This window comes from Lynx rufus, unplaced genomic scaffold, assembly GCF_022079265.1.
Source record: "Lynx rufus isolate CCGP_SWC_20201006 ecotype Redwood Valley unplaced genomic scaffold, mLynRuf1.p SCAF_5, whole genome shotgun sequence".
In the NCBI taxonomy this organism is placed as follows: domain Eukaryota; kingdom Metazoa; phylum Chordata; class Mammalia; order Carnivora; family Felidae; genus Lynx; species Lynx rufus.
The window spans coordinates 142,572,623-142,644,711 of NW_025814867.1; positions in this window are offsets into that span (position 1 = coordinate 142,572,623).

The window sequence follows — 72,089 nt, forward strand, 5'->3', positions numbered from 1 at the left end:
CAAATTGCTTGAAGTGAAATAGAGTCTGTTGATCTGTTCAGTGTCATAATCAGAACTCTGGAAACGTTTGGCCAAATCCTTGTGCTTTTCTTATGAATTGGAAGCCTTTTTTTATTTTAACAGAAATGAAACAGACCATGCAGAATGCTGAATAGTAACAGGCTGGTGCATTACAACAGAGTCCAGTGGGGTAGCCACACACATATTCCCTCTACTTCTGGGTTGGCGGGCATTGCAAGATTTGGAATTACACCAGAGAGGAATTCCTCCCATCTCTCTCTATGGAGCTAGTTCTCTGATGCAGAAGCTATGCTAGAAGTCTCAGAATACTGGCTCTGGAAAATGCTGAAAGTATCAAAAACACTCAGAGATTGAATCCAAAACATATAAGCATTTATCCACAGGCACCCCATTTCTCAGTCTTGATTAATAATCATGTAGTTGAAAATGTTCTCATCTCTAACACCTAATGCAGTGATTTATGGTGAAGTATTTAAAACCTCAGCACTACCTCTATGAGGTATGTTAGGAACCAGAGTGTGCTCTCAGCCCTGGCAGCATGCTATAATTACCCAGAGAGTTCTCACTAAATACCTACACCCAGGGCCCCATCTCTGGAAATTCTGACATATTTGGCCTGGGATGGAGCCAGGCATTGGTATTTTTAATAGCTTGCTGAACATTCTAATATGCAGTCAAGGTTAAAAGCTGATTAGCAAAAGCCTAAAATTAACCAGATGAATCTGAAGTGAATTCTAGGTATATTGGTATATGATAGTAATGTGTAACTCTTTGTTAGAAGACCTTCAGGAACTTCTAGAAGAAAATTCCTCTGGCTTGGCAGGACTGCTGTCTTAATGCTCTATTTACCATCTCCTGCATATCTCAGAGATCAAGAGCTCCTTGGCATAAATGTACATGTGAGAGGCAGCCCAGTGTAGTGGTTAAGAGGACAGCTTTTATATTCTTGGGTTCAAATATTTACTCTTATGTTATTTAGTGCTTAAGCTACTCAGTTAAGCTACTTAGTCCCTCTGTCCCTCAATTTTTACCTCTGTAAAGTGTCAATAATAGTTCCGGTTGAAAGAATTAAACGACTCAACGTAAATGAAATTCTTGCATTGTCGTCTGACCCAAGAGTAGCTCTACATAGGTATTGGTTATTACCACCCCTAAGATGTCATTAGCTGAAAAATAAGGATGCACAAAATCAAACCTGAGTGGTTGTTAATAAGTGAAGAAGTTTCTAAATAAGAGTTGGTTTTTATTCTCTCAGTACTATAGGACTACCTTTCAATGATCTTTACAAATCTTGGAATTCTACACAAACCTCAGCCACATGAACCATTTTCTTTTGTCGAAAAGATTCCATGTTTTTGCCAGTATTTGCAAATTTGGGGTCAGTTATAATTACATATTTACTGGTAGCATGGCTGCGATACTATGAAAACTACAGTTTTCGAAACAGCACTGTATTCCCAGATGTCCTGTGTACTCTTATAGCAGTTAGGGTGATATTTGGAGTGTAAACATTACGTAAACCTGAAATTTAAATTTCCATTTGTACAATAACAGGACTGACATGATGTGGCTCCAAAGTGCTAGCTTTAAAAAAAAAAGAAAAAATTAAAAGATCTTAGTTTAAGCATGGGCTTTGCTTTGCTAACAAAATGTCATTGGGAAACTATGTTGGTGCATGCCATCAGTACAGCTTAGAATTTTTTACTCCACTGATTCTGAATTACTGTTTTGCTTTTAATCCTGAAAGGATATTTTCTCTGAGGGGTGGGGGTGGGGGTCAGAATAAAGATTTTAGTCATGTGAACCAACAGAAGAAAATGCTCTGGTGGCTTGAAGACCCTACCTGTGTATAGCTGAAGGTGAAGAGAATTTTGACTTAATTTAACTTTGATGTGATTGAACTTGGCCTTAACTCATTTCCCTACCAGGTAACAGTGGTTTCTGATGTCATAAATTCTCCTTTCTTCAAGTCAGGTGCTTCTCTTTTGCAACAAGGGAATGCAAACTTTTTTTGTAAAGGGCCACATGTAAATATTTTAAGCTATGTGTTCTCTGCTGAAAATTACTGAATTCTGCCATTGTAACAAGAAAGCAGCCATAAGCAACACATTAATAAATGTCCAGTGTGGTACCCAAGATATCCAGGTCATAATCCCTAGACCCCATGAAAGTTACCTTATGTGGCAAATGAGATTTTGTAAATTTAATTAAACCAAGGATCTTGAAATGGGAGATTATCTGTGATTCTCTGAGTGGGCCCTAAATGTTACCACAAGTCTCCTTATAAGAGGGAGGCAAAGGGACATTTAAACACAGAGACAGAAGACAATGTAAAGACTGAAGCAAGATGCTATGCTCCTGGCTTTGAAGATGGAGAAAGAGGCCACAATCCAAGGAACACATGGAGAAGAAGATGGGGAAGAAGAAAGTCTCCCCTAGAGCTTCCGTAGAGGACACCTTGATTTTGTCCCAGTGAAACTAATTTTGTACGTCTGACATCCAGAAGTGGAGGAGAAAAGAAGGTCTGCTATTTTAAGCCACCACATTTATGGCTTAAAAAGTAATGCAGTGGAGTTCCAATTAAGTTTTACTTACAACAATGAGAGGCAGGCCAGATTTGGTTGGCAGGCAGTAGTTTGCCAACAACTACTCTATGAACCCACCTTCCACCATTTATCCCATGTATTCTACAGGTTTCTACATACCAAGTGTCCTCAAATTGAATCTCTACTATAGAAGCCAAGGGTTCTTGGAGTCAAGAGTACTACATTTTGATTTTGGGTCACTCCTTACTAGTTGTGTGACCTAGTCATTAGCCTCTTAGTGCCTCTGTTTCTATGTTTGCAGGGCAGTTGCCTGGAATAAATAAGATAATGCATGGAAAACCCTCATACAAGAATGCTTAGCAAAGAGGTCAATAAAGGCCACCTTGCCAATATCCATACTCTTACACTCTTCTATGTTTACATTCTTCTTTAACACTTATTTAACACAGTGTACAATTTACCTAGTCTATACTGTCTGGATTCCCACACTAGAATAGAAACTCATGGAAGACCATGCACAGAGAAGGTACTTAAGATTTGTTGAATGAATTAATGTACATCGAGTAAATAAGAATTGTTGAATGAATGACCTACCAATTCTTCGAAGAGCAAAAGTCTTATCCCCAGCATCTGAGAGTAGTGTTACTAGATAGGACTACCACGTCCCATTCGGTAAAGTTATCTAGATTTCAGAACAGTCTGAGAAATACCTTCCAGATGGAGACAGATAAATTGGACAATCTCGGTGAATACACACACACACACACACACACACACACACACAAACACGCAAAGAATACACAAATGGCTCCAAACTTCCTTCTATACAGGCTCCCCACCCACCCTTCCCCCAGGATACAACACTTTTTCCATTTACATATATAGCTTCTTTTACATTGTCTTCTTTCCCTGAGACATTTCAGAATGGTAAGAACATGTAGGGTCCTGGGAGGGTGGGGTTTCGTGCCTCTAGCCACATTTTCCTGGAAACTAAGGGGAGAGTACATTCTATTCTGGGAATAACTAATTAGAAATATAAATTAAAATTTTGATAAGTTGTTTGGCATTATTGGAATAAGTTCCTTTCACTGAAAGGAATATGATCCAATCTTGTTTTGATCTTGATCTAATAATGCAGAATGATTGCATTAAATGAGAAATTTGATGAGATCATTGTGAAGGACATCAAAATGAAAATAAACAGGGTCTAGTCTCCTGCTCTCCCTCCAATCAGCCCTATGATTAGACACATGTCCTCTCTGGACCTTCATCTCCACATCTCTTAAAAGGAGTGGCTTCACTACTAGATATAGTTTTTAACTCTTTTGAGGTCTATAATTTTTGAATCATATAATAAATGTTATATCCGTCATTCTGCCTGATTTACATAAATATTACACAGAGCAAACATTATACAAAGTGTCCCTAAACTTATGGAGATTTAAAAATAATACAAATACCTAATATTTCTATAGATATTTGAATATTTCAAAGTATTATCATACTCTTTAATGTTATCCTAAATTCATATGGTCTGAAGAGGAACAAATTTAATATTTACCATAAATAGTAAGGATCAATCACATGTCTAGAAATAAGTAAAAGTGACTGTAGCTAGATATTGCCATTAAGAACAGTTTGTTGAATGTGAATTTCTTTAAACCATTTACTTTATTTAATAAATTATTAAAAGAAGGGGGAAGACTATTAAGATCTAAAAGGATAGACCTAAAATGTTTTGTGCATTATAAAAATACACATATGTGATTTTATCATTCACCACTGGTTACACACACATGCAAATAGCGAAGGAGTGAGGACCCAGTTAGTTTGTAAAATGAGCCACACTGCTCACTTAGTATCTCTTGGCCCATCCTGCTTCAAGAGGGCAAATTATAGCTCATTCCACTCTTAGATCAATAGACAAAATCATAACTGTCACAAAGTTCAATCCTGTGACTCCTATGCAGGAGTCATCTCTAACTGCTATGCACTTTTAAAGTGCAGCCCAGGTGGCAATACCCATTCGGGAGATTTGGTTGAAGTTACTCCTCCACCACCAAGCCTACGACTGCTCTGCCCACATTCTTACCAATCATCTCCACTGCAGATACACATTAATGGCATTGTAAGTGTCCATTTACATGACTTCTTCTTCTTCTGAAGTTTCACCTTGACAAGTCCTGCCCAAGCTTGTATTCCCACCTTGCAGCACGGCACTTAGAATATGTCAAGTACGTAGTGTATGTTTATGGAAAGAAAGAAAATGACAGATCTTCATAAATTCAAACATAGAGTTAAAGTGCTTTCTAATTAATTATCTAGGAGACAAGAATTTACAATTTAAGAACTAAAATAGATGCTTCTGGAGGTGATGACCATTCAAGCAGAAACATTAACTGAGAGTTTCCAGAAAGTTCAATAAAGCACTCTCAAAGCCCCTGAAATAACACAAGGAGTAGAATAAGAATTTTTTAAATGGCATTTAGAAAACAAGGCTGTAAAATAGTATTTAAGCACTATATTTAAAATCCTTTTCACAGACTAGAGTCGAATTTAATAAGAAATAGTAATTCAGGAAGACCAAAGACAAGAATGGACAGAATAAATGGAAAGCTAATGAGTGGGGCTTCAGTCCTTAGGCACCTGTCTCTGATGTTTCATGACTTCTCTGTGAAGCCACCACAGAAGGCTAGGAGGAATTCTGGATCAAATACTGCTCTGATGATAGGTGGTCATCAATGGTCAAATGTGAGCAAATCTTTTTGACCTAATATCAAAGTGGACAGAGGACAACTAGTCAACTCAATATAAAGTGCCCCAACCTACAGCAGCATAGTCACCAAAATGAACATGAACTATACTGATAAAATTGCCCTGCTAGGGCTTCTCACAGGCCAACAACAGCCCAATGTCCTGAAGCTGCTAGATCTTGGTAATGGCTAATAAAAGAATCCTGTCTTGAAACAAAATAGTGCATTAAAAATCAGTAGAAATAATAGAATTTAGTAATATGGCTGGACCAAATAATGAAACATTTAAGAAATTAAATATGAAAAACAATCCTATTTACAATAGTAACAACCTTTGCAAAATATCAAAGATTAAAGTTTTAAAAGTCAGTAGTATAAAAGGAAAATGTTAAACTTTCCTTTACGATCTAATGTCTTTAAGATAGTAAGATTCAGTACTGCAAATTCCTTACAAATTAACATGTTAACATACTCTCAAAATCCCAATGAAATTCACTTTAACTTAATATTGTTTCAAGTACTCATAGAAGAAAACAATGGGTGAAAGTATTAAAAAGACTGATGAACACTCATAATAAGAGAGTATATACGTATATACTATGTGTGTTTATAAATATATATGCATGTATTTGTGTATACATGCATCTGTGCATCTGTATATGTACACAAACTGATGTGTGTATATGTATATATACATATGTGCATATATATATATGTTATGTATATATATATATATGTATATATGTATACAGGTCTGTGTGTGTGTATATATATGTATGTATATATATATATGTTATGTATATGCATATATATATTTATGCAAAAGAAGATAAAACAATGGAAAAAAACAACTCCCGACCACAATAAAGAACAAATTACATATATTATTATTTTATATGTAAGAATTCAGTATCTGATAAAATGACATGTCAAATCACTAGGAAGCATGAATTGTCTGACAGCTGGTCTTAGAAAACTTAATAATTATATTTAGAAAAAATAAATTGGATCCATATGTCATACTATACCAAGACATGTAAATTTTTTTAAAAACAAAACTTAGGAGAATTTATATATTTGTGTGATCTATCTATTGACTAGGTCATCCCAGAAAAACAAAAGCAACAAAAGAAAGTTAAAAAAGACATCTATATAAAAAATGTTTAACATTTGTTTATTAATAACATTACATTAAAATTAAAAGACATCTGTAAAAGCGGAAAGATTATTTTCATTAAAGAGGTGGTATCTTTTAATCTATAAAAATTATACAATTCCTTTAGAAAAGCAAATGAAGGGACGCCTGGGTGGCTCAGTCAGTTGAGCGTCCGACTTCGGCTCAGGTCACGATCTCACTGTCTGTGAGTTCGAGCCCCGCATCGGGCTCTGTGCTGACTGCTCAGAGCCTGGAGCCTGTTTCGGATTCTGTGTCTCCCTCTCTCCCTGACCCTCCCCCGTTCATGCTCTGTCTCTCCCTGTCTCAAAAATAAATAAAAATAAAACGTTAAAAAAAAGAAAAGAAAATGAATATTCTCAATATTAACATGTTAAAATATAATAAATACACAGTTCACTGTATTAAAAAGACAAATGCATGATCAATATATTCAAAACTTTGGACCACTTTCTTACACCATACACAAAAATAAACTCAAAATGGATGAAAGACCTAACTGTAAGATAGAAAGCCATCAAAATCCTTCAGGAGAAAGCAGACAAAAACCTCTTTGACCTTGGCTGCAGCAACTTCTTACCAGATATGTCCCCATAGGTAAGGGAAACAAAAGCAAAAATGAACTATCAGGATCTCATTAAAATAAAAAGCTTCTGCACAGTGAAGAAAAATATCAGCAAAACTAAAAGGCAACCAATGGAATGGGAGAAGATATTTGCAAATGACATATCAGATGAAGGGTTAGTATCCAAAATCTGTAAAGATTTATCCAACTCAATACCCAAAAACCAAATAATCCAGTGAAGAAATGGGCAAAAGACATGAATAGACACTTCTCCAAAGAAGACATCCAGATGGCCAACCAACACATGAAAAAATGCTCACCATCACTCATCATCAGAGAAATACAAATCAAAACCACAATGAGATACCACCTTACACCTGTCAGAATGGCTCACATTAACAACTCAGGAAAAAACAGATGTTGGTGAGGATGCAGAGAAAGAGGATCTCTTTTGCACTGCTGGTGGCAATGCAAACTGGTGCAGCCACTCTGGAAAACAGTATGGCGGTTCCTCAAAAAATTAAAAATAGGGGGCGCCTGGGTGGCGCAGTCGGTTAAGCGTCCGACTTCAGCCAGGTCACGATCTCGCGGTCCGTGAGTTCGAGCCCCGCGTCGGGCTCCGGGCTGATGGCTCGGAGCCTGGAGCCTGTTTCCGATTCTGTGTCTCCCTCTCTCTCTGCCCCTCCCCCGTTCATGCTCTGTCTCTCTCTGTCCCAAAAATAAATAAACGTTGAAAAAAAAAAAAAAAAAAAAAAAAAAAATTAAAAATAGGACTACCCTATGACCCAGCAATTGCACCACTAGGTATTTATCCATGGATACAGGTGTGCTATTTCGAAGGGACACATGCTCCCCAATGTTTATATGTTTATAGCAGCAGTATCAACAATAGCCAAAGTATGGAAAGAGACCAAATGTTCATCAACTAATGAATGGATAAGGAAGATGTGGTGTATACACACACACACACACACACACACACACACATATATATATATATATATATATGTAATGGAATATTACTCAGCAATCAACAATAACAAACTTTGTCATTTGCAATAATGTGGATAGAACTACAGGGTATTATGCTAAGTGAAATAAGTCAGAGAAAGATAAATATTATATGATTTCATTTATATGTGGAATTTAAGCCAAAAACAGATGAACATAAGGAAAAGGAAGCAACAATAATATAAAAACAGAGATGCAGACAAACCATAAAAGACTCTTAAATACAGAGAACAAACTGAGGGTTGCTTGTGGGGTGTTGGGTGGGGTGGAAGGGCCAAATGGGTGAGGAGTATTAAAGAGGACACTTGTTGGGATGAGCACTGGGTATTATATGTAAATAACGAATCATTAAATGCTATTCCTGAAATTATTATTACACTCTATGTTAACTAACTTGGATTTAAATTAAAAATAGATAAATAAATAAATAAATAAATAAATAAATAAATAAATAAGACAAGATAGATTAGATAGATAGATAGATAGATAGATAGATAAAGCAGACAGTGTATGAAAAAAAAAAAGCAGAGATGAACTATACCAGTTGACTCAGGAAGTCCATAAGATACAAGCGAATAAAAGGCAAGATTCAAAAAGTATTTATGAGATGACTCCATCTAGATAAAACAATACAAGGACAGAGAAGAAAGCCTCATATATTTCTATATACAGGTATGCATCCATGTGCATGAATAGTATTATGCAGCCACAGAAAGATACAGAAAGATAACTACTGGGGTGAGTGTGGATTAAGTCATGGCTAAGGAGATGTGGTATTGAGTGTAAGGTAAAGCAAAAGAAGGAAAGAAAAACAATATTTAAGTAGCACATGAACATGATCACATTTAAAAAATTAAACATATACATGTTCAGTTAATTTAATAAAGAAAACAACTACAGTAGATCAAATTACCCTTTGATGACATTTAGTACAGTGAGGGAATGCTTAGGATCCTAGTGTATATAAAAAGGACACAAAATCTTACTTGGGCTTAGTCCCCATCCTTCCACAAAGACTATTCTTATCAAGGTTACCCATGACTTGCATGCTGCCAAATGCAATGGACCCACCTTTAAAAAAGTTATTTTAGGTACTTTTTTTACAGAACTGGACAATAATGACTGTTTCTTTGTTCTGGAAATATCCTCCTCTCATGGCTTGCCTGACTCCACACTTTCTTGAGTTTCCTTCTCCTTCACTGCTGTCTTCATACCCATCTCTTTCCTTTACAAACTCTTCCTTTTTGTGTGTAACCTTTGAAATATTGGCATGTCCCAGTGGGAATGCTGAAATCTTGTTTCTTCTTGTTATACCTTGTCCCTTTAGTCCTATGGCTTAAAATTCCATCTAAATTGCTGACCATTTGTAAATCTTGCCCCAAATTATCTAGGTATACTTATCCAGTTGTGTACTTAACATGTCTCTACCTATCCACTGTCTCCACCCTCCACAACTCTGCTTTCTGACATCATTAGTTAGCACCTACATATGCACTCACTTGTATCTAACAGTAATTCAAGTGTTACCACTGATTCTTATCTTTTTCTCACATTTATATTGGGTGGCAGATTTTCAGTTCACACACTCCTTTGTGTCTTACTTTTGCCAGTTTTTGTTCAAGTTACTCTTGTCTCCTCTGGACAGGACCCCAATGGTCTTGTGATTTTGTCTCCTTCTTTTGCTTTGGCCCATTAATATTTCATTCTTTACCCACTAGTCAGAGTGATCTTTTACAAATGCAAATCAGATCGCTTTAACTGGGTTGCCTACAGCACTCCAGGGCTGTGCCATTTCACATTGACTAAAATCCACACTTCTTTCTTTACCAAGCTCTACATGATCTGGTCCATTTGACTTCTTTTCCCTGACACCACTTTTCCCCTCATCCACTGGACATCCTCAGCTGGACTGACAATTTTCTGGGGTCCTTAAACATGCCAATATATTTGCTTTCCTAAGCCTTTCATTTGCTTGGAGTACATGGCTGGCTGACTCTTTCTTCCCACAACTCTTTGGAGAAGGCTCCCTACCAATCCAATTTAAACCAGCTATCTTATTTTAGGTCTGCAAACTACTCTTATATTTATATGGTATTTGTCTTTACTTATTTGTTTGTTATCTGCCTTTACAGGGCAGAAGGCTGTGTAGGATTATTTGCCTTGTTTGTCTCATTGACCATATCTTGCCTCAAAAATGCTCAGTATCTGTTGAATGGATGACCAAGCATTGGATATTATAAACACTTTCCTTGTCTGTAATTAATCTGATAATAATAGATGCCTATATAGTACTTGTACCTTTGAAGACAAGAATCGTTTATTGAATAATAACTATGTGTCCTATAGCATGTTTTGTATATTTCTATTAACCTTTCCCAAAAAATGTGTGAATTGACTACAGTCCTCCTTATTTTACATAGAAAGAAACATGAGACTCAAAAAGTGTAGGTGTCCAAGTCACCCAGGCCGGTATTTTAACATTGGTTTATTTGCTTCCCAAACCCATGCTTTTCCCTAAAACATCATGACACCTCCCTGACATTTTACTGCTCCTTATTTATCAATGATAATACCCCAATTATCTGAATAATCCTCCAACTTAAGAATTTATCTGCTGTTGTTTTGTGGGTTTCAGATATTTGCCAGGGACTGTCTTAAAGCTATCTTGATGGGCTCCTCCACAAACTTGTGCTATATCTCTTAGGTGCATCTTCATTGTTTTTCTAAAACAGTTTTTTTCATGTTTATGTTTACTTTCTTCATCAATGGCTTCTTTTTCAACCCATATGTATTCTCTAAAAATATTTTCCCTTGTTTCAGTCTCAACAAGCTATCTGAATTTCACTTCTATTTACCGAGTCTTTGATTAGTTTTCAAGAGTATGCTGATGATCAGGACAATTTATCCTTGACCTCCTTTCTTCTCTTTTCTATGCTTTCCCTATTTATACTCATTGCCTCAGTAATCATGTAGGGGTGCATCACACACACAGAGAGAGTTGGGACACTGAGGCTTTTCTTTCCAGGAAGCATCTTTATTTGTGCCATCACGGGATCAGCGGGCTAAGACCCAAAGGCTGAGCCCTGAGTGCAGCAGGGCGGCTGCCTTTTGTACAATTTTTGGTTCTTTGTCTCCCATGTATGGTAACATACAGTCTGAATGAGTGGTCTATGTTACAGAGTCATGAGGAATGTCACGCACACCCACATAGTCAGGTTGCCTTCCTTTGTCTTGATGTTTTCACCACATTCCTTCAGGAGGGGCTCTAGCACAATCAGGGTGGTGTGGATAGCTTCCAACTTGTTAGTACCTGCCCTATTATCTGGATAGATCTATATGGACACTTCTTAACACAAACCAAAACACATCCATCATTTCTTCTCTTGAAATGACTCTGCCTTTAACACTTCTCTGTTATTTTTGTTTTTTGTCACTGGTGCTACCACTCTTAAGCCAACAGAGTGTGGTTTTAACAGCACCTTCCTTTTTAGTCAGTCTTAAATTTTTATGCATTCCACCTTTGCTTCTTTGATTTTAGAAATTGAACATTTTCAGGTGACCTGAGTGGCTCAGTTGGTTAAGACTCCAGCTCTTGATTTTAGCTCAGGTCATGATCTCCTGGTTTGTGAGATCAAGCCCTGAGTCAGGATCTGTGCTCATAGTGTGGAATGGGGTGGGGGGGGGGGGAAGGGGAGGGAAGGCTCTCTCTCTCTCTCAAAAATAAATAAACTTTAAAAAATTGAATATTGGGGGCAACTGGGTGGCTTAGTCGGTTAAGCGTCCGACTTCAGGTCAGGTCATGATCTCGCAGTCTGTGGGTTCGAGCCCCATGTCAGGCTCTGTGCTGACAGCTCAGAGCCTGGAGCCTCCTTCGGATTCTATGTCTCCCTCTCTCTCTACCCCCCCCCACACACACACACTCTGTCTCTCTCTCCTTCAAAAATAAACATTTAAAAAATTGAACATTTTCACTAAGTGTAACTAGGAAACGTCAGCCAATTTTAAACCTCTTTATTCCGACATTACCTTTACTATCTTTCTATGGGAGGCAGTAACAGACTTTTCTTCCCTGCCATCTTGGATGGAGAAACAGGAGTTAAAATGATCAGAAGATAACGTTTTTAGTTATAAGAACCAGGGGCTTGTGCTTTTGCTCTGGAACTTCCTGTGTTCATTTCCTTTTAATGAGCCTTTTAAGCTTTATCTCTAAAACTATGCAACTTTGACCTTTTGCTTCTTTAGGCTAACAACTACCTAATTAACTTTGAAGAAAGTCTCCTGCCACAATTTATCCCTTTCCCACAAAGACATTTGGATCAACATTATTTCCACCTTTTCCTACCTTTGTGTGCAGAATTCAAATCTCAATCTGCCAATATAAACATCCTTTGTATTTTTAGTTTAGCCTGAGGACAGAGGCTGAGGAAATGCCTGAAAGCATAAACCCTTTTTGCACTATACTGGAAGAATTTATTTCTGATGACAAAATTAGTAAGTGTTCATTGTAGAACAGTTGCCAAACACCAGAACTCTCCCTCTCTCTCCCTCTCTCTCCCTCCCTCTCTCCCTCTCTCTCTCTCTCTCTCTCTCTCTCTCTCACACACACACACACACACACACACAGCCTGTATCCTACAGCACAAAAAATAAAACTATTATGTCTTTCAGGAGAATATGTGTGGGTATGTGTCCAGATACGTATATTTCATATAATACATGCTTGAGTAAGAACACTGAGTATATGCTGTTGGAATAGCTACTTTTTTACCTAATATGTTCTCATGTAAATAAACATACTTCTGTAATGCTATTCTAATGACTATAATTCACTGTCATGTAGTGATTTTATAGGTGACTTTATTTATTTTTTGAGAGGCAAAGAGAACATGTGCGCACACAGATGTGCGAGTGAGTGGGGGAGGGGCAGAGAGAGGAGAGAGAGACTCTTCAACAGGCTACAAGCCCAGAGCAGAGTCCCACTCAGGGCTCTGTCTCACTGCTGTGAAATTGTGACTTGAGCCTTAATTCAGAATCAGATGGGGGCGCCTGGGTGGCTCACTTGGTTGGGCTTGGGTCATGATCTCATGGTTTGTAAGTTTAAGCCTCGGGTTGGACTCTGTGCTGACAACTCAGAGCCTGGAGTCTGCTTCAGATTCTGTGTCTCCCTCTCTCTCTGCCCCTCCCCTACTCGTGCTCTTTCTTTCTCTCTCTCTCTCAAAAATAAATAAATATTTAAAAAAAATTTAAAAAAGAGTTGGACGCTTAATTGACTGAGCCACACAGGCATCCCCTATCATTATTTTTTATCTGAAGTTACTTTAATTCATATTTTTTTGTTTCTTTTACTTTTCATTTTTATTTTTTTCAGAGAATTTTGTTTTATTATTTAAAAGAAATTCATAATTACATTCAAAATACTTTGCCAATTAAACTCATGTTAATTTCCGTGTATCAAGAGCTCTATTTGAGGAAAGATTATTTTCTTGAGTCTTTCATAAAATCCAAGAAAGAGTCTCTTTAACATAAAACTCCCTTTTTTCTTTTTTTTTTTTTTTTAATTTTTTTTTTTCAACGTTTATTTATTTTTGGGACAGAGAGAGGCAGAGCATGAACGGGGGAGGGGCAGAGAGAGAGGGAGACACAGAATCGGAAACAGGCTCCAGGCTCTGAGCCATCAGCCCAGAGCCCGACGCGGGGCTCGAACTCACGGACCGCGAGATCGTGACCTGGCTGAAGTCGGACGCCTAACCGACTGCGCCACCCAGGCGCCCCAAAACTCCCTTTTTTCTTAATTACCAAGATGATCATAATTTCAACCAGAAGCTGTTTATCAGATCAGATCCCCTGTCTTTCTAAGCAAGCTTCACATTTGCCTGTCTTTTTTCTACTATTTCTGTTTTTAAATTAAATTTATTTTTTTTTAATTTACATTCAAGTTGGTTATCATATAGTGCAACAATGATTTCAGGAGTAGATTCCTTAATGCCCCTTACCAATTTAGCCCATCTCCCCTCCCACAACCCCTCCAGTAACCCTCTGTTTGATCTCCACATTTAAGAGTCATTTATGTTTTGTCCCCCTCCCTGTTTTTATATTATCTTTGCTTCCCTTCCCCTAGGTTCATCTGTTTTGTATCTTAAAGTCCTCATATGAGTGATGTTATATGATATTTGTGTTGTCTCTGACTAATTTCACTTAGCATAATATCCTCTAGTTCCACCCACGTAGTTGTAAATGGCAAGATTTCATTCTTTTTGATTGCCCAGTAATACTCCATTGTATATATATATACACATCTTTATCCATTCATCCATCGATGGGCATTTGGGCTCCTTCCATACTTTGGCTATTGTTGATAGTGCTGCTATAAACATGGGGGTGCATGTGTCCCTTCGAAACAGCACACCTGTATCCTGTGGATAAATACCTAGTAGTGCAATTGCTGGGTCATAGAGTAGTTCTATTTTTAGTTTTTTGAGGAACCGCCATACTGTTTTCCAGAGTGGCTGCACCAGCTTGCATTGCCACCAACAATGCAAAAGAGATCCTCTTTCTCCGCATCTTCACCAACATCTGTTGTTGCCTGAGTTGTTAATGTTAGCTATTCTGACAGATGTAAGGTGGTATCTCATTGTGGTTTTGATTTGTATTTCTCTGATGATGAGTGATGGTGAGCATTTTTTCATGTGTTGGTTGGCCATCTGGATGTCTTCTTTGGAGAAGAATGTCTTTTGCCCATTTCTTCACTGGATTATTGTTTTTTGGGTGTTGAGTTGGATAAGTTCTTTACAGATTTTGGATACTAACCCTTCATCTGATATGTCATTTGCAAATATCTTCTCCCATTCTGTCGGTTGCCTTTTAGTTTTGCTGATATTTTTCTTCACTGTGCAGAAGCTTTTTATTTTAATGAGGTCCTGATAGTTCATTTTTGCTTTTGTTTCCCTTGCCTCTGGAGACATGTCAAGTGAGAAGTTGCTGCAGCCAAGGTCAAAGAGGTTTTTGCCAGCTTTCCCCTCAAGGATTTTGATGGCTTCCTGTCTTACAGTTAGGTCTTTCATCCATTTTGAGTTTATTTTTGTGTATGGTGTAAGAAAGTGGTCCACGTTCATTCTTCTGCATGTCACTGTCCTGTTTTCCCAACACCATTTGCTGAAGAGACTGTCTTTTTTCTGCTGGATAATCTTTCCTACTTTGTCAAAGATTAGTTGGCACACTTCTGTGGGTCCATTTCTGAGTTCTCTATTCTGTACCATTGATCTATGTGTCTGTTTTTGTGCCAGTACCATACTGTCTTCATGAATACAGCTTTGTAATAGAGCTGGAAATCCAGAATTGTGATGCCTCCAGCTTTGGTTTTCTTTTTCAGGATTGCTTTGGCTATTAGGGGTCTTTTCTGTCTCCATACAAATCTTAGGATTGTCTGTTCTAGCTCTGTGAAGAATGCTGGTGTTATTTTGATAGGGATTTCCAATTCTGTTCTTTTTTAATGGTTGCATAATATTCCAGATAACTGATTTGCCATAATTAATTTAACCCGTCCCCTATTGATGGACATTAAATTTGTTTATAATCAAACACATGATGATGAATGCTAGCAAAAGGCTTTCATACCACATTTTATAATTGCCTGTATTTGAATTTTCTAGTTTTTTTTCATATTTTTATTTATATAAAAGTATTCCTATGAACACTCACACATAATCATATCCTTCATATATTTCTAATTCTTTTTTTAGGATTGAGTCTTAGAATTTACCTAGCTAGGAGACATTCACTTTTTTAAAAATGTTGACCAATAGTGCCAAATTTCTTTCCAGAAAAGTAGGAATTCTTATTCCCACAGAGTATATGAATATGCCAAAGTCACTGCATATTGGTAAAAGCACTCATCTGAGTATTACCTAAAGCAATGATGTTGTTAGTAAGGGAAGGGGACTTATAACCCTGATAGGGACTTAAAACCCTGAAGTGTCAGACCTGATTTGGACAAAACAATCAGGTACATACTGGCTAAGATTCTTCTGACCTATTCTTGGGTTATCTGATCACCTTTAATCAAAAAATGTCCAGAAAAGTAACCAAGGCAATTATTGGTTGTTCATTGAATGGCAACACATCCTTGTTGAATAAATTTTTGTCCAAATAAAAAATCTTTCCCAGTTCCAGAGTGTTTCCAATCTGTAATTGACATTTCCTTTTTAAACACTTACAGACTCAAACAATGTATATGAACTTAAGTTGGAAATGAAATTGATGGGTTTCAGGAGAAAGACACTTGTGATTCGTACTGATCACTATCTTATGGGATTTTTTCTTAAAAAGCATCTGCTATGGGGCACCTGAGTGGCTCAGTCAATTAAGTGCCCAGCTCTTGGTTTCAGCTCAGGTTATGATTTCACAGCTTCATGGGTTCGAGCCCTACACTGGGCTCTACACTGGCAACACGGAACATGCTTGGGATTCCCTCTCTCCTCTCTGCCCCTCTCCCACTCATGTCTCTGTCTCTCTCAAAAATAAAGTAAAATTTTTTTTAGTGTTTAAAAAAAAGCATCTTTTTGTGTTCCAGCCCTGTACCTTGTATCCTAACCAAAATTCTGGTTTTCTACCAAGTCTATGAAAGACTATGATAAAAACATGGTTAGTGTCTTCCCTGGACCTTGGGCATCAGAATAAGGTTTTGGTTGCTAAATCTCCCTAAAAGACAATAGTTTTAGATGTATGCTGCAGAAAAGTTTATGTGTTAAAGAGTGATGTTTGCAGTTAACTGGCAGTTATTCAGAATACAACACTGAGTCAGGTACTTTGAACTTTCTGATCATTTTTTAGTCTGTTCTTTCAAAATTAGGAGATCTGGAAGCTTTTCTTTCCTGTGGCAAATACTGTTATGCTTTTAAAAAAAAGGAATTCATTTGCATATGTAACATAATTCTTTAGTTAAGACAAACTTAGTTAATAATCACAATCTCATTCACACAATTTCTGTTTTTGAGAGAATGCGATTGAGTGATCACCAGAGCAATTAGTTCAAGGATAAGCCTTAGAATATTGTATTTGGCGAGACCAGTTGTAAAATCATTAGGTAATAAACAATCATGCTCCAGACAAGCCTGCCATTCAGACATTAGATGATTTTTACATCAATAGATGACATAATGATAGGCCTCATTTAAAAAGAGTAATAACTTAGTGAAAACCACGTGTACTCCTACTATATGATTTGCATTGTACTAACTTAATCTTGCTCATTAATTTATGGTGCTGACATTTGAGCCAGCCTGAGCACAAGAAGCAGGTGACGTATGTATGGTCTAAATGCTTCATATCAAAATGACTACCAAGGTTGTATTCAGAGTTGAAACAATTGAATACTATCCACTGCTCCAGAGTCATGTAGAAACAGGTAGCACACTAGATACCTGAAAAATGGTTTTTTTTAATGAGAAGGGAAAATATTAATATATATTCAGTTTATAAATTGCTTTAATTTCTATTTTTCAAGCGTCTATCTTTGCAGATAATGAACAAGGTTTTAAGGATGCCAAAAAGGATAAAATAGAGTCACTCTTTTCTAGGCACTAGCTTACTTCTGAAGTCTGTGATTCAGGAAGAACAAGCATTTTTAAGGTGTTTTCACAGGGATTAAATGTGAGGAAATGAATAGTCCAAGTCACAGACTACTAAGTGGGGGTCTTAGGACCAACACGCAAGCATCAAAATTATGTCCGGTATACTCTGTATAGTCTTAAAAATTATCATTCTTTTTATGAGGCCAGCCCTTACTAACTTAATCGTAGTTTTTAAAAACAGCCTCTCTAAATGCTTTTTCCACAGTCATTGGCCATTCGTCCATGTACTCATTTACATATATGTGTGTGTACATGTCTATGTGTGTGTTTGCTGTGTGTATGCGTATCTCCGAATCTGATTCTACACGGTGCTGATGTAATTACCCAGAGTAAAAAAATTGAACTATCTATGCATTTAATCTATTTGAAGACAAAAACCAGACTGACTATATTTTACATGAATTTGAAAGTTTTTTTTTGGTGAACATATGTAGTCTGAGTGGTAACTGTATGCTACATAATAAGGCTTTCTTTCTTTCTTTGCACATATATCCACATCCAAATAGTTTCTTTCAAAGAAGATACTACCAAAGGCTATGTCATTATTCAAAATATTATAAACAAATGCTTTATTTCTAGTTTTCCTCACATTATCTTACATATGTGTAATTTTCCTTGATATGTTACAAAGTCTTTTTTTTTTAGTAATTGTCTTATTTAATCCTTACCAGAATCTCATCATGTAAGTTTAAGGTAGGTATAATTTTCCTGTTTTGAAAAACTGAGAAATTAAGCATTAGATTATTTAAGAGACTTGCCTAAAATCACAAAACTCATTTAAAAAAAATACAAACCGGGATTTTCTTTTAGGTTTTCTAACTAATTCAGAGGTCCTATGTCATAAAAATTAAAAGGGTGGGTTTTAGAACAAGGACAGATTTGAGCTAGAATCTACTTATCCCTCTTACTGATGATCTATTCTCCAGTAGTTTTTTCACTCCTCAGCTGGAGGGAATTAGAACAACTCACAAAATTGTTATAAGAACTAGATGACAGAAAGACATAGAGACTGGCTTATAACCGAGTTAAATAAACAGATTTCATAATTTTGAAAATGAAATGATCTTTGCATGAAACCACCCTAAACTCAGCCTCAGTGCTTCATAATCGCACTATATTTTTGTCCCCAGACTCACCTTTTTCACTATTTGCAATAAAATACTTTTTGGCTGCTTCAGAAATTAAATTCACTGTCTAAATGATAAGAATGATAATATAATCAATGGTGACAGTTAAAAAGACATTGAAAGTCCCAAGGGAATTCAGTGAATTGTTTATTCATATTTTGTTACGCTGAGAGAATTTGAAGAATTATTTTTTAACCCTTTTTCTGTTCTCTGGTTCTTTCATTGAAACTTTTGGATTTCACAATTTATTAGAGTAAAAAGAATCTCTTTCTTAATCTCAACAGCTGGAGAAAATGTCTGTGGTTCCAGGTAAGAGCACTTTGTGGCCACAAGTTAAATTTTTTTTAATGTTTATTTATTTTTGAGACAGGGAGAGACAGAACATGAACAGGGGAGGGTCAGAGAGAGGGAGACACAGAATCTGAAGCAGGCTCCACGCTCTGAGCTGTCAGCACAGAGCCCAGCGCGGGGCTAGAACTCACAGACCGCGAGATCATGACCTGAGCCGAAGTCGACTGCTTAACCGACTGAGCCACCCAGGCGCCCCATGTGGCCACAAGTTAAAGAAATGATCTTGAGGTCATTTCACTCTCCCTTGTCATACTATGGGGTTTCCTCTATTGGCTACATCACTTTATTCAAGTATTTAACCTCCTAGAACTTGGCCTTGGTAACTCTCTTTGTTGTCTGTGTACATTTTCTACTCTACTGGACTCATGCACCCAAGTGATGAACACCATGGATTGCATTTCCTTTACACCTCCCATTATTCCTGGCACAACACCATTAGTTGCTCAATAAATACATGGTAAATGAGATTACATAGAAATGTTCATTTTAAGTGTATTGTAAACATGCCAGATGGCATATAAAGAAAAATAAAAGATCTCCATCATCCAATTAACACATACACACTTAAGACTGACTTCCGCCATAGAACTCATAAGGCTAAAGCACATTTGCCTCTTTGTAATGCATAGTAGCATTCAAAAGAAACAGGAAGTCTGTTACTCTCTCCATTATACATAAAGTAACTTTACATCAGCTGAGATAATTCCAAATAATTATCACAGATTTACAAATCCAGAGCACAAGAAAAATTTAACACTAACAAAAGAAGGAAATATTGTATAGGCAGGAATTCTTAGAAAGGAAATGTAAAGGACGACAGGAATCATAAGCATACTTAACTCAAGTCGTGATCCCATGTCACAGAAGGATACATGGAAAGAGCTATCAAAAACCATGGAAGATACAAAAACAAATGATGCTGGGTTGATTTTCTTGTAAGCCACTTACATTATGTCTATCTTGTTGATGACCACAAATAGCATAATGTAAAATGAAGAAGTAAATTCGTTTTTATTTTGATGGTATTGTCAAAGAATAAGATGCTGAAATTAAATGCTTTCTAATCTGAATCTGCACGTGCCCGCTTTTTATAATTTCATAGCCATTCTGATGGAAAGCTTTATCAGGTGAATTCAGCACTCTCACAGATAGTGTTTATGAACAAATTATCTTTTTACTGATGGCAACAATATAATAATGAATATCAGCTCTTACACTTTTTCTTCATATTTAATTAGCTCTCTTCTTCTTTGGAATTCAGCAATTATAAGCCTTCCTCTGAAGGCTTTCTTCTATTTTTATTTTTCAGTTTACCTGCTATTGACTGAGAAAAATATGATTGAGACTCTTATAATTGTGGGTTAAATAAAAGTAAATATACATTAAACGAAAGTTTCAATGAATTTCCCATGGAATTAAACAAATGGTTTAATTACATGAAAATCTGTGCCATTTATTGAGATGTGGAAGCCTGAATAGGAGTAAATTTGGAAAAGGTAATTATTTGTTTTTGGACACTTTTATCCATTCAATATCCCAGTAGAGATAATGACTAGGTAGTACAGTAGATCAGTCTTGAATTTCAGGGGTGATACCTGAGCTGAAGGTGTAAGTGTGGGAGCCACCAGAAGTTTACAAAGCTATGGGACTAGATGATATTATCTGGGAATTATGGTCGATATAAAAAAAAACAGCACTGAAGTTTGAGGCACTTCAACACAGAGCTAAGAGGAAGAAGAGGGGTATCCACAGAAGAAATTAAAAGAGTAAGTGAGGTAGAATAACCAAGGGAATGGTGCTGCAGAAATTTAGTGAAGGAAATGCTTCCAAAGAAGTGAGTGATCAACTGTGGATTGAGATCAAGACTGAGAATTGATGGGTGGATTTTACAACATGGAGGTCACTGGGGCCTTGATCAGGGCAGTTTGGATGAAGGTTTGGGGAGAAAAATCTGACTGAAGTAGATTCGAGAGAAAGGCAGAATAATAAGTAAAGTCAGTGAGTACATATAACATCTGTAAGGGGTTTTGCTCTTTAAAAAAAAAGCTGAGAAATGGGTCAATAACTGGACAGAAAAACAGAAATTCTTACAAATTTTGAACATTTTTAAGTTCTGTGAGTAGGCAACATTAATGTTATTTTTTTAATTAATTTATTTAAATTCAAGTTAACATTCAGTGTAGTATCAGTTTTGGGAGTAGAACCCGGTGATTCATCACTTACATATAGCCCACTGCTCATCCCAGGTGCCCTCCTTAATGTCCATCACCCATTTGGTGCCCCCCCACCTCCCTTCCAGCAACGCTTAGTTTGTTCTTTGTATATAAGAGTCTCTTATGGTTTTCCTCCTTCTAAGTTTTTATCTTATTTTTCCTTCCCTTCCCTTATATTCATTTGTGTGTTTCTTAAATTCCACAGGAGTAAAATTATGTATTTGTCTTTCTCTGACTGACTTATTTCACTCAGCATAATACGCTTTAGTTCCAGCCATGTTGTTGCAAATGGCAAGATTTCATTCCTTTCAATTGCCGAGTGATATTCCAGTGTGTGTGTGTGTGTGTGTGTGTGCGTGTGTATGGGTGTGTGTGTGTATGTGTGTGTGTGTATGGGTGTGTGTGTGTGTATATTATATATATATATATATATATATATATATATATACACCGTATCCTCTTTATCCACTCAGTCGATGGACATTGGGGCTCTTTCCATAATTTGGCTATTGTTGATAGCACTGCTATAAACATTGGGGTCCATGTCCCCTTCAAATCAGCATTTTTGTATCCTTTGGATAAATACCTAGTAGTGCAATTGCTAGGTCATAGGATAGTTCTATTTTTAATTTTTTGAGGAACTTATGTAATGTTTTCAAGGGTAGCTGCATGAGTTTGCATTCCCACCAGCAGTGCAAAAGTGTTCCCCTTTCTCTGCATCCTTGCCAACATCTGTTATTGCCTGAGTTGTTAATTTTAGCCATTCTGACAGTGAGGTGGCATTCCATTGCGGTTTTGATTTGCATTTCCCTGATGATGAGTGATGTTGAATATCTTTTCATGTGTCTGTTAGCCATCTGGATATCTTCTTTGGAAAATTGTCTATTCATGTCTTCTGCCATTGGATTATTTGTTTTGGGTTGTTAAATTTGGTGAGTTCTTTATAGATTTTAGATAATAAAACATTAATGTTATTTTATAGATGAGGAAACTAAAGCTCAGAGAAATTTGTCTAGGGCCATACAAAGTTCAAAGTGGTAGAGATGGTGTTAAATCCAGATGTATCTTGACCTAATGCCTATGCTTCCCCTCCTCTACATGAGTTGTATTTTTTTAATCTCTCCTGAGTATTTTAATTACTTCCTAACTGGTCTTTCAACCTCCCCGCATATTCTCCTCTATTCCTGTTGTGCTTAAGCTTCCTTGTGGATAAGAATCACTTTCAGAACATTATATCCCACAGATAAACCAATATAGTAGATAATCTGTAGATTTCATAAGCATCCCCATGTGATTCTGATGCAGATGGTCTGTGGATCACATATGCATCACTGTCTTTGAGTGATGGTCACATGAATCATACTAAAGGAAAACTAATTCATGTCACTTAATTAATAATCAATAAGTACTCAAGGTACTTGAGTACTTGTCCTGGATCTACTTTTCAAGCCAAACTCTCTAAACCAGGCATACTATTTTTGTCCTTTCTGGAAAATATCTTTCCCACCACATACATCTGCAACTCTTAGGCACTCTCCCCCAGCTCCCTTACCTCCATATTTACTGAATAAAACTACCTGAAAAAACCTACCTATTTCTGAAGATGCAGTTTAATCATGTTTACTCATATTTACTCTACATTTCTAGTTGAAAATAAGCTATTTTCCTCACTTCTTTAATTCTAACTACCACATGATTTATCATACTTTAGTGTATGTAGACAGTCTTCACATCCCAACAGATTACTACCCTACTATTTGAATCCCCCACACAAGTTTTCCTAACACAAGCATATATTAGGGATAAATGCAGTGTTCACTAAGTTAATAAGACGGAGAGGAAGCGACATAAAGACCTTACTCTCACTAGGTTTGAAGAGGCAAATTGGATCTTGAAAAGGAGCCAAAGAAAACTCCCAACTGCTTCACAATAGGATTTTCACAGCACTCAACATATAAATACAAATGACTGCTGCAAACTAAAATTAAAATCAAAGTCATAACAAAATGTTTCTATGCATTTCCTCCTAAGATTTATGGTTGCAAGTAAGCGAAGAAGTCAAGTAAAACTGTTAGAGATGGTACCTGCCAGATTGCTCTTATTACAATCCCACTGGAGACCAGCATGTAGAAACAGAGTCAAAGAGATGTGGGGATAACAAAAGTAAAACCAATACCAGAAAGCAAGTAGTTGCAATTAAAACACAAACACACAGCTTGGCAAATCAATTTTGCAGAAGAGTTCAAGTTTCCTCATTTCCTTTGCAACTGCAGACGGTGGTGAGGTTACCTGCTTAGACATGGCATTCTCAGAATGACCTCTTCCTCTGGAACTAGGGTAAACCCTGCAAACCTGCTAGAGGCCAGAATACACTACTGCTTAACAAAACCAGTGAAAGTAATGAAGTAAAGGCTTTAATATGATCTTTAGTGCCTGCAAGAAATTAACCATTTTTATTTTCCTTTTTTTCTTTAGAAAATGAGTGAAAAGACCATGTTAATAGTAGGAATTACCTGAGTTTTCTACAATGTGGGTATTTTTGAACCCCAGAACTAATCATTACAAACTATCCCTACACTCTCAGGAGGTCTTTATTATCCTTGTACTTAGGATGAACTTGATACTTACTTAAGGACACATTTTGCCCATAGCCTGTAGACCACGGGCAGGAACACCAAGAAACAGAGTCAAACAAAATTTCAAATAATAGAACACCACTATTTTCCCCACTGGAATGGTTTTAAACTTACAAAAGACAAAAGTCAACTATGTAAAATCAAAGTGAAAAAAAGTAAAGTTATTGTATAATTCAATATTATAATTCTAGACATTTTTTTCTTTCTGCTTTTTTGTGTGCATCTCCAAACTGGGGTATCTTTTATTTCTTAGTTGTGATAGCACTTGCCAGTATGAGCCTAATCTGATCTAACTTTAGGGTTGTTTTTTTCCCCAAGTGTTGAGTTTTATTGTGACAATGTGATAATTATTCATACCTTGTTAGGTACATAGGTACAGGAAACCACATATAATAATTGTCCAATTATTTAATGAATTTAATTTTTGATTGCTATATATGATAGAAAGTAAAACTTAGAAAGCTAGAAAAGATAGCCAATAATGGAACAAATTCTCCTCTTTAAGCATAACCTTATAGCTATCAAATAGCATCCTGATATTCATTCTCCTCTTTTCTCTCTCTCTCTCTCTCTCTCTCTCTCTCTCTCTCTCTCTCTCTCAGAAATGGGTACAGTGGGTAATTGCAAGTGGCTCAATGGGCTATAGACCCTCGGAGAGCCTCAAAGTTAGTAAAAAGAAACATTATTATTGCTGTCTACAAATACCTTGGGATAAAAATACATCTGCCCACTCTTGGACACTAAAAGTAAATATCTAGTATGTGATTGTCCATGAAATGTTTGACATCTAAAAGAAATCCTCATCTTCTAGAAGGACAGCCCTTGGAGAACATGCAAAAATGTGGCAAATTAGACATTCAGACTCATACTCCTATAGCATCTCAACTTGATTTCATCTTTTGCTTTCTCCTTAGATAAATCAACACAGGAAACTGTTTATAAAAAAAATCATAATAGCTGAGGAATTACACACGCCAACAGCACATCAAAATAATTGAAGTCAACAGGCATGGGGTTTGCATTAGTTTCCTGAGGCTGCTGTAACAACTGTGACAAACTTGGTGGCTTAAAACAACAGGAATTTATTCACTCACAGTTCTGGAAGTCAGAAGTCTCAAATCAAGGTGTTGGCAAAGTCTGCATTGTCTCTGGAGTCTCTGAGAGAGAATCCCTCCTTCCCTCTTCCAGTTTCTAGCTATTATCACCATTCTTTGGCTTGTGGCCACAACTCTGCTCTGTCTTCACCTCAACTTCTCCCTGTGTGTATGTCTACTCCTCTGTGTGTCTTATAAGAACACTTATAATTGGAGTTAGTAAATGCCTGGAGAACTCAAAATGATCTCCTCATCTCAAGATCCTTACCTTAATTACATCTGCAAAGACCTTTTTCTCAAACAAGGTAACATTCATAGATTCAGGGAATTAGAACATGGCTGTATCTTCTAATTGGTCACCACTCAACTCACTACAGAGTTTGTATTTCACTGCAAAACTATTTCTTAGAAAAGCACATGGGATTAATATAAAAATAAATATATTAACTATTATGCAATCCCTTCTTCAAATGAGAAAATAAAATTACTGATATTCTTGCTATTTCTTGTTAGAATTATGTTGGAATCACACTATAGCGCTGCTTTCAGAGAATTTTGTATGAGATATGTTCTTACCCAAAATGAGTGTTACTAAAATAGCAATACATTCTCTTCTAAAGAATTGCCAGGCATTGTTCCTGTGAATTCCAACTTAATAAAGCTTAATAATCTTCTTCATCCTCATCCTCACCACCTAATGTGCCAGACACCATACTAAATGTATCACACATTTTCTGGTTTAATCCTCAAAACAAACCATAAGGTAGAGATAACACTGGATGTTGATTCTTCCTTCTTAGAATTTCTTTTTCTTCCCTTCTAACAACACCTCCTTTTTTCCCCTAGTGTCCACTGTCTTCCAAAGAGCTGAGACCTCATTAAATCAGTTATGATCATCCCATCCCCCTTATTAGTGAGTGAATTAGAAAGGAACACATAGCACAATTGTGACCAATTGTGACGGAGATCTTGATAAAGTGGTTTCTAGAGAAAGGTCTCCCCATATGTTATCTTGCTTTGCTTGGGCTTCCATAACAAAGTACCACAGAGTAGATGACTTAAAGAACAGAAATTTATTTTCTTACATTCTTGAACTCCAGAAGTCCAAGAAGATCAAGGTGTGGCAGGGTTGGTTTCTTCCAAGGCCTCTTTCCTTGACTTACAGATGGCCGGCTTCTCCTGCTTCTCCTTGTGTCCTCACATGGTCTTCCCCCTGAGCTTGTCTGTGTCCTAATCTCCTCTTCTTTTTTTTTTTTAATGTTTATTTGCTTTTGAGACAGAGAGAGAGAGAGAGCATGAGCAGGGGAGGGGCAGAGAGAGAGAGGGAGACACAGAATGTGAAGCAGGCTCCAGGCTCCGAGCTGTCAGCACACAGACCGATGAGGGGCTTGAACTCAGAACTGTGAGATCATGACCTGCACCGAAGTTGGACGCTTAACCGACTGAGCCACCCAGGCACCCCTCTTCTTTTTTTTTAAGTTTATTTTTGTATTTTGAGAGAGAGGGAGGAGCAGAGAGAGAGGGAAAGAGAGAGAATCTCAAGCAGACTCCACACTCATGAACCATGAGAGCATGATAAGAACTAACTGAGCCATTGGTGCCCCCTCTTCTTATAAGGACACCAGTCAGACTGGATTACGTCCCATCCTAATGACCTCATTTTAACTTAGTTACTTCTTCAAAGGCCCCATCTCCCAATATAGCTACATTGTGAGGTTTTGGGGTAAGGACTTCAACATACGAATTTTAGGGAGACACAATTCAGCTTATAGCATGAATAAAAGGAGAAACCCAGAAAAGCTCTTCTCCACTTGATCATTTAAACATTGTAATTTCTAGGTGTGATGTCTAAGGGGTGATAACTCTTAGATGGTAGAACAATATAGAGAACAGAGGACCCTTCTGATATCATTAAACCCTGCATCCCTGACTTGGGACTTCCTATGACAAGAGATAATTCCTGTTCTTATTTTTAAGCAGTTATGGTAGGTTTCCCCCTTCTGCTGCAGTTATCTGATTGACATAAGTAAACACTGTTATTTTCATTGCCATTTTACAGATGGAGAAATGTAGGCTTGAAGACACTTGGCCTTATTCACACAACTTGCAAAACAGAAATCTGTAATTCACACCCAGGTATGTGACTCCTGCGCAATCAACCATAAACAGTAAGTCTCTGATATAATAATAATCTCTCTGATAGTTAATCTTTCACCTGGTTGTATAAAAGCCTCTTCTGAAGAATGTAAAGAAGCAAACTTTAGAATGTTACTTGATGGATATTCTAGAGAACTGGAAGCAAGAAATTGTCTAAAGAAACATAACTTGGCCATGAGAATATTTGGAGGAAAGAGAAACTCCCTCTATTAAGATAAATCTAAAAAGTAAGAAAGATGCATTCCATATAAATACAAAAAAAATCACTAAACCACTTAAGGTGAGTTTATCCTGCCAACCGTCTGACACACAAAATATGCGCTCTCTGAAAATTCTCTGCAGAAGGTTTAAATCTAGTCATTAATTCTCCACTGGCAGGGATTGTAAATTTACCTTTAGCTAATGTTCCATTGTTATATTGGTTTTAATTACATAGTTTTCCATGACTCTGTATTTCCTTATTGCAGGTTAAGCCTATCTGTTTCAGTTCTTACCTAATGGGCAAATGAGTACTTGTCTTCAAATCTTTTTATATGTTTGCATTACATGCCCTCTGTATTACATTGAGCACATTCCTAATAATTTGAGTCACTATTTTCTTTTGTTCGTTTCTTTTTCTTTCTCTTTTTTCCTTTCTCTTTCTCTCTTTCCTTCCTCCCTCCTTTCCTTTCTTCCTTCCTTCCTTCCTTCCTTCCTTCCTTCCTCCCTCCCTCCCTCCCTCCCTCCCTCCCTTCCTTCTTTCTATCCAAACCCTTCTGGTTAATATCTCAGTTTGACTCAGATCTGAAATGTTTGGCAGTGTCAAGTCAGGGTTAATACCAATTTCCAACCAGTACTAGAAAAGATGGCACCTAACCCAGCTGTGACTGATGAATTACACCTGAATTGGCAGAAATCACTTCATTACACTCTGTAGTTAGGCAATGTGCTAAAGGAACTTGCTCTAGTGGAGGGACTCTGAGCTCCAGATGATTTACTCAGTTCACAACCTCTCTGCCTTACTTTCTAGAGATGTGTATTCTCTATTTTCTAATTTCTGTCAGTCCCATTTTATTAGGGGGTAAATTTTTCCCCAGAGACTCTTTACTTTGCAGTTGGCTATGGCATGAGTCCTGTGGTAGACTGTGTTGAAGCCAAGTAATAGCCTCCCTCTACTCTCACCCTTTGCAATATGACTTTGCAGCTCTTCCCATTCAAATGTGGCATTTATGCCCCCACTACTTAAAACAGGGCTGGCCTTATAACTTGCTCTGGCCATTAGCATATGGTGAAGGTGACAGTGGGTCACTCCTGAGTCTAGGCCTCAAGAGAGACTTTGTGAACTTTCACAATGTCAGAACTCTGTCTTTGCCACGAGAACAAGTCCAGGCCTGCTGGACGATGAAGGACTACATGGAGCAGAGATGGATCATCTTAGCGGAAAACATCTTCAATCAACCAATCCCTGTGTGACCCCCCAACTGGCTGTAGATATGAGAATGAGCCCAGCCACCATCAGCCAAGGTTGGCCTAGATCAGCAGAACCACCCAGCTGATCCTCAAAACCAAAGCAAAAATAAATGTTCATTGTGGCTAGTGATTATACAGCATTAGTATAGCACGAATGACTGATAGAAGCCCACCTCTAACTACTACTAATTCTTGAATTCTCCATTGTGCACTACATATGGTTTTTTGGGTAACCTTTCTTCTTTTCTGATCATGATTGCTTGACATTCTACCTTCCATTTTATTAAAAGTTGTGACATTCTTTGTCATCCTTAAAGAAGAGAGGGACTGGCTATTTTCACTTGCATATGCCCAGCAGCCAACCAAGCTCAAGTGATTATCTAAGTGAGATTATTTAATGGATAATTGCTGGTTTTCACAGATTTACCTCGCTTGATAAACGCGCTCTGCTTCCTACCTGCTAACTTTGTGAAACTGCATTCTGTCACAGGCCTGATCCCAAAATTAATACAAGTGCTATCTACCTTTTGACCTCAATCAACTAGTAGAAACATGTGCTGTCACCAAGCCAAACTTTGATCTAGAGGGATGTTTCCCAGCTAGAGGAGTGAGATTAATCCCTATGTTCTAGTAACAGCAGCAACTGGCTGACAAACAAGATTCATCTGCTGATTTGAAATGAGAGCAGAATTTTCCTTCCAATTATATATTTCAAATAAATGAATACATAGGCAAAAGGAAAAGGACACTAGAAGTATAGATTCCTGGAATATCTAGTTTCTTCTGAATACAAAAGCCTTATTCACAAGTTAAAATACGTAAACCACCTCTACTTCTGAAAATTTTCATGGAGATTGAAAATCCGAAGCAATGGATTGTCATGCTTTGACAATTGCTCTCTAAAAACAGGCTCCACAAAGCATAAGAGACTCTTAAAAACTGAGAACAAACTGAGGGTTGATGGGGGGTGGGAGGGAGGGGAGGGTAGGTGATGGGTATTGAAGAAGGCATCTTTTGGGATGAGCACTGGGTGTTGTATGGAAACCAATTTGACAATAAATTTCATATGTTAAAAAATTGTTTTTAAATTAAAAAAAATTTAAAAAAAAATGAAAATAAGCTCCAGAATGGGAAGACTAAAAACTAAAAAACAAACAAAACAAAAACTTTGAACTCTGGTGCTTAAGATGATGCAAGTTAACTGCTTCTAAGACTTGCATACAAAAGACCAATCTATCTGGCATTTATGGCCCTGTATGCAGGTCATTGAGATATAAAAGTAGGACTATTGAAAGAGAGTGGGGCCGAATGTAAAAGAAATCAGGGTGTTCCTTGTGGCAACTTGGTGAAGGACACTGACCTAACACAGGTGCTAATGGATTTCAGGGCAATTAGAGTCAGTGAGAATGAGAACAAATACTGTATGGACAGAAGACAGGATCCAAAAAGAAATACTGAGGTGCAAGAAGGCTAACGGGTTAAAGTGGGATGAAGATGGAGAGGGAAGGATGCTGAGAGACTGAAGAATGCAACGACCTGAGTCGAGAAAGGGAGAGCAAGTAGTCACAGATCATTAGCAAGTGAGATCGCTCAAGAGAGGTGGGCTGCGTTCACAGAGCAGCTGTAGGAGACCCAGTTGACTGCATCCGATTGTCTGAAAGTAGGAAACAAATCAAAATGAATAAACCATTGGAAATGAGATTTCCTTAAACAATGGAGGACAAATACTGCATAGATACATGAAAGATGTACTAAAATCAAAATGAAAATAAAATGTTTAGTCATTTGGGGAAGCAGCCATCTTCTTTGTGGAGGAGGTCAGTTTTGTACACTTTGAGCACTTGTACTTGCCAATTCCCCTTCGGGCTCTGGAGCACTGCAGTCATGGGATACCATAGGTCTGAGAACAGTATGGCATGAGCCTCCCGTTGCCAGGGTTCCCAGGTAACCTGCATCCTCTGACGGGCCACCACAAGAAGTACCAGAAAGCGGGACTGGGTCTAATCCCTGTGGGGTGGATCCCTTGTGATTTCACAGCCCCCTCTTTCATCTACAGATGAAACCTAATCTAGGTGGCTCACATTCTGGTTTTCTGCCTTGAAAACTAGGGTATGAGTTAGATGCACGAATGGAAACGATTTCTCAACTTCAGAAGGTTTTGTGAATTACAGACAGTAAAATACTTGACATACTATCTCTAAATATAGTTAATCAAAGTTATAAAATCTAAGGTGTAAACTCCAGATCTGATATTTTATTTGAAAGATATATAGTACAAGTCCTGTGCCATGATAGATTTCATTTATTTCATCTCCTTTTCCATGGGAAATAACACTCTAAGTATTAAACATGGACTTTATCTATTAAAAAAATTTAACAATAAACAAAACTTGGTTATGAAACTGCCACAAAATAGAACATCATATTTCATGCATACAGGGGTGTGTTTACACCTATCAGAAAACTAGAACCATATTTTTTGAGAAAATTTATAATTGGATCTTTCTAGGTCCGACTCAAGTGTAGTTCTTTTCTTACTGGCATTGTGCATCACTGGCTTGAGATCAGAATTTGTATTATAATTGTTTATTATTTTATTATTATTTGTACTGTTAAGGAAAAAAAAACTTTAAGTTTTTAAGTAGCGCTCTTGTCTGTTTGGAGCCTGTTTCTTACTCAATATGAGAATTCAGCTGCTACATACTAAAAAGGAAACTAAATAAGTAAAAGTAAACAGTAAGTAAGTAAGTAAGTAAGTAAATACATAAGAGACTAAAATTTTACTCCAGTGTTGTGTTTCTGACTTGGTTCAAACACCCCACCACTGGGTAAACACAAACTTCCCAAAGCAGGTACAAAGTCATCCCAAATCCAATAATGAGGTGTTGTCTTAGAATCCTACCAAATTTGAAAATGTCTTTAAGAATACATTGAAAGATATATATGAAAGGGGTTACAAAACATTAGCTGTATAATGATTTCTCACTCCCTTTGCAGTAAAAGTTTAAGCACTCTGAAAATTAAAAAACACTGAAGCCCAGAAGTCCAATAAAACAATCCCAGGCTATTCAGATTTCTGTGGGGTCCTCCACAAAGCCAAAAAACTTTCATCAAGGCAGTGGTCTGGGTAAGAACATGTTTTGCTTAATACCTTTGTGGTTAATGCTATGCCGTAATAAAATTCTCAAAAATTATTTCCCCAGAATTAAGTAAATGAAAGAGGTAAACTCTGGGCTGCAAGTTGACCATTATATCATTCATTTCTCTATTGTCAGCTAATTTTTTTTTTTTACCTCTTTGTAGAATGATGGCATGTGCAACTGTACAAATTTAACAGAATAAACAAATTAATTTTTGCAATACATAGGTTGAATTCAGTCTTCATATTTAAGTGCATGATTGTACATAAAATGAGAGAATACTAGACAATTGTCTAAATTCAGGGAAAAATTAAGAGAACTAATATTAGAAGTAAAATATTTATCTCAATTATCTCAAATGGATTAAAATTACATTATAGATGCCACATCTTCTATTTTAATCTGCCTGTGTTTAAAAAAGAAAGAAAGCCAAAAGTGACATTCAAATTGTCAAATCTAGAAACTATTTGGAATTTTTAGGGAGTGATATACTTTTCTAAATGCCTGGAAGGTTGGTATAGGAATAGCCAAGTGATAAGAGGAAATCCAAACCATCTCCATTCAAATTTAAGATTAAAAGTCTGTATGACTATTTGGTTAGGTAGATGACAGATGAAGATAGATGATTGATATGTAGATATAGAGATGGCAAATCGTATAAAAGGAAAACTTGGTAAATACCACAAACTCAGTCTCTGCAAACCAGTAAATTATATAATGCCTTCAAAATAGAAATGTGAGTCTATTTGCCCACTTACGAACATTCTAAAGACCTCAATTTAATGGCTCAGTCTTAATGCTTCTGGTCTTACAGCTGTTCAACCAAAGTGTGGGTTTATTTCTACTGTTTAATCAAGAATAACTAATCTAAGACCCTTAAGATCATCCCTGTCAGCCCTCTAAGCATACACATGGCATATAAAATGGTCATGACTAAAGAGTAAGGCCAGAGCCCCTTCCTCTTGGTTCTGTCTTAGCCTGGAGGGACAAGGAAATTCCCACTTTGCTCAAAGATAGAGCAGTTGTTAGTAGATTAGAGGGGCCAGGATATTCACTGGACTCTATTGGGAGGGAAGAGGGACAGGGAAGAGGGCTGTTGTGCTCCAAAGGGAAGAGTCTCTCAGGCTTCACTTTCTGCTTCTTGAGTCACTAAGGGGACAAGAAGCTTTACCCAGAGTCTTAAAGGGAGGAGATCCAGCCGTACTCCTCCACCTCCTTATGCTGTAACTCTCTTCCATGTGGCTTAGAGAATATTCTTTGCATTTCTGGCCAGGCTGGGACATTCCTCCCAGACCCCTAGCTATCCGTGCAGTGGGACACAGTGGCAATATTCAATACACTGTTTAAAACATCATCCACACAGTGGCACCTGAATGGCTCAGTCGGTTAATCATCGGACTTTGGCTCAGGTCATGATCTCATAGTCTGTGGGTTCGAGCCGTGGGCTCTGTGCTGACAGCTCAGAGCCTGGAGCCTGCTTTGGATTCTGTGTCTCCCTCTCTTTCTCTGACCCTTCAGCACTTATGTTCTGTCTCTCTCTCTCTCTCTCTCTCAAAAATAAACATTAAAAAAAATTTCTTCTAAATAAAACGTCATCCACAAAAGACCACCATGTTATTCTTACATAAATTTTCCACAAATGCTGAATAATATCTTTATTTCTGGTTGGTTAAACTGTTTCTGCTGCATCTATACTGTAGTATTCTAGATCCCTTGATTTACATGTGATTACTTTTCATCATAACATCTATGTATCTTTGGAACAGCTGTCAGGAATATGGAGTAGGGCTTGGTGCTCAATCCCTAAAACTCAGCCCACCTTCCCTGAAGGTTTTCAATCAAGGATTGTAATTTACCATAAGGCCCTGTGCTAGGCTTTCTATCCATTTGCTCCTCAATTAGGAAGAGCCCCACTGCAGAATGGAGGGACCCGGACACATCTATAGCCTCTGAGGAAAAAAAAAAGTATAATACAAAGAAGGCAAACAAGGTGACCAGGTTGTCCCTGTCCCCACAAGAGCCCTACCTGGCCTGCCTTTTTTCTAGATGAAGATCACAAGCTCAGTTTACCAAATTAATATTCAAAAAATATGACTATAAATATCTAAGGTGCTCATCAAAAGAACACACATGATGAACTGGTTATTAGATTATTTTTTCAAGTCACAGCTAATTAAAGATGAAAAAAAGATTTCTTACTTTAAACAAGCCCTTACTCTCAAAAAGCACAATGTATGTATGTGTGTGTACGTGTGGGTATAAAATACATAAGCATGATTGCATAGTCAGAAATTCATGAGTAATTCAACTTTTATTAAGGAAAATGCCAACTCATTTTGTGCAGGTTAGAACTGTCTGAACAAATTATAAAAACCAAGTTGATTTTGCAGAGACAAATACTTTTTTGTGGAATAACTCTGTTGGAAGATCAGAATGTCATCTTTTAGAACTTTAGATTCCATGGAAAATTAAAGTTCTTACTCATGACACATCCTTGTGTAAGACCATTTTGCATATAAATTGAATAACATCATTGTTCAGACATCTAAATAAACAGCACATAGCAAAAGGATGAAGTTAGGGTATAGAAATATGCAGAAAATCACAGGCCAATGGGAAGGTGGGAACAGGCATTGGGAGCTCGAGAATACTTTTTCTGAACACAAAGAATTTGGACAGAAACAAATGCATTTTCCTTTCTTAAATATCAGGAGAAAAGGAGTATCTGTTTTATGTTATTTTTCTCTGAAAATGTATTTTATACATTCTGTAATAGCTCTGGTATGAGAGCCATCTTTATACAAATCAAGTTTATATTAAATGTTTCAAAGAACAGGAATGAAGAGGGAGAAAAAGGACAGTCATTTCTTGAACTACATCCTGGCTTATATTGTAGTTACTATTTTTCCAGGAAAATTACTAACAAGATGCTCAGTTCACGAAATACATATAAGCGAATGAAATCAATAAAATAAGTGTCAACTGCCCACAAGTAACTATTACAGTTTAATTCAGAGAAAAAGAAACAAGCATGAGAAGAGTGAAGCACTGTTCAAGATAACAGGGACATGGATGCCACCAAACTCTAATTTGGAGTTCTTCATTTTTAACATGGGAAAATTCAATCTTAAATTACTTTAATTAACTAATTAATTATTTTTAATGTTTATTTTTGAGAGAGAGAGAGAGAGAGAGAGCACGAGTAGGGGAGGGGCAGAGAGTGAGGGAGACAGAATCTGAAGCAAGTTCCAGGTTCTGAGCTGTCCGCCCAGAGCAGGATGCGGGGCTTGAACCCATGAACTGCAAGATCATGACCTGAGTCACAGTCGGCGCCTTAATTGACTGACAGATCAATACAAACAAGGGTTTAGACCAACACGAATTTATTGTCTTGCAGTTCTGGAGGCCCGAGGTCCAAAATGGGTTTTATTTGAATTAAATCAAGATGTCTGCAGGGCTGGTTTCTTCTGAAAGTCCTAAGGGAATAATCTCTCTTTCTCCAGGTTCTGGAAATCACCTGTCTTCCTTGGATCATGGTCCCTGCCTCCATCTTCCGGCAAGCAGTATAGCATCTTCCAGTCTCTCTGCCTCCCTCCTATCAGGACCCTCGTGAATAATCCAAGATAGTCTCTTCTTCTCAGGATCCTTAATTTGATCCTTTCTGCAAAATCCCTGTTGCCATGTAAGATAACAAGATAACATATTCACTTGTGTCAGGGATTCAGATGTGGATATCTCTGGCCAGGGGTGGGGGTGGGTGTTATTCTCCCACCACAATTAGAGACTGTTTTGATTTAAAAAGCTGAGACTTCATTCTGAACTGTACACAATGTGTCTACACACACACATATATCCATAAGTATGCACACATACACCCACACCTACGTAGACCTACCCACCCACATACAACCACAAAAAATATTCTTATTTATCTTTCAAGCACCAATCTGGGGTTTGACTTAATGGAAATTTTGCTTTTCAAGGAAGGGGGGCCTAGGGAAGTGGTTCTAAAATCATGGTCAAGAAACACAGGCTGTTCCCAAGGGTCTTACTGATAGGCAATACAAGGGTTTAAAAAAAAAGAAGAAAGCGTTGTTCACTCTGAACAACCTCACAGTTCCACCTGTATTTATAGAGCACATAATCACAGCTTCTTCTGAGAGACAACATCGTGCAGAGGATGCTATTAGTACAGGCAGGGGAGCCAGCCTGCCTTGGGTTCAAACCGCAGGTCTACCACTGACTAGTTATATGACCTTGGAAGAGTAACTTCACATCTCTGTGCCTCCACGTCCTCATGTGTAAAATGCTTATAACAGCAACAACTATTTCAAAAAGCTGTTGTGTTCTTACAGGTAAAGTACGTGCCACGGGAAAACAGCTCGCTGTAGGGATTTTGTTGTTGTTGTTATTTTTCTTACATTTAATACCGAATGAGCAATGCGTTCTTTAACATTGCTTGAATTTAATAGGTAATACTATTTAATAATGCTGTTTGTCCCCCGGCAGGCATAAAAAGAAACTTAGTTCCAAAATTCTCCCCCAATTTGGGGGCTGTTGAGCATATGGTACCTAAAATGACTAATAGCCTGTAGATAAAATAACTTTTAACTACATGGAGAGCGCTCATGCAGATAATGTATTTTTATTTTAGCGATTGTGTCACAGTCCGAATGAAATCAAGGTGAAGGTGGTATCCACCCTGACAATGGGTGGATATGATCAAATGGGTGAAGTAAGATAAATACAGGGGAATCTGTACAAAGAAAGATGGACTCAGCCCAGCAAGCACAGCTGGCCTGCTGAGAAAATAATCTGTACATGATTAAATGAAGAATGAAAGTCTCCCACAGAAGTGGTACTTTTTATCTGTACTTGACCTCTCCAGTGAAACAGAAGAATTAATATAAATCATGTAAGGCACTTGAAAGTGGATTCAGTTGACAGTCACATGGTTTTAGGAAATCATTTTGCACTGTAGGTGAGAGGAATCCCAAAGTATTTTCTGACCTCATTGTATGAATTTTGAATTTTATTTGAAGATGGATACCCATGGCACACATCCAAACAGATGGAATCTGTCCAGAAGAAATAAAAGTAGGAATATCTGTTTCCCTTATAACCATAGCAGCAGCCAGTTAAGAAACTTCTGCTTTAAACAAAAGCCCTGATCATTCCTTCTGTATCTTCTTTAATCGTAACAGTCTATAGAAACAATGCATTAATGTAAGATCTGCATGTATGGGTAGGGCTATTTTACTCCAATCACAGGTAAATCATGTGGGTAAAGGTGGGTCACTATTGCTTCATAACAAATTACCCCACAACTTAGTGGCTTAATCACAAACTTTTATCTCACTGTTTCTATGGGTCAAGGTTCCAGAAGCACCTCAGCTAGGTGGCCTCCAGAATCTTTATGATGTCCATATTTTACGACTTTAAACCCATTCATTCCCTATGGCCACCCAACTAATTACCAAACTCGTTAATATATAAGTCCTACGGTACCTGAGTCAGTACTGTGAAAACAGAACATCCTTTTAGGCTATTGAGTTTTCCCCTGGTGACTGGAATCTATCCATCTTCTAATTTATCATCTTCTTCCCTGCTCCCGGGTTTGCTGATCATGGGCCTCTCCGACTCTCGGTCCCCCAAATGTAGAATCAGTTCATCTGCCAACTTGGCCAGATGTGGAAGCCAGCTGGCTATGCTTACTGTTCTCTGGACCAGGGAGAACCCAGAGTACGGCCTCCCCAAAGCCAGCCAGCCAGGCCCTAGCAGACCGGCCAGAAATCTCTGAAAATTTCCAGAGCTGGCCAGCTCTACTTGACATCTGTGTTCCAGAGCTGGGGACCCACAAGCCACATTCCAAACCCACAGGACCAACTCCCACTATAAGATGGAGCTCTCATTTTCCATCTTTGGTCTTCTGATATCTCTGCATGTTCGGGTTTGGCCTGCTGTGATAGAAAGTAACAGGTTTTGTTACGTCCAACCTTTTCTACCATACGTAGTTCAGCACATTTTCCAAACCAGAAGATTCTTATTAAAACAGTGCAGCAAGATTCTGGATTTTCCAGCACTCAGTTCCACACAACTGAATAAGAGCACATGTGGGGGAAAAAATGGTTTATAAAATAGTTGAAGTACGATGTGATAGAATGAAAGGTAGTAGCATCATCATTAGCATTGCTATTATTTTTGGTGTTGATATTTCTAATATTTCCATGACACGTTGTCTCACCAATAGTGGAATCTGGTTTCTTTTCTTTTCCTTCTTTTCTTTTTTTCTTTTCTTTTCTTTTATTCTTTCTTTCTTTCTTTTCTTCTTTTCTTTTAGCTTTTGAACATTTATAGTAAGCAGTCTTTTTGGAAAAATAAAGATTTTAGTGATTCCTTATATAAACTCTGGGATAAAATCATTATGCAATATAACAGTAATGTCAATGTTGAGGCAGTATGACTTAAAGATCACTTGAGACCTGTTTCCAGATATCTCTGGGCTTCAACTTACTCATCTTTGAATTCATACTAATATTACCCTTCTCTCAAGATTGTTGTGGGAAGAAAGTGAGATAACATACATAAAAACTCCTAACATACTGTTAATTAACAAATACAAAATCAGCATTTATTTCCCTTGTTGGAAATGTTATTGATTTTTTAGTGTTAGATATTTCTGTAGAAGGAATAGAGGGGAAATTTCTAGGTCTTTGCATGTCTTAAGCTATCATCCCAAGACAGCGCTGTAATTCCGAATATGAATTTATTTTCCTTGGGTAGGTTCGGGGGAAGTGAGTTGTTCCCCTCTGTTCCTTTTCTCAGTGGATGATTTGGCCTAAAATTACAGTTTGTAGTTGCACATCTCCCATAGAAAGTAGCAACAAAAGAAAATTCATGTATGCCTTCAATATGATGAGATATGATGTCTCCTTTGTAAGAGATCTTAAATGCTCCTTCTTTCCAAGATGCCATTGATCCTTTTTATTCTTCTTTCTCTTGGAATTGTCTTATATTCACGGGAATTCCAAACAATGAAGCAAAGAGGAAACTTTTCAATCAATTAAATTTGTTGGACATTTACTGCATGCCCAGCATGGTCTTAAATTAAATGGATGATACATTTTGGATGAAAAGAGAAGAGGGGCAAACACAATTTAGGGAGCTGAGTGCGAAAGAGGAAATGACAAATACACATTCAGGGACTGAGATTAGGTGATTTGGGCTGGTGCATGGATTTTGTAGAAGAAGAAAATGATAACACGTTCCTTCATTTAGCTATCAATTCTGTTCTCTCTTTGGCCATTCATTGCCAGGGAAGAGCTCTGCCAGATTTCTCAAGTGAATTTTCTATGCCCATTACCTCTATTTCCTCTCCACCTACTTCCCCCTTCACCCCCTGTAATTTGCTTTCCGTTTCCAACAATGCACCAAGTTCATGCTTTAAAGGTCACCAACGATTTTATTATTGCCACATCAGGTGACCTCAGCTTGTATTCTACAGGACTCCTTCCGTATGCTTGACACTTTGTTAACAGTCCTCTGCCTTGTCTTCCATGACCATCTTGACAATCTTTTATATTGGCTTCCTTCAGCTTACTTTTTCCTGGTTTTCTCGCCCAGCAATACCTGTGTGTGTTACTTAACTCTAAAGCTCTATCCCTCAGATCTTTTCTCCACATAGTTTCTGCCTTAGAATGCACCCATTCTCCAGGCCATAATTATATACCTTATCAAATATTGCTTCTATGATGCTCTATCCTAAAATCTTTCTGTGGCTCAGTCCCACACGAGTGTCCTGCAACCTCGCATTAGCCCTTCATGCACTGGCCCCAGTATCTCTTCCATCCTGACAGCATTCTTACCCTCGCCTGTGGCTCTCAACCTTCTGGTCCACATGCAGGTCTCAGAATCAATACAAATACGTTGAATGATTCATGTTCTCTCATACTGCACAGATTTCATTGTGTGTACTTTCCTCCACCTGGAATAACCTGCCTCCTCCCACGTGGCTCTGCATATCTGCTAGCCCTTCAAGGCAACACAAGTTTCCTAACATGTACCCCCATTCCCTTACCTTAAGGCAAATGCTTCTCTTTTCTCAAGGTTAAGACTTGATGTTGGAGGCCCAGTCTCCCCTCTCAAGTTGTGGATTCTTTAAAAAGATAATCATTGTTTGCCAAGTTCCTCTGCCTCCGGTCCTGGCGTTGATTTTGACCCATGATCCACAATCAAAACCTCCTTGTCCAGTGAAAAAAATGAATAAAGCAAGCAAGTCAGTGGCCCAGTCTGCCTCTCTCATGAGTTTCTCATCTTGTGTGTGTTACAATTTTCTGAGCGTGACCATTTCAACTGATCTCAAGTCCAGTGGTTTCAATACTAGAAACACTATCTCATCCCACAATAGAGACCTCCCAACTGAGAGTTTATTCTCTGAGAATTTCCCATAAAGGCAGGGAATTTTTTGCCCCATGCTAGTTTTTGTGAGTATTGGGGTCATTTTCCTCGGTATTCAGAAATAATTAACCCACGTATGCAAATATATTTGACTGTCTAACTAAATGACTGGTTACATAACAAATGCCAAAACTGTAAATGTAACTTCAGGTCAATTGGTCGAGAAATAAAACCAAATGTTTGCTCTGCCTAGAGGCCTACTCGGGACTCTGTCAAAATCCTTCTCTAGCGTCAATTCCTCCATGGAACTTCTCCTCAGGCTCCGCTTAGCAGATGGTACTTAGTAGATGGAGATCTATTATGATAGTTGTTTTCAGTGTGCTTTTGCTCACTGCATCCTCCCTCAACTGTAGAGTAGCTGAGGTGACCATCACATCTTTCAGATGCTTTTAGAAGAACATCTTGGCCAGATTAGGCATTCATGGCTGTGTGGTTGAATTGAAGCACCAAGGACTGGAGCCCACAGCCTTCATCAAAGATGTCAGGAGTTCAAGAGGAATGACTGGATACACAGATAGCTATGTAGCAATAAAGAAGTCCCCAAAACTGACACTTTATCCCACAAGGCCTTGCTCTTTTTCAGAAAAGGAAACAGCCTCTGAGACGTTCTCAGTGTCCATTTCTCTCTACAAGAACCCTGCTCCATCATCTGCTCCAAAAAGGAAAAACCAGATGAAAAGCTGGCTTCTGCTGAACAACCTCGAATCTAGTTACATGACTAAATTGTTGAACAGACATCTTAATTGAAAGGACTAGGGTAACTTGTCCTAGCGTTTCCTATGAGAACATGTCTGCTTAATAACAATGTAGCAGATGATAAGAGAGGATTGGTTCAGCCCATGTTAAAGGTTGATGATAATTACCAGACTAAACAAATCATTAGAAATATGTTCCCATCTCCAATCTGGATTTTAAAATACTTAAGAGTAACTTGGAAACTGAGCTTTACTTTAATAAGCACCAGGATAACTGGTACCAAATGGTTGAAAGGTTTTTGATTTTTTTTCTTTTGCATATCAGAGCAGATAAAATTTGAAAAAAATACAAATTTGATTTCTCCTTAAGTTCCCTTAATTCTTTGGAGATAAATGAGATAAAGCTTATGCATCAACATACATCAGACACTTTTAGTCTTCAAATATGTGGACATAATTCAGACATCCTAGGTGAGAAACAAGTTTGAACATTTTAAGGCATATTTTCATTTGAGAAGCAAAGGAAATGGATACTTATGGGGGTAGGAGAAAATTAAACTAGACATCTTTTACTTTTTCAATATCTAAAAATGCATTCATAAAACAGGGAGCAAATTTTCTAGATCTGTGTAGCAGTAATTTGTGGTTAGGTCTATCCATCAAGGAAATCTGTATTCCCAGCTCTCTTAAAAGTAGTGAGGAGTAAAACTAAATATAAAAGGTTTCCAAAAGGTGGTGGTATTTTTGTCATCAAAGAGATGTGAAATGATGATTTTTTTCATGGAGAATACTTTACTTTCACACTGCCGTTTTTGCCCTTCCCATAACCTGTACAATGTGTTTTTCCTAATGTCATTTTTCCTGGCTAAGAAGCACATTAACAAGAATAGCATTTTTTTTTTTTAAGTGGAGGTGGGGAGATCATGAGTGTTATGTCACAAATGACTTCAAATGGAAGAAAACATACCAATTCCACATTTCATCCTGGAGAGAGAATGGAAATTTAAAGATCATGCTCACTGACTTTCCCCTTTGTGCCTAAAGTCAACCAAGGGTTTCTGTGTTTGATTAGCCTAACATTCATCCAACTAAAAACTTGTTCCTTCATAGAAAATAATGACTATTCCAACATAAAATGAAGCAGTGTGACTTCTTTATCTTTTGCCATGCTGTATCTCATGAAAACCTGCAATATCGAGGAATTACACTGCTGATTCTTTCCAGTAAGGACCATTTGGAGTATTTGAATAAAGTAACCCTTCATGCTGACTAGTGTGTATAGATTCTTTCAATTTTCCCGTATTTTTATATATTTCTTAATTCTCCAGCTTTATTGAGATATGCTTGACAAAGAAAAACTGCATACATATTTAAGGTATACAGTGCAGTGTTTTGATATATATTGTAAAATAATTTTCACAATCAAGCTAATTAACATATCCATCATCTCACATAGTTACCCTTTCTGTGTGTGTAGTGAGAACACCTAAGACCTCTCTTTTAACAGATTTCAAGTATACAATATATAATTATTGACTATGGTTACCATGCTCTGTATTTGATTTCCAGAACTTTTCATCTTCTTTTTCCAACTCCATTCTAACAGGGCCAGCATTTCTGGATCCCTTCAATATACTTCAGGAAGGTATTGTGTCTGTTTTGCATATTTTAATTTTCACTTTAATGGTTCTGTGTCAAAATATTCTTATTTTACTCTAAAAGGTAATTTTGAGTGGTATGGGTTATAAAAATCCAAGTGTGAATGTCCCACTCGGTGCTCTTTGCAGTTATTAAATAGCTGCTGAGGGGCGCCTGGGTGGCGCAGTCGGTTAAGCGTCCGACTTCAGCCAGGTCACGATCTTGCGGTCCGAGAGTTCGAGCCCCGCGTCGGGCTCTGGGCTGATGGCTCGGAGCCTGGAGCCTGTTTCCGATTCTGTGTCTCCCTCTCTCTCTGCCCCTCCCCCGTTCATGCTCTGTCTCTCTCTGTCCCAAAAATAAATAGACATTGAAAAAAAATTAAAAAAAAATAGCTGCTGAAATGTGCAGAGACAACATTGGTGGAATTTATTAGACATACCTATTGGGAGTGGGGATAGCTTAATGAGGTAAGGTGTGCATTTGATAAGTATAAAAATTTTCAAACTCCTTGACACATAACTATTCAATAAATAAATGTTAGACATTATTGTAATCTTTCAATCCATCCATTTTTAACATCTCTGATATCAGTGCTCCCATAATCTAGTTTATCTACGTAATTATTTGTAGTTGCCAAGTAAAATTCCAAAACTCAGACAGAACGTCAGTCCCACAATGCCAGAAGCCACCTACCTTCTGGTTGTGTTTTTCCTCATTAAGAATTGTGTGCTGTCTGGGTCGCCTGGGTGGCTCAGTCGGTTAAGTGACCAACTTCGGCTCAGGTCATGATCTCACAGTTTGTGAGTTCAAGCCCTGCATCGGGCTCTGTGCTGACAGCTCAGAAACTGGAGCCTGCTTTAGATTCTGTGTCTCCCTCTCTGCCCATCCCCTGTTCTCTCTCTCTCTCTCGCTCGTTCTCTCTCTCTCTCTCTCTCTTAAAAATAATGAAAAAATTTAAAAAAAAGAATTGTGTGCTGTCAATCAATATCAATGTATTAGTGGTGTTAGAATTGATGATGATGTCTGAAATGCTTTCATCACCTGGGAGAAGGAAGTTGCACAAGATTTTACCAGCTTCTGGTAGCATTGTTTCCTCTCTCACAGAAGATGTAGGCTTTGGCTTAACTAAATCTCTCTTAATTGGCTTCAATGACGTTTCATTCCAATGATATGCATTTCCACAGCTCGTGTTGCAGCAGCTCCCGCTGCAGCAAATCCACAATAAATGATCCAGAAAGTATGTTCCCACCTTAAGAATCCTCTGTAACTCCTAGCAGTACCAGCACTGGAATACACTCCCTCATTCCATATGCCCGGGGGCTGAATGAATTTGGGGTGGGCCTGATGGAAATTACATCCCAGACCTACACGCTATGCAACATACTCAGCCTCTCTGGTTTCCTTCTGCTTCGGTTTACATGGGAACCTGTGTTTGTAATGGAGTTTTGTGTTCATCAGCTGCAGATAAAGTCCTCCTGGTTTTCCCCATGCCACATGAGTCTTTTTTCCTAACATTTATCCAAACATATGCTTTGATATGATTTTTAATTGATTTCAGTCTTCCCACTACCAGATGTCAAGTACCACAAAGGTAGAGCAATCTTTCTTTGTTGGGTTTTTTTTTTTTTCCTTTTGGTTGGTTGGTGGGTTGGTTTTGGTTTTAATTTGCTTGCCAGTTTTGCTCGCATTGAATCCTTGTTATATCTAACAATAACCTAGAGCATGGTAGGTGTTTAAAAATGTCTGTTTAATTAATTAGTTAATTAACTTCACTTTTATGTTTTCTTATGTTTCCGTAGGTGACATTCTATGAAAATACTCATTTGACCCCATCCTTCCCCTGATCCCTATGCCTTACAAAACAAATGGTTTTGTTGGCATTAACATATTTCTACAAACCGGATTTATGAGCAAGCTCCCACCCACAGCACAACCTCCAGCTCCATTACCATCACAGTTCTTATCTTTTGTTAAGAAACCACATCCCTTCCACCTTTTCTCCTGTCCTGTTAGGCTTTCTTCCCTGTATCAGCCTTGTGCCATGGAAGAAATGATGTGGGAGAAATCATTCTTTCACCTTCTACATAACAAAATTTTCTCGATTCTTTCTTCTTGCCCCAGAAAAGAAGTTTATGCCATTTCCAAAACATTGCAGAATGGCTCTGCCAAGCTTGCTCTTCCCTAGCTGTGTTTCTGGCCAAACAGAGACGAAGGCTCAGGGTCTCTCATTTTAGCTTAGAATGGAGAGCTCACCGGTGAACAAAAGTTACAGTGTGAGGAGATAGTTGCTATTATGGAGTTAAGTATGGAGTTCTGTAGGATCTAAGGAGGAGGCATACCCAGATCCACATAAGAACTCAGGGGAAAAGTCAATGGAAAAAAAGAACAACCTTTAAAAAAAAGACTTGAGTGATAAGCATGCATTTGCTGGGTAAAGGGGAAGGACATTTTGGCCAATAAAGCAGCATAAACGCAATAGAAAAGAGAGTCTAGGGTGCCTGGGTGGCTCAGTCAGTTGACTGCTGGACTTTAGCTCAGGTCATGATCTCATGGTTTGTGAGTTCAAGCCCCTCATCAGGCTTGCTGCTGTCAACTAAGAGCCAGCTTCAGGTCCTCTGTCCCCCTCTCTGCCCCACTCCCCACTCATGATCTCTCTCTCAAAAATGAATGAACATTTATATAAAAAAAAAGAGAGTCTACTCAACTAATATGATCAATTCAGCAGTGTGTGTATGTGTGTGGGTGTGTGCGTGTGTGTACATGCACATGTGCGAAGAGTTTTAGTGGAGGTGCTAGGGGATTGAATATTAAAAGATGAGTGTACATGAGCTATCAGAGTTCAGCTAAATAAGTATTACTCTACCCTGTGGGTAATTAAATCCATTGTATGTTTATTGGTTAAGAAGATTTCAGACATAAAGAACCAGCAAGTGAAGAATGAGATTAAAAGCAGGAAGAATGGTACAGCAATTGAGGCAAGAGATGCCTGCAGTTGATGAGCTGATGCTCCAACAGAGCCGGTGGAGAAGAAGACATTGAGGAAGCATGTTAACAGAACTTCGTGATGGACTGGATGAATGCTGGGTATAAGGTAAGAATGGCAATTGGAGTGTCATCTAGGATCCCAGCAAAGATGGTAGAAGAATCTGGAGGTGAGGAGATCAGCTCAGTAACACGACGAAAGATGGAGATATCCAGGTCAAAACAGAATATTTTCCTTTGGAACTCACCTAAGGAAGGAATTTGTTTTCACAAATTTGAGACCCATCAGCAGCTGAATGCAGATGAAGGTATGGAAGAAGATAAAGTTACCCATGTGGCATGACAAGAGAAGAGTACGAAGAACCGAATGCTGGTGAATCCCAACACTGGCATCAGAGGAAGAAGAGCTACAAAGGACATTGCAAAGTGGCCAGGGAAATGGAAGAGAACTCGTGGGAAGTGAAACTTGGAGGAGGAAGTGGTAAACAATACTAATGTGATAAAGAGAGTCAGGTAAGAAGAGAAATAGAAATCTCCCATTGGCTCTAATACCTTGGAGGGCATTGTTGAGGGTTGCTAGAAAATTTTCAACAAAAAGGTGAGGTAGGAAGCCAATATGCAGTGATTCATAATGTCAATAGGAGAGAAGAAATAGCGCCATCCAGACAGTAGCTACATGGGGAAAGTGAGTCCAGGGCGAGTTTCATCTTAAAGGTGAAAAAAGAAAACTTGCTCAAGGCTGAAGATAACATCAGTGAAGAGCAAGGTGTAGAAGATACAGAAAAGGAATACGTTTTGGACCCAAGTTCCCCAAGGCATACAGAAGGGTGGTATTAACTGGGAGTGTGATGCATATGTCCGAGTTAACAAAGGGGCAAGTAATGAGGAGCCAGAAAGTTAAAAAAAAATTCACTTCCAAGAACCGTTATTTTCTGGTGAGAGCAGAAACGAAGACAGGAGGGGACTGAACTGGTGAAGGCTTGGAAATAACTGCTCAGGAAGTTGGGGAGGGAAACAACCAGATTTGGAAGTGGGTGTTTCGAGTTCATGTCTCTTGACACCACATGACCCTGAAGCAGTATGATGAGTCTGGCCTCAAGAGGTATGAACTGTAGGCTGGAGTGGAGCCAGGGGCGAGTAGCTGGCCCCGTTTGTGATAGGGGGGTGGGAAGGAAGGTTTTTACCGAGACTGCTCCTGAGCAGGTGGGACGTGGGCAGCACTACAGGCAGTAGAATCGGCACAGGAATGGGACGTTTGGAGGCATGTCTGAAAGTGCCTTATTTCTTCTCTCTTTACATCTACCACAGCTATGGGATGCTCCTTATCACAGCTTAGCTTTTTATTGATGTCACACTAGAGAGCAAGCCATGTACTTTTTGCTTCCAGGAAATATTTTTTCTGGGAAAGTATGAAAGGCATCCATGTGCTCTCTGAGCTGCCCTGGCCCAACCACACAGCTGACTCCATCCAAGATCGAGAGGATTTTCAGATGTTTCTCTAAAGCCTGGAGATCTATTCTGTGAATCTCCAATAGTTTATTTCTCTAATAAGAGATACATACTGCTCTTCCTATGTGTCCCAACCCTTCTGAATCATTGTAAATATTAATTCAGAACACCTTGTAAATATTAACTAATTTAATCCTCAGAACAACCATCTGAGATGAATACTGTCATTATGCCCATTTTGCAGAAGGGGAAGGGGAAGTCTTAAAAAAAAGTTAGGTTTGTTTCTAGTCTCAAAGCCAATAAGAAGCAGAGGAGAGACTTGAACCTGGCAGTCCAGCTCCAAAGTCGGGGTTTTTACTCCCCTATGCCAAGCTGTCCTTTAATGAGCAAATACTTACATTGGGGCGCCTGGGTGGCTCAGTCGAACAAGTGTCCCACTTCAGCTCAGGTCACGATCTCGCAGTTCTTGGGTTCAAGCCCCGTGGCTCGCTCTGTGCTGACAGCTAGGAGCCTAGAAACTACTTCAGATTCTGTGTCTCCCTCTCTCTCTGCCCCTCCCCTGTTTCTATTCTCTCTCTCTCTCTCTCTCTCTCAAAAATAAATAACTAAACATTTTTTAAAAGCCAGCATTTTATGAGGAAAATGTCTAGATAATCCAATTCCTTCTTATCATGTTATAAACATTTAAGAAGAATTGGCAACTAATGATTTCAATTTTGTTGTCTTCCTTAAAGATTATATACTGGGGAGCTGTGCACAAGAAAGATGGCTATTTTTTGTGCTAGAGAATGTTTTCTCCTTCCCCTTGAAATATCATCCACATCGTTGATTTCACCGTGAATCATAGGACACTAGTGGGCTCCCTGGAGGCCAAACCTACTTCAATTCCTTCTATTTCCAGAGCAGGTGTCTATCCAGTCAGTCATAGTCAACTCTATTTTGAGAGCCTTTTTGAATTAAAAGAAGATTGTGTACTATTAATCTGTATTCCACTTGCCATATACATATGTCTCTAGTAAATTTGATTTTCCTTATTTGTAGCCAATTACATATCTGTGTATGCATTATTAATTGCCATGGATCTAATTTTTGTATTGTCATATATATGTGCATTTGTGCCTGGAAATGATCATCCTCTGCTTAAAATTCAAACACACTGTTTCTTTAGCTAATAGCCTACTCTGTCTTCAACAGAGAATGTTTGCTTAGTTTTTAAAGAGAAGGTTGTGGGATTTGGGAAGTTTTATATTTTGACCATTGAGTTGAGCCAAACTCTAAGCACATTTTTTAATGGAAACCCCTTTGATCAAGAGATAAAGTATCATGTTAACCTGTAGCCTTTGGATTTGAAGTCTAAACAAAAAGATAATGTGTGAATTTGCTAATGATTTCCTGCTTCTGAGTTAGCTAAGCTTTTTGCTGTTAGCTGTAGAGGCACACAGTTCACAAAACACTGTCTCCTGGTCACCAGCAAGAAATAAATGAGTTTTTAAGACAAATAAAATTTTAGAATGGTGCCAAAAAGAGAATGAGGAAGACAGTTTGACAATGGAGCAATTAAATTTCCATTGAGAAGAAGGCATCTGACTTGGCATATAATTGAGATAATATTTTTTACTACGATATTAGAAAAAATAGAGGAACGAACCTTGAGTATGCAAAAAAATAAAACCCCAGATACAAGTACTTATTTCATTTCCTCACTGCAGGAGAGCCTGCCTGAAGCATGATGGACAAAAGTAATTCTAAGTAGTCCTGAGCCTGGATCTGTTACTTTACTCTATATAGCATATTTCAGGAAAGATCCATGACCATGTTTATAGCTAAAACATCATTAGTAATGAATAATGGCTTAGATGACTTCCACAATGTTCTTTTGGCAAAGCCATTCATTCATTCATTCCATTAAAAATTAATTGTTGGGCCTGGGTGGCTCAGTTGGTTGAGCAGCCGACTTCGGCTCAGGTCATGATCTCGCGGTCTGTGAGTTTGAGCCCCGTGTCGGGCTCTGTGCTGACAGCTCAGAGCCTGGAGCCTGTTTCAGATTCTGTGTCTCCCTCTCTCTGGCCCTCCCCTGTTCATGCTCTGTCTCTCTCTGTTTCAAAAATAAATAAACATTAAAAAAAATTAATTGTTGGGGGGTGCCTGGGTGGCTCAGTAGGTTAAGCTCAGGTCATGATCTCACAGTTCATGGGTTCAAGCCCCACGTCGGGCTCTGTGCTGACAGCTCAGAGCCTGGAGCCTGTTTCAGATTCTGTGTCTCCCTCTCTCTCTGCCCCTCCCCTGTTCACACTCTGTCTCTGTCTCAAGAATAAATAAACATTAAAAAAAAATTATAAAAAACTATTTGTTGGGGTGCCTGGGTGGCTCAGTCAGTTAAGGGTCGAACTCTTGATTTCAGCTCAGGTCATGATCTCACGGTTTATGAGTTCGAGCCCTGCATCAGGTTCTGCGCTCACAGTGCTGAACCTGCTTGGGATTCTCTGTCTCCCTCTTTCTCTCTGCCCTTCCCCCACTTGCGCTCACTCTCTGTCTCTCTCAAAAATAAATAAATAAACATTAAAAAATTATATGTTGGACATCTACAATGTGCTTGGCACTGCATTAGGTAAGAGAGCAATGTGTTCTTTACTCTCACTGAACTTCCGTTCTACAAAGGAAGACAGATAATGACATGTAATTTTAAGTATGATTACATGTATTAGGAAAAGTTAAGTATAAATTACCATGGCAGCAAATGGTGAAGGGGACTTAGTCTTAGGGCACATAATAGACGCTGTGTGCTTGTGAAAAGAAATGATCCAAAAAAGAAACATTAGTGTATTGAAAAGCTCTATACCCGACTAATGTTGGCCACAAATTTTAGCATTCATCACATTCTATGTGTATTTCTATTCCACTAAACATAGTTCTTAACTCTGATTATGGATGGGGACCACTTGGAGAACTTTATTTATTTTATTTTTTAATTTTTTTTAATGTTTATTTATTTTGAGGGAGAGAGAGACAGAGTGTGAAGGGGGGAGGGGCAGAGAGACAGGGACACACAGACTCCGAAGCAGACTCCACGCTCCGAGCGGTCAGCACAGAGCCCGACGCGGGGCTCGAACTCACAAACCGTGAGATCATGACCTGAGCTGAAGTTGGATGCTTAACTGACTGAGCCACCCAGATGCCCCAGTACTTGGAGAACTTTAAAAGCACACTGGCACTTAAGTCCAAGTCCACAGATACTTTAATATAAGTGGTCTGCAGGGGAGTCCAGGCAGGAGTATTTTTTAAAGCCACCTACGTGATTCTACCACACAGCCACTACCAAGAACCACCACTCGAAGCCTTGAGGAGAGATACACGTGTTATGCCTGTATTTATGCCCACTGCAAGGCACCATCAGTTACACAGACTCAGGGTACAACAAATACTTTTCCATTAGACTGAACTGATTGGACAAGCTCCAGAAATGCATTAGAGACCCCTTCTTTGAGAAAGGATATCTTACTATTTTATGTCCTTCCTTCACTTCTATGATAGCAGCATAAACACGATGAAGACACCATACCAATGTGAGGAATCATCTGCTTGCACCCTCAGAGGGAAAATACGATTATGAGCTGATCATTAAATAACCACAAGGAGTTTGGAATAAGAAATATTCAAATTCACCCACGGCCCATCTAGTTCACTCAGTTCAATTGCTCATACCATTTCTTCCCATGAGCCAACCCTAAGCCACATTTAGCCACCAACAGCCTGCAGAAAAGTACACACACTCTGAGACTTGAGGATGCTATTCACCTGGCTGGTCCTATCAGCACTTTGCACCAGCCACAAAGACAAAACGTTCAGTCAGCCGAACTCTGTGAATGGCCAAACTGATTGAACACTTCAGACATCTTGGCTAGGAAGAAACAATCTCATGCTTCCCCCATAAACATGAATTCCCATGGAAACCAAACCAGGAGACAGAGAATATTCACTTTATTCACTTTGTGTTAGGTCCAGTGATCCTCATGAGACCTTCCCTGAGTGAGTCTGGGTTCTTGGTATCCAAGCCAGAGTTTTTCTTCATGGCTGGCTATCACTTTGAGCCATCATTTTAACCAAGCTCAGACAACACTTGCCTTGAACGGGCTCCAAGGAGTTTTCCATAGAGAATTTATGTCTATAGAACTGTCTGCTCACCCAGACTCCATAAGCCTTTTGTCTACCCAGACAGGGAAACACACACACACACACACACACACACACACACACACACACACACGATTATTACTATTAAATTCACTGAATACTATTCTTTATTTTTAAAGTACAGCTGCATTCTTCCCTTACCACAATATATCGGGGCTTTGAAATTTTATATGTACTTTTTAAGACTATTTTAAGGACACCCATGATTTATATCTTAGTCAAATATAAACTGACCCTTATTTTTCTTAACACTTCAGACTATTATGAAATTAAAAAAAATACATTTTACTATGAAAATTTACTTTCTCACTTATCTGATTGTAAACTGGGATTTGGTCACATCGGGTCTTTCATTATTTGATGAGGGTGGAAGTGGACGTATATCTTCAAAGCGTTAATACTGATCACTGTTAAACGTGAAACAGAAGTTTGTACTCCAAATATTCGCATCTTTATTTGCTTGCCTAATGTCTTAGGAGGAATTCAGGGAAGGACAGAGAAACTGCTCTAAAGGTTTTAGGCAGCAACAGATTTAAAATAGGGAATTTGGTGCTTACAAAATCATTTGAAAATCTGAAAGAACAACTTCTAGTCTTGGCCTAGAATGACCTTGGGAACAACCAAAACTGGAATGACCTTGGGAATAATTACAGTTGACCCACTAGTGCTGCCCGTGGAGCTCCGCTGGAAGGAAGAAGCGCAGATGACCTGCTCCAGTGACCTCTCCACATCCAGGCGGCTAGAGAATGGATAATCGGCAGCCACAGTTCTGAAACTGAAGGCCACATCCAGGTGCCACCACGTCTGTCTCTGCTTCTTGACACCCTGAGAACCGGAGAATGCATAGTACAAAACTGGAGAAAAGGCGTCCTGTTTCTCTGACCTTGCTGGCCTGCAGCGATAGCCGGGCTCCTCTCTTCCATCCACTTCCAAATCTTATGTGTGTGAGGCAGATTGGTGGTCCTTATTCCTTCTGAACCCCAGAGGCAAAGAGGTCTGAGAAATATAGTTAATAGGTTTCCAACGTCTTCAACCAAAGGAAGGAAGGGCAGAAGCTGTGAGTATATGCGGCACAGATATAAACAAGGATAGGTACCGTCCATTACCTTGTTTACAAACTGAAATTGGATACCGTTAGATTATACATTCTCATGAACCAAAGTCCCCTGCTACGTTGTTTTCAGAGGCAAATCAGCACTATATTGTACATCTGAAACTAATAGAACACCATATGTTAACTATACAGAAATTAAAATTAAAAACTTAATAAGAATAATTTTAAAAAAAAATAGAGGCAAACCAAGGGCATGAAGATCACCCTTGACCAGTACTCCCAGATTTCCAACTACGTGATGTTTCTACTATGCAGCTTAACTTATATATCTCGTTTTTGCCATTAAACGCATAAAGCTCACTCTCAACAAGTTTTGTGTTCTATAGGACAACTGTTTTGTGTTCTATAGGACAACTAGAAATTCACACTCAGTTAAGGAACACGAGATAAAGTTGCCTTTTAACAGGTCCATTTTTCTGAGTGTATTTCACTCATAACAATAATAACTGATACCTCAAAGCAAATAAAGTATTTTATGATGTGGCTTGGTGGTTCTATTCATGCTTCTTCAGGAAGTCAAAAGACCACAACACAAGTCTGAAAAAGAATTAGCCTCTGTTTTTTATTAAATATGTATTGCTTAAAGCTATGGCAAGAGAAAAAAAAAGTTACTGCTGATTCATATAAGTAATATTTTTTCGGGGTCTGTTAAATAATGAAAGCTATGAGGGTAGTGGCAAAGGATAAAAGAAATTAAACACAAATACTTCATTTTAAAAAGCAGTCTGCAAGTGTTTTCATGCATAGTCTTTTGGTTTTTCTTACATACCCTAGGCACCCAGGAAAGAAAATGTATCTAGAAAGGTCAATTCATAAAAGTTTATTACAGAGATGGCTGAAACATGTTTAAGCTAAAACACTGATCCTAGAATCATTTATTCAATAGAAACTCAGTAGGGCGATTCTTAACAAACTTATATGGCTACATATTAATGTTTCATCTTTAAAAATCACTTTTTAAACTAACAAAACCATCTTCACATGTTGCAAATTAATCCAGTGATGAACCTTTGGTCCTTACAAACCATTCACTTCTACTCTCAAATCTCCTGGCTTCTCAATGTATAATCAGAGAATCCGTAGAGGGAAGGAGCCTTATATGTTATTCACATTGTGCAATTCCTTATATATTTAATTTTTAAAAATCTAAAACTGTTTCATAAACAAAAATATTAAATTTACTAAATCATGATAAAATGCACATAGAATATCAATGAAGATGAACATTTTATTGTCAAAATAAGTATCCTTGGGGTGCCTGGGTGGCTCAGTCGGTTGAGCTTCCGACTTCAGCTCAGGTCATGATCTCACGGTCTGTGGGTTCAAGCCCCGTGTCAGGCTTTGTGCTGATAGCTCAGAGCCTGGAGCCTGCTTCAGATTCTGTGTCTCCCTCTCTCTCTGCCCCTCCCCCACTCTCACTTTGTCTCACTCTGTCTCTCAAAAATAAATAAATGTAAAAAAAATTAAAAAAAATAAGTATCCTTTTCAGGCATATGATAGAAATAATTGTCTATTCATGATACACCCAGAGACAAAAACTGGAAAAATCTGGGAAATATTTGAAAATTTGGTTCACAAAATACCACGTTATCTGCATATATAAATGTATCGGTATATCTGGGCTTTAAGTTTCCATCTGGAAGTTTTCTGTAAAAACACCATTTTAGTTTTCATAAATACGTGCCTGAAGTTTTGGAGAATAACAGTGATAATGATGCTACCCCCTCCAGACATCATGTTCAGGGTAGAGACTTGGCAAAATATGCTTCATCTGCTGTAGCTGAGTCCAGTTGCAAAAAAAGAAAATTTGGGAAACGTAATTTCAGAATTCCTCAGTTCATCATTGCAATCAGAACACAGAGAAATTCCACATGGCCAAACACAAAGTATGAAGACAACTCATCTTATTTTATGTATCATGATATAATTTGTGAGCCAATTTAATTAAACATATACCATGGGGGCTCCTGGGTGGCTCAGTCAGTTAAGCGTCCGACTTTGGCTCATGTCATGATCTCACAGTTCGTGGGTTCGAGCCCCACAACGGGCTCTGTGCTGACAGCTCAGAGCCTGGATCCTGCTTCAGATTCTGTGTCCCCCTCTCTCTCTGCCCCACCCCTGCTTGTGCTCTGTCTCTCTCTGTCTTTCAAAAATGAATAAACATTTATACATATATATATATATACACACACACACACACATATATATACACACATACACACACACACACACACACACACACACACACCATGAAAAAGTGGGTGCTTCTCCACTTCTTCCAGGTGAAGGGAGCACCATTCATGACCATGTCAGACAGGGCATCCCTGCTATGCTCTCCTCCTGGCCTCAGGGAACCACAGGCTTAATCTGAGTGCTGAGTGCTGAGTGCTAAAGTGAAACTGGACACACGTTTCCCAGCCTCCTGCAGGTCCCTGCATCTTGGAAGTGTGAGGTCTGCAGCAGCAGATCTCATCTGGGCCTTTTCGCTCCGATTTGAGGGACCCATCCCCTCTCGGTTGAGGAAGCTTGGGGTTTTCTAGTCCTGCTGTCACATTCTCCAGAAACAGATTTAGTAGGTTCTTTAAAGTTGGTGATAATCTGGTCTGAATCTTTTGAATCTTTCGTCTTGTCAATAGGTTCAGGACTTGGACAGGTTAAAGGGGTCCTCTTTAAACCCAACTTAAGATTTCAGTTTAAACTGCCTAAAGAAGAGTCTGAAGCTCCCCCAAAGCCTCATTTATCAGAATATCACTTTCAAAATCTATGTGCATCAACCCAAAAGGCTCTACCTATAGAAAAGGCCTCCTGGGGTTATAGCTTTTACAGTCTTTTTTTGTTTGTTTTTTGTTTTGTTTTTTAAATGAAGAAATTCGAGTGAGAAACTCAATCTATATTTTTTCTTTATATGACTTATTCTGGTAATATGCATCTTTTCATTCAAAACTTTTATTGTCAAAATCAGAACACAGATCACGTATTTAATATAGTCCTGTGTTGCTGTTTAAGAAGAGGTGGATGGGGTATTGATGTATAAAAGGTTTCCTAATATCAGAACCTGTTGCATACTGCCATGGTCTCCATGGTTGCATTCCCTCAAAATTCATCCACTGAAATCATAACCCTCCCAAAGGTGAGGATATTAATAGGTGGGGCCTCTGGGAGGTCAGTAGATCATGAGGGTGGAACCCTCATGAATGGGATTAGTGCCCTTATAAAAGAGACCCCACAGACCTCTTCTCACCACGTGGGGATACAACAACAAGTCTGTGCCCAGAAGAGGGCCCTCACCCTACCATACCCGGTACCCAGATTTGGACTTCCAGCCACCAGAACTAATAGACATAAATTTCTGTTATTTATAAGCCACTCAGTCTAGGGTGTGTTGTTGCAGCAGCCCAAAAGGATTAAGACACTTAATCTGCCCAAAATTTCATAAATAATTGGTGAAGGCCTATTTTACTAACTACGTGAAAATTTGTTTTAATTGTGCTATCGCCATTTTTACGCAGAACAAACTGAAATAGGGATTTAGTAATTTTCGAGTTAATCTTATCAATGTAAACCACCAATTTGACTGGGTAAGTAACACATTAGCTACCCTTATCAATTTACCATTTTTCAAAAATTTTCACGGTCTCAATTGTTATGAGACTGGACAAGGGTATAAGGGGGGAGCATTTTGTAAAATACTGTTAAGTGCCAATGTGTGTACTGTCATGGGGGCCCTGAGCAAACAGGATCTGCATGAGGAGAGGGAGTGACTGAAAGGTCCAAATACATAGTTGTTTGTTTGTTTGTGTGTTTGTTTGTTTTAATGGTTATCATTGGCATCTGCAGTTCCCATCACTATTTTCCAAATCTACTTCCTCTTGGATTCATAGTTTACCAAAAGCTCCAAAAGCTGTGGTGTAAAAGGAAGCATAATATCCCCTTTGCCAGCCAAGAGTTGTCTCCTAAGCTCTGTGTGTTTTCTGTACCCCATGCACGAAATTTACAAAGAGAGTGCGCATGCACACACACACACACACACACACACACACACATTAAAATCCACAATGCCTATGGAGGCAAGGGTGTCAACCAATGCACTAAATACTAAAAAGAAAACCTTTGTTCCCAGTGATAGCTTGACAAAAATTTGATCCCTGAGTCCTCAGCAAGTCTGTAAAGCAAAAAAAAAAAAAAAAAAAATGTTCATCTCAAAGCCTTACTTCTTCCTTCCTTCCTCAGGAATGCACTCTTCCCTTTCAGCACAGGACAACCAGATGGTTTCTGTAATTTCCAACTTTTCATTCAAATTGATTCTCAATAAATAAATAAATAAATAAAACAGTAGGTGCATGCTCGGTAAAAAAAAAAAAAAAAAAAAAATTCCCATACATCTTGAATGTTACGCTCTCCTGACATTTGCATCACCACATAGAAACATCAAGGAGATCACAGTCATTATTTATTCATTTATTTATTTATTTAGAGAGAGACAGAGAGAGAGCACAAGTGGGGGAGGGGCAGAGAGACAGGGGGACAGAGGATCCAAAACGGGCTCTGTACTGACAGCAGAGAGCCGGATGCAGGGCTCAAACTCACGAACCTCAAGATCATGCCCTGAGCCAAAGTCAGACACTTAACCAACTAAGCCACCCAGGTGCCCCAGATCATAGTCATTTTAATGATGGAGGAATAAGCAGAGGTCTCTATTTTTTTTCATTTTTTAAAAATATTTATTTACTTTTGAACTTTTTTTTTTAACATTTATTTATCATTGAGAGACAGAGAGACACAGACCGTGACCAGGGGAGGGGCAGAGAGAGGGAAACACAGAATCCGAAGCAGGCTCCAGGCTCTGAGCTGTCCTCATAGAGAAAGACGCAGGACTTGAACCCTCGAACCACAAGATCATGACTTGAACAGAAGTCGGAGGCTTAACTGACTGCGCCACCCAGGCACCCCTGCAGAGGTCCCTTTAAATCGTGTTTCTGCCCACACAAGCTGGATTTCTTCAGTGTACTTATTGGTGGGTTTAGAAAGTAATGGCTTCACATCATCTGGACTGAGTGCAGGTGAAAGCAGAATTGACTATGACAGGGAGTCTGAAAGACGTGGTCCTAAGAAATCATCACTGAGAATTTGAAGAGGGGCAGTGTTCTTACCACACCCAATTCCCTCCTCAGGAGATAGAAGGCACCAGGAGAGTTAGTTCCTGCTCTCAGGAAGCCTACATTTCAATGGGTGACAAAGCAAGAAAACACAAATGGCAACGTATCAATGATTATGAAATAGAGGGGAAGAGGAAGGCATGTCTTTGGAAGAGATGTTAGAGAAGAGACCCAAGTATATCAATGGGACAGTGATCTCAAAGTGAGAAAAAAGCTCAGACACATACACAGGGCATGGCAAGGACCCTGAGTTGGTGGTCCCTGAGCCTCCCTCGCCAAGACTAAATACCTACAACTTCATTCCCTTCATAATGTGTGTACAGAAGCAGAAAAACATGCCATTTGTTGAAATCATTATTGACAGCCAAACTGTTGTAGGCAGAAAATCCCTCTTTGTTCCAACAGTTGCCTGCGCTGTTTTAAGCATTGAGAAGAGGAACCCTATCGAGACTGGAGAAAATGGCTGGAAGTCTCAATTACTTGAAACCACAAAATGTCCATAATCGGAGTCACACATGGCACTTTCCTTCTTAGCCTGACATTCTTAGAGGGAAACATTCTCCTCAAACTCAGGAATATTTCCAAAGACTTTATTACTAAAAGTTTCCCCACACTTACTAAACCGAGAACTACAGAAGAAACTCTGGGGGAAGGGTTCCCTCTTATTTTAACTTCAGAGTCTCTCAATTTCTTTATTCTCTCTAAATATCACTTAATTATACAACTATACATGTACACATGTCTGTGTAGTACATGTGGCTGGCAGAATCCCAAGATAATCCCCCCTCAGTTTAGTCCCTGATGTCCACTCACAACCTCCCAGTTATTCCATCAAACTCTAATCTTCATGCTGCTATGAGGGGATTTTTCACATGTAATTAAGGGCACAAATCATTGAACTTTCAGATAAGGGATTATCCAGATGGCCTGACTTAATCACATGATCCTTTTGAAAGCAGAGTTTTCTCCAACTTATTACAGAAGGAAAAGTTAGAGATTTGAAGCATGACAAAGATTTGGTGCATTGGTACTGGTCTGGAATGGAAGGGCCATGTGTCTAGGAACTACAAGAATGTCAGAAGGCTTTGAGGCTTTGAGAGTAGTTTCTGACCAACATCTAGAGGGAAAATAGAAAACTCAGTACTTACAGCCACAAGAAAGTGAATTCTGTCAACAACCAATGAGTTTGATGAGGACCCCAACCCCAGCCAACACTCTGATGAAGTCCTAAGCAAAGATTCCACCCAAGCCATGCCCAGATTCCTGACCCACAGAAATTACAAGATAATAAATTCATGGTGTTGTGATAATTTGTTACACAGCAATACGAAACAAATAGAGTATAGAATAATAACAATAAAATGAAAAGAATTCCATCTTCCTCTTTTCATCAAGCTTTGTTCATAGTTTGTGGGTAGTCTTATGTGTTACTATTCAGATAATTTATAGTTAATACTTTTTTAGTATTAATCTGTTAGGTCTTTGGGGGGCTTGCAGGATGGGAAAAATTCTCTTTTCTTTTTTTTTTTTAACATTTATTTATTTTTGAGACAGAGAGAGACAGAGCACGAATGGGGGAGGGGCAGAGAGAGAGGGAGACACAGAATCAGAAGCAGGCTCCAGGCTCTGAGCCATCAGCCCAGAGCCTGATGCAGGGCTCGAACTCACGGACTGCGAGATCGTGACCTGAGCTGAAGTCGGACACTTAACCGACTGAGCCACCCAGGCGCCCCAAAAATTCTCTTTTCTTTAGAACTGAGTGACTATAACTCATGCTAAAAGCCAATTTGCCAGGAGGAAAAAAAAAAACGTAGATGTAGCAAGAGTATTCCCGTGAACAGTACCAGCCAGCCAGTTCTAGCAGTACCAAAGGTAGGTGAAAAGAAAGAAAGACTAATTGGAGCTCATGCCTGCCTTGAGGAGGAGTGATTTCCGAGTACCAACAAAAGACCAGGTGTGGTAAATCACAACAGTTAACAGACAGATAAGTAGGTTAAACAAGAGTCTTCGTTGCCTTCAAAAATCTTTCTCCTGATGCAAATTGGGCTTCATTTGTCCTCTCAAAGCAACCATAGCAGGATGAAACCATATCATCATTCTTAGTGCCAGCAAATTTAGGACAAACCGTTAAAAGCTATTCTTTTAAAACAGCTGCTATTTTTTAGTCTTTGCAACTTATTTAACTTCCTGGAAAAAATAACATATACAAGTCCACATCTTCCAAACTCCATTTTTTGGGCTTTTTAAAACTGTTTAAATAAACACTAAAGTAGTTTTAATAAAAACGTGCCAGGGGCGCCTGGGTGGCGCAGTCGGTTAAGCGTCCGACTTCAGCCAGGTCACGATCTTGCGGTCTGTGAGTTCGAGCCCCGCGTCGGGCTCTGGGCTGATGGCTCAGAGCCTGGAGCCTGTTTCCGATTCTGTGTCTCCCTCTCTCTCTGCCCCTCGCCCGTTCATGCTCTGTCTCTCTCTGTCCCAAAAATAAATAAACGTTGGAAAAAAAAAAAAAAACGTGCCAAACTCACCTTCTTTTACCCAGTGTTTATGAGTGCTTCTATATACCACTATGTCACCTGAAGAATTATTGTGGAGGAAAAAAAATGATATGTCACAATATTTTCATATTTAAATGATAATATTTTTAAAATAGTGGTATCATGGCCCAAAATACTGGATTGTGTTATGTCAGTTCTATCCTTTCTTAGGACACAGATTAGCTAATTCATATATTCCTGGGCTCTTTGAGGATCCTTACCACCTGGCCTATTAATCACCATGGCTGTTGTACAGGTAGGAGAACTGAAGTCCTTCAAGAACTTTCATTTGAGGGGCGCCTGGGTGGCGCAGTCGGTTAAGCGTCCGACTTCGGCCAGGTCACGATCTCGCGGTCCGTGAGTTCGAGCCCCGTGTCGGGCTCTGGGCTGATGGCTCAGAGCCTGGAGCCTGTTTCTGATTCTGTGTCTCCCTCTCTCTCTGCCCCTCCCCCGTTCATGCTCTGTCTCTCTCTGTCCCAAAAATAAATAAACGTTGAAAAAAAAAAAAAAAGAACTTTCATTTGAAACCATGGTGGCAAGGGCCAACGAGGGAACTGTTTTTAGGTGAAAATTTTTGTTTGAAGACGCAGAGTAAAATTTCCCATCTGTATATTCTGTTTACATCCAAAAAGAACCTTTAGCTGTTTCCAGTCTCTTGGTTTAGAGCAAGAATATGTGGAAGGCGGTAAGCTCACTTCCAGGTAGAAGACAATCAACATGGCAAGATTCCATTTCCACCTTGGCTCTGTATCTGAACTGAGTGTGCAAAATTTTTCTGTAAAGGGCCAGATAGTAAATATTTTTAGCTTCAAGGGCCAAGAAATATTACATAGGTACTTCTACAATAAGAGAGAAAACATATTTCCACAATATATTTATTTATGACATTTGAAATATAATAGTTGAGTATAATTTTTTTGTAATATAGGTCTACTAATGAGAAAAACAGAATTCCTTTGGGGAAGGTTAATATTTTGCTTAATAAAGTTGCTTAATAAAGGCAAAAAACATTCCTTGTTTGTGGGACATACAAAACAGTCAGTGAGCTGAATCTGGCCCAATGGCCATAGTGTATTCACCCCTGCTTTTAAGTGCAGCACTATATAGCACAAATGTCCTCCCATCTAGCCCCTGGAAAATCCATGCTAGGTTTCTTCTGAAATGATGTGTAAGATGTAATACTCCATAAGTAAGTAAGCCTTCATTAATTTAAGGCTTGTAGTAAAAACAGAAGTTTTTACTGAAAGAAGCCCAATCCAGCAAATTGAAAATGGTGCTGATGGGAACAGCAGGAAGAACTCAAATCATGACAACAATGTATCCATGATCAAGAGGTCCTGGGAAAATAAGTCCTTGGTCCAGCCTCCTTTTGTGTAGATATTTATAAGGCGAAGACATTTAAAATTGTTCTCAGGCTATGCAACTATGTCCTTTGATTGCCCTCCTCCATGGAGAGGGCCCTAGAGGAGAAGGTCATGTATTCACATTTTCATAACTGTTTTGTTGGCTGTCAAACTTTGAGCCTCTAATGCTGAGATTCTCATGACTGTCACAAGGCTTGATCATTCTGTTCTAATTCTTTAGAGGTGATCTGTTTTTTGACAAAGAAAGAATATAAGATTCTGGGATATAAGGCCAAGAATTTTTAAGGGCTTTTTTTTGGGGGGGGATGAAGGTGGGAGGACAATGTGGAATTTCAGGGAAGAAGGGACTATCCACTTACCAAATACACATTTGTTGAATGGATGTTCTGGAATTCATGGGTCATGCCATCAATGGATTTTTACTGATGGGGTGCAATAATTCTCAAGAGCCCAATGGGGAGCTAAGATTGTAAGTCTCAGAAAAGTTGCTAAATAGAAATGTGGGAAGAGTCTAAAGATAAACTTTGCTTCTAGCAAGAACTATATCCATGGCTGGAGCTGTTCAACACAATGCAGCTGCCACCATCCTATTGAACAGTATTAGCTTTGAGGATGGATCACTGAGTTATCACAAAACCTTGTGTTCACTCAGGATAGTGGTTGCCGGTCTTAGAATGTGAACAGAACCCTCAGGTTTGCAGCAGACCTATCCACAGAAACTTGGCAGGCCAGAAAGGAGTGGCAGGATATATTCAGTGTACTGAATCAGAAAAATATTCAGCCAAGAATTCTTTATCCATCAAGGCTGTCATTCAAAATAGAGAGATAAAAAGTTTCCCAGACAAACAAAAAATTAAAGGGGTTTGTGACCACTAAACCAGCCCTGCAAGAAATTTTAAGGGGGACTCTGTGAGGGGATAAAAGATGAAAAATATATATATAGAGAGAGAAATAAATAAATAAATAAATAAATACCAAAAGCAACAAAGATTAGAAAGGACCAGAGAACACCACCAGAAACTCCAACTCTACAAGCATCATAATGGCAATAAATTCATATCTTTCAGTACTCACTCTAAACATCAATGGACTCAATGCTCCAATCAAAAGACACAGGGTAACAGAATGGATAAGAAAACAAGATGCATCTATATGCTGTTTACAAGAGACCCACTTTAGACCTAAAGACACCTTCAGATCGAAAATAAGGGAATGGAGAACCATCTATCATGCTAATGGTCAACAAAAGAAAGCCAGAGTAGCCATACTTATATCAGACAATCTAGACTTTAAAATAAAGACTGTATCAAGAGATGCAGAAGGGCATTATATCATAATCAAGGGGTCTATCCACCAAGAAGACCTAACAATTGTAAACATTTATGCGCCGAATGTGAGAGCACCCAAATATATAAATCAATTAATCACAACCATAAAGAAACTCATCAATAGTTAATACCATAATAGTAGGAGACTTCAACACCCCACTCACAGCAATGGACAGATCATCTAATCAAAAAATCAATAAGGAAACAATGGCTTTTAATGACACACTGGACCAGATGGACTTAACAGATATATTCAGAACATTTCATCCTAAAGCAGCAAAATATACATTCTTCTCCAGTGCACATGGAACATTCTCCAGAATAGACCATATACTGGGACACAAATCAGCCCTAAGTGAGTACAAAAAGAATGAGATCAGACCGTGCATATTTTCAGACCACAATGCTATGAAACTCAAAATCAACCACAAGAAAAAATTTGGAAAGGTAACAAATACTTGGAGACTGAAGAATATCCTACTAAAGAATGAATGGGCTGACCAAGAAGTTACAGAGGAAATTAAAAAGTATATAGAAGTTAATGAAAATGGTAACACCACAACCCAAAATCTCTGGGACACAGCAAAGGCGGTCATAAGAGGAAAGTATATAGCGATCCAGGCCTTCCTGAAAAAGGAAGAAATATCGCAGATACACAACATAACCTTATGCCTTAAGGAGCTGGAAAAAGAACAGCAAATAAAACCCAAAATCAGCAGAAGACAGGAAATAATAAAGATTAGAGCAGAAATTAATGCTTTCGAAACCAAAAAACAACAACAACAACAACAACAAAAAAAAAAAAAAAAACCAGTAGAACAGATCAATGAAACCAGAAGCTGGTTCTTTGAAAAAATTAACAAAATTGATAAACTACTAGCCAGTTTGATCAAAAAGAAAAAGGAAAGGACCCAAATAAATAAAATCAAGAATGAAAGAGGAGAGATCACAACCAACACAGCAGAAATAAAAACAATAATAAGAGAATATTATGAGCAATTATATGCCAATAAAATGGGCAATCTGGAAGAAATGGACAAATTCCTAGAAACATATACACTACCAAAACTGAAACAGGAATAAATAGAAAATTTGAACAGACCCATAACCAGTAAGGAAATAGAATTAGTAATCAAGAATCTGCCAAAAAACAAGAGTCCAGGGCCAGATGGCTTTCCAGGAGAATTCTACCAAACATTTAAGAAAGAGTTAACACCTGAAGGTGTTCCAAAAAATAGAAATGGAAGGAAAACTTCCAAACTCTTTCTATGAAGCCAAGATTACCTTGATCCCAAAACCAGACGGAGACCCCACTAAAAAGGAGAACTATAGACCAATTTCCCTGATGAACATGGATGCAAAAATCCTCAACAAGATATTAACCAACTGGCTCCAACAATACATTAAAAAAATTATTCACCACGACCAAGTGGGATTTATACCTGGGATGAATGGCTGGTTTAATATCTGCAAAACAATTAACATGATTCATCACATCAATAAAAGAAAGGACAAGAACCATATGATCCTCTCAAAAGTTGCAGAGAAAGCATTTGACAAAATACAGCATCCTTTCTTGATAAAAAACCCTCAAGAAAGTAGGGATAGAAGGAGCATACCTTGAGATCATAAAAGCCATATATGAATGACCCAATGCTAATATCATCCTCAATGAGGAAAAACTGACAGCTTTCCCCCTAAGGTCAGGAACAAGACAGGGATGTCCACTCTTGCCACTGTTATACAACATAGTATTGGAAGTCTTAGCGTCTGCAATCAGACCACACAAAGAAATAAAAGGTATCCAAATCGGCCAGGAGGAGGTCAAACTTTCACTCTTCGCAGATGACATGATACTCTATATGGAAAACCCTAAAGATTACACCAAAAAACTGCTAGAATTGATTCATGAATTCAACAAATTTGTAGGATATAAAATCAACGCACAGAAATCGGTTGCATTCCTATTCACCAACAATGAAGTGACAGAAAGAAAAATCAAGGAATCGATCCCATTTACAGTTGCACAAAAAAACCATAAAATACCTAGGAATAAATCTAATCAAAGAGGTGAAAAATCTATACGCTGAAAACTATAGAAAGCTTAAGAAAGAAACTGAAGAAGACACAAAAAATGGGAAAAGATCCCATGCTCCTGGATGGGAAGAACAAATATTGTTAAAATGTCGATACTACCCAAAGCAATCTACATATTCAATGCAATCCCTATCAAAATGACACCAGCATTCTTCACAGAGCTAGAACAGAAATCCTAAAATTTGCATGGAACCAGAAAAGACCCCGAATAGCCAAAGCAATCTTGAAAAAGAAAACCAAAGCAGGAGACATCACAATCCCAGACTTCAAGCAATACTACAAAGCTGTAACCATCAAGACGCTATGGTACTGGCACAAGAACAGACACTCAGATCAATGGAACAGAAGACAGAACCCAGAAATGGGCCCACAAACATATGGGCAACTAATCTTTGACAAAGCAGGAAAGAATATCCAATGGAATAAAGACAGTCTCTTTAGCAAGTGGTGCTGGGAAAACTGGACAGCGACATGCAGAAGAATGAACCCGGACCACTTTCTTACACCATACACAAAAATAAACTCAAAATGGATGAAAGACCTAAACGTAAGACAGGAAGCCATAAAAATCCTCGAGGAGAAAGCAGACAAAAACCTCTTTGACCTTGGCTGCAGCAACTTCTTACTCAACACGTCTCCAGAGGTAAGGGAAACAAAAGCAAAAATGAACTCTTGGGACCTCATCAAAATAAAAAGCTTCTGCACAGCGAAGGAAACAATCAGCAAAACTAAAAGGCAACCGACAGAATGGGAGAAGATATTTGCAAATGACATATCAGATAACGGGTTGGTATCCAAAATCTACAAGAACTTACCAAACTCAACACCCAAAAAACAAAAAATCCAGTGAAGAAATGGGCAAAAGACATGAATAGACACTTCTCCAAAGAAGACATCCAGATGGCCAACCAAGACATGAAAAAGTGCTCACCGTCACTCATCATCAGGGAAATACAAATCAAAACCACAATGAGATACCACCTTACACCCGTCAGAATGGCTAACGTTAACAACTCAGGCAACAACAGATGTTGGTGAGGATGCGGAGAAAGAGGATTTCTTTTGCATTGTTGGTGGGAATGCAAGCTGGTGCAGCCACTCTGGAAAACAGTATGGAGGTTTCTCAAAAAACTAAAAATAGAACTACCCTACGACCCAGCAATTGCACTACTAAACTGAATTTATCCACGGGATACAGGTGTGCTGTTTCAAAGGGACATATGCACCCCCATATTTATAGCAGCACTATCAACAATAGCCAGAGTATGGAAAGAGCCCAAATGTCCATCGATGAATGAATAGATAAAGAAGATGTATATATATATACATTGGAAGATGTATATATATATACAATGGAGTATTACTTGGCAATCAAAAAGAATGAAATCTTGCCATTTGCAGCTACGTGGATGGAGCTGGAGGGTATTATGCTAAGTGAAATTAGTCAGAGAAAGACAAAAATCATTTGACTTCACTCATGTGAGGACTTTGAGAGACAAAACAGATGAACATAAGGGAAGGGAAACAAAAATAACATAAAAACAGGGAGGGGGACAAAACAGAAGAGACTCATAAATATCGAGAACAAACTGAGGGTTACTGGAGGGGTTGTGGGAGGGGGGGATGGGCTAAATGGGTAAGGGGCACTAAGGAATCTACTCCTGAAATCATTGTTGCACTATATGCTAACTAATTTGGATGTAAATTTAAAAAAATAAAAAAGAAAATTAAAAAAAAAGAAAAAAAAATACCCCAGGAAAAAAAAAGAATGTGAACAGAACCCATGACTGGCTCTGTGCATCCCTTTCTCTGGCTCCCTAGTCATAATCTTAACAGGCCCTCATGGGAGCATGTGAGACTAAGATGTGAGACTAAGAAAGTCTTGTCAAGAATGATGCGACCTGACTTGTTGGCTATCAGGTCAGCCTGGACCAATTTCATGGAGACAATTAGAAGACACTGGACTCCTAGATCAAAGAGAAAAGACTTGATTATTCATGACACAGAAAGCAGCATGAGCTTTGTGCTTTCCCATGTGGATTCTGCAAATAAAGTAGGTTCGCATCATAGATGAGCAACTCCTTATTTATGAAACCTCAATTTTTTATAATGAGCTACAGGCAAACTGCCCAATCTATATCCCAGAGGAATACATTGCCTTTAGTAGAGTGGACTGTAAGCAAACCTGCCTACTGCTCCAGAGAAAGAAAGTAGTTCTATCTTCCAAGGCTGTTTTCTCTACATCTTTGGAAAGATCATCTGGAGTGATTACCATCAGTGTCTTTGCAAGATATGCAGAAATGTGAGAGACACATGGAAAATTGTCTCCTGACAGGCTCAGACTTGCTTAAATTCATTAATGTTTCATTCATTCCCTATTGAGCTTCCAGATAATAAATAAACTGTATCTAACTAGTTTTTCCCTTTCTCTCTATTTCCCATCACATCAGCATTAGCTGATCAGTCATAAAGTAAGCAACCATTTATTGAGCATCATTCAAAACTTTGTATTTATTTCTGTGCTCTTCAAAGTCTTTAGGAGAAATGTTGAGTGAGTCATGACTTCTAACCAGTCCAAACAAGGAGACATGAGCCAAGCCACTCCAATTTCTTGGATTCAATTTTTGCTTACATCTCAATGACCAGAACTTAGTGACATAGCCTCACATATGGGGAGGAGGGGCCTGACAAATGAGCACATTGCCTAGAATAATATATCAGGATTATGCTACTAAGGAAGAATAATGAACATTGGGTACAATTAACATCTTTGCACAAGAAGGAAACTTGCAAATACTATCAGAGATGATACGATTTTTAGAAAGTATTGTGTTGGTACAAAACCATTTTTCTCCCAAATATGAAGTTAGGTATCCCTGTTAAATGTCAGGTAACTACCTAACAACCACAAGAAGTTAAGAAATTTGGTTAGGCCACATTTACTTATTCCATTAGACAGAAAAATAAATTGAATCAGTTTAGCATTTTTATGTGCCATAAAATTAACGTAAGATCACCAAATTTTCAAATGCCAGGGAAGTGCCAGAAAATTATATACTACAGACTCAGGGATACTAAAGACTGTTTCAAAAGATTCTTCTAGAATTTAGAAGAAGTCAGAAATAAAGGACCCGGAGATAAAAGAAAAAAATGAAAAGATAAGCAATCTAAAGAACAGCAGACCTCTCAAAGCTATGTGTTAGCAATTGCAGAAGGAGATACCATGGAAATGGAGATACAATAATCAAAGACATAATAGTTGAGGATCTTCCTGAGCTGAAGAACAAGTAAATGTTAAAAATATTTAATGAAAGTGGAAACATAACTATGATGGAAAATATTTGAAGTTTCTCCAAAGTAAAGAGAAGGAAATAGATGGAAAAAAAAAGAACAGGTTAACATATTTCTCTTCTGAAAAAGTACAACTTGAAAATTTACTGGAGCAAAATTTCTACAGAGTTTGGAGGGGTAAACTTTGTGATCCGATAATCTATGCCCAATCAAACTAGGATTTGACTGCAAAGGCAACTAAATGGCATTCTCTTTCATACAAGGATAAAACTATCCATGGATCCTCCCAGAAAAAAAAAAAAGTGAAAAAGCACTTTATCAGTTGGGGAACTGAACAAAAATAAGATGCCCATAACATACTGATAGAGGAAATGGAAAATGTGAACTCAAAACATGTTTTATAAATGAATGCTTTTTGTTTAAAAAAAATGTGTATATCCATGTAGAAAACCCTAGAAAAATATAACCAACATTTTAAGAGTGGTTTTTGTTTTTTGTTTTTTTTTTTTTTTTTACTGGTGGGAGAAGTAACTTTTAATGTCCATCCTTGATACCTGTGCCATCCACTGTAGTAGCCACTGGCCACATACGCCTAGTAAACTCTTGAAATATGGCTATTCCCAGGGAGATGAAAGGAATGCTACAATGTACACCAAATTTCAAAGACTTAATATGAAAAAAGAATGTAAGATAGCTCATTGATAACTTTTATATTGATTTCATACTCAAATTAATCATGTACTGATGTATTGGAATAAAATACAGTATTAATTTCACCAATTTCCTTTTGCTTTGTTATAAATGTGACTCCCCCCAGAATTTTAAATTACATATGAGCCTCTCATTTTGTGGCTTACATTTTATTTTTATTTTCTTGAACAGTGTTCATCTATGCTTTCTGCTTTTTCTGATACTTTATATAGTGCATGTCTATTAATTTTATAATAAAAAAGAAAGGTCTTTAAAAATATTTTCAGTTAAAGGTTCAGTAAAAGCAAGAAAAGCTAGACAAAAGCAGCAGAGATAAATGAAAATATATATGAAGAGTCAGCATGGCAATTCTCCAGTAATAAAAGTGGAAAAGCATGCAACAATATTTTACAGAAAGATCAGTGCAGGAAAACTAATTACATTTACATTACAAAAGTAAATGTGGTCAGTCAGATAGCTACCAAAAGATTGGTCTGTAAGAGTTGTTCCCAAGGCCTAAGGAGTTTGCAAAGGGTTTACTCTCTCTACAAAACTATTGCATGACTATCCATTCAATCCTTGCACTGATGAACTGGAGAAAGTAAGGCACCTTCTTTCTTCATTATTACCTATATCATTCAGAGAAGCAAGAACAGAGATTTAATGAAAAACAGTTGACTTCATAATTTGAGATGGTTCTAGGACCTAACCTGGGCCTTTGGTTCCACATCAATTATTCTTTTCTTTCTATCACCCTGTCTTTTGGAGGCATTTTATGCTGTCCTCCAGCCTCTCAACAAAATAATAGAACTATTTTCTCCTTCCCATGAAAAGGAAGCCTTCCTCATAGAACTTTGTCTTGATTGATTTGGAAGTTGCACATTGCTTTGCTAGTCACCTAACAACAGAAATTAACTTTGGGAGTTCAAAGACTGGAAATATCACAGGACCTTCCTGACTGGCATGACCACTAACAGAGCAACCTACTGCTCAATTTAAGTAATTACTCGGGTGGTAGACAATCTAATAAAAAGTTGAATTTTTCCTTTCAGGAATTTAGCATTTGTTTAACTCATGGCAGAGGAGGTGGAAAATTGTGCCTTTGTGACTGTTGTCAGAGAATCCAGTGAAGGAAATGCTCATTGATGGGTTAGATAGTTCAAGGCCACAAGGAAATGAGAGAAAGTCATGACTGATTAACCTAAAACAACTTCAGAAAGAAATGAAAGAAAATTATGGGGGATAAATTCAAGTATCTGTTACATGGAATAAAATAATGGTATTTGAGGGGAAGTAATTAAAGTTATAATGTTTGGCTTTATCAGACAAAGGGCAAAGGAACTATGTAAATTTCATTCTTGGCCAGTGCCAAGTGGGCTGAAAGCTTCTAAGAAAATAGAGGACTGGAAAAATAAATTTTTATCAGATTTAGAGTTGAGACTGACAAATGTGATTGTAATTTTGTGGGCATTTAGATATTCAGACATGCAAGTAAAATAATAATTTTTGGTCAAGGTTGATTCAAGTCTTTAGAAATAAAGAAAATGTGGAATTACATGTACATAACAAATGAATGCTCCTAAGGATTTGTGGATAAATACACTTCAATACAGGTCAGTTATATCTCTTCTAACAATCAGTCCAGTACAGGAAGGGGAAAAAATGGGTTTAAGACTCTAGTAAATAGCTGTAAGTCATAATAAAGCGAACACTTAAGACAACCTGGGGTATGTTCAGCAACATAAACTGTATATACTTGTTAAGACTTTTAGAAATAGGGGCGCCTGGGTGGCGCAGTCGGTTAAGCGTCCGACTTCAGCCAGGTCATGATCTCGCGGTCCGTGAGTTCGAGCCCCGCGTCAGGCTCTGGGCTGATGGCTCAGAGCCTGGAGCCTGTTTCCGATTCTGTGTCTCCCTCTCTCTCTCTGCCCCTCCCCTGTTCATGCTCTGTCTCTCTCTGTCCCAAAAATAAATAAACATTGAAAAAAAAAGACTTTTATAAATAAACACAGTTGTACTAAATTGTATCTTCTCTGATACATTGGACAGAATCATACAAATCCCCTGAGTTGTCCTGAAATGGTGGAAGCATTGTAACTCCCAAAGAAAAGACAGCAGAGGATAGTGGATGCATCCCTGGTTGAAGTCCCCAAAGACTTGTCTTTGAATTCGGGCTCTCTCATCTATTAGATAAGTGCCTTTACACAAATTAATAAAACTCTCTGCATTTGAGTTTTTTTTTTATCTAAAAAATATGTTCCACTATAGGATATTGATGTGAAGATTAAATGAGTTTCCCTAAGTAAGAAGTGTTGGCAGTTAACAGGCTTTGTACCAGTTAGAGTTCCAGGAAATATATCATATACTCCAACAGAGTAATTGAGAAAAGTTAAATAAAGGGACAATTTACAAATGGTGGACATGGTTAAGAAAAATCAAAAAAGAACACTGAAACACCCCAGGCAAGAAAAATGAGGAGCTAAAGCTGAAGAATGAAGTGAAGACACAGTTTCCAGAACCCAGCAAGCTGTGATTTCAGCGGCGGGTGTAAATGAGACTGCTTGCTTAGAGATGGGTAGCCTGTAGTCAAAGTGAGAAAACATCCCTATCCTGCAGCCCAGCAGTGAGACAGCCAGGGAACCATTCTCTGTCCTCTGTCTTCTACCATCTTTCGATCTGTCACTAGAAATTCCCATTGGCTTTGTTTAACCAGAAGTCAGATAGCAAAGGGAGCTCAGTGCATCCCCATTATACAAGTCAGAGGAGGAGAGAAAGGGAAGTACATTATAACTGTTGGCCCAATTCTAAAGAAGTTTTGTTGTCCTCGGCTCACAGATGCTATTAGGACCAGAGGCCTCCACCTTATGGAGGAAAATAGATAGGCTGTAACAATATGGCGGTCATCGTGACCTCAACACAGCCAGCCACCTTGCCTCGCCCACACACACATTTCAAAATCGGGAATTTGGAAACAGACAAAGGCATCTGCAAACTGAGAGAAGGGGAGAAGGTGGGGTAGTACCAGGCAATAAGTGGTCTATGTATTTCTCCCTTAATTCTCATAAAGGCCATATTAGGTAAAGTTAAGATTCAGTTTCAAAATAAAAATCACTTGACTGCCACTAAAGCCATATTCTTCACGTTGAGAATTGGGTAAAGTCAAAAGTAAATTGCCAGCCTCTCTATCCACCCCACAAATGACTCATTTCTGGATTTTAACCGAAGAGACAGTAAACT